Below are 72,089 nucleotides of genomic sequence, written 5' to 3'. Positions count from 1 at the left end.
AGGGAGAAAGTGGTCTTCACGTCCTATTCCTCCGCCATCTTAGATACCTCAGTTTACTCTCGAGACTTTTTTTATATTCTTTAAGAATATTTGCCCGCAGTTTACCTTATTGTAGTCTTTACCTGGCTTTGGTATCTATATGATATTGGCCTCATAAAATGATTTTGGGAGTATTCAAGTGATGATGTAATAAGTTTAATTTTTTTTTTTCTGTTGCAGGATTGCTCAGGTATTTTTTCTTATAGTAAACATTCAAAGTTATAGTATTATGAACTTACATCTATTGGAGTGATCATATGATTATTCTCCATCTTATTGAACACATTGATGTATAATGATTAGCTTTTTCTTTTTGTATTAAAATATGGTTGATTTATAGTATATTAGTTTTGTAGGAAATATAGAAGCATGCTCAGTGTGTCTGACTCAGTGACCCGATGAACTGTAGCATGCTAGGCTTCTCTGTCCATGGTATTTCCCAGGCCAGAATGCTGGAGGGGGTTGCCATTTCTTTCTCTAGGCTATTGTCCCAACCCAGAAATTGAACTCACATCTCCTGTGTCTCCTGCATTGGCAGGCTGATTCTTTACCACTGAGGCAACTGGGAAGCCCATATTAGCTTCAGGTGTACAGCATATTGATTAAATATTTTTATAGAATACACTCAAGGTTATTAAAATTTGACTCTATTTCCTGGGCTACATAATACATCTTTGTGCATCATTTTTTTATACATACTAGTTTGGACCTCTTAATCCCTACCCCTATCTTGCCCTCCCTCCCCTCATCTCTTTTGTCATGATAGCCAGTAGTTTGTTCTCTATATCTGTGAGTCTGTTTCTCTTATGCTGTATTTATTCTTTTATTTCTTAGATTCCACATAAAAGTTATAACATACATGTTTCATCTTTCTTTGTCTGAGATATTAAGTACAATATCCTCCTGATCCATCCATGTTATGGCAAAAAGCAAAAAAGCAAAGTCTCATTTTTGATGGCTGCATATATTTATCTGTTGGACACTGGATATTCCGCATATATAATGCATTTAATTATACCCACACACACAGGTATACAAAATAAACTCTTTCAGAGTAACAATTTGCAACACTTCTAAACTTGTTTAATGAAGCCACAGAACCCCAATACTAAAACCTTAACAACTTATTGTTAAGTCCATAGGGTCTCAAGGAGTCGACACAACTGAAGCAACAAAGCACACACATCAATCTCCAAAGACTTATTCGCAGCTGCATTGCACTGAGTTTTACACATTAGCTTTCTGCCTGCTATTGTGTCATAACTAATATTATCCTTACTATCATTCCTACAAAAATCACCTTGTACGTCCTTTATATCAGGGAACTTTTTCCTAACACGATCTTAGGAGAACCTCTTGAAAATTTTTCATGTTTTTTAGGTAGTAGTTTGGACTAAGCTTAACTCAGAGAGGTTTTCTCAAAGGAAGGAATAGAATATTAACATAAACTTTTGACCTGTTAATATTTGTTTAACGTGAGTCTGAGTGAACTCTGGGAGTTGGTGATGGACAGGGAGGCCTGGCGTACTGCAATTCATGGGGTCACAAAGAGTCAGACACAACTGAGCGACTGAACTGAACTGAACTGACCTAATATTAAAAATATTTTCAGTTATATGATGAGAAAAACCAAAGAACTTTCTAATTTCCTCTTATCAACGAGAACTCTTGTCCGTTTCTTCACTTCTATGTGCTGAGCCATGTCGTGCAATGACCATGTCGCTTCAGTCATGTCCGACTCTGTGCAACCCTGTGGGTTGTAGACTGTAGCCTGCTGGGCTCCTCTGACCATGGGACTCGCCAGGCAAGAATACTGGAGTGTGTTGCCATGCCCTCTTTCAGGGGATCTTCCCAACCCAGAAATCAACTTCCATCACTTAAGTCTCCTGCATTGGCAGGTGAGTTCTTTACCACTAGCACCACCTGGGAAGCCCTCTTCACTTCCATATTCACTCATAAACATACAAGAATGATCTTTACTAGACATCTTGGCACACACTATCATACCCTGCCAACTGTTCTACAAACTATAAACCACATGTGGATAAACAGGCTTCATTTAAACTTTTATGCCTATGTATTATTTATTTCATAAGTATATGATATGTTAAAATACATGCATAATATTTATAAGCACATAGACCTGCTTAATATAGTTTTAACCAGAAAAAGCAAAACAGACTTTAAGCAGATATGTTTTCATTCAAGATTTGTTCCTTGAAGAATTACTTTGCAGAACTTAGGAACTGGGGAGTATATGTGCCATCTGTTAGACTATTATTTATTTTAAATATGTAGCATGTAAATACTACTTTACCTAATGCAATCAATATTGTAACTCAGCATATATCAAAGGAAGGTTTGCTTCTAGACTTTTCATGTATCATAGCTATCTGTTCTGGAATGAAGCCATGCTTCACGAATCTCTTATAACTGAAAACTTCCACTCTGGCCAGGAGATCTGTGGTGAGAGTTTTGTTTTTTCTTAACGTGTTTTACAAAGTGAATTTTTTCACTGCCAACCAAAAATCTCAATTTATGTGTGTCTGCCCCTTGTTGCTTCCTATTCTAGAAGAAAGGTATACTGTTGTGCCAGATTACTTCCTGTTTTCACTCTCCATTAGCCTGCACTTACTTCTGCAAACCCCAGGTATGATATTAAATTGTGGTCATGATATACTCTGCTACATGTACCCAGAAATTCCTTCACTGTTGGTAGAATTTCAGTCTTCTGTGATTCCTTAGATTTGATCAAGATCTGTTAAATGAAATTGAAACTTTAAAGAATGTTGTAGTGAGGTAGAGAGGAGCAGGAATGAAAAAAAGCATGTAAAGAAGGCGGGAGGAGAAGGGGGTGATAGAGGATAAGATGGTTGAATGGCATGACTGACCCACTGGACATCAGTTTGAGGAAGCTCTAGGAGATGCTGAAGGACACGGAAGCCTGGAGTGGTGCATGCAGTCCATCGGGTCTCCAAGAGTTGGACACAACTTGACAACGGAAGAAGACTGTAGTGTTCCAAATGAGCATACAACCTTAGTACATAAAATAAATTTTCAGTTCAGTTCAGTTAGGTTCAGTCACTCAGTCGTGTCCGACTCATTGCGACCCCATGAATCGCAGCACGCCAGGCCTCCCTGTTCATCACCATCTCCCGGAGTTCACTCAGACTCACATCCATCGAGTCCGTGATGCCATCCAGCCATCTCATCTCGGTCGTCCGCTTCTCCTCCTGACCCCAATCCCTCCCAGCATCAGAGTCTTTTCCAATGAGTCAACTCTTCGCATGAGGTGGCCAAAGTACTGGAGCTTCAGCTTTAGCATCATTCCTTCCAAAGAAATCCCAGGGCTGATCTCCTTCAGAATGGACAGGTAGCATCTCCTTGCAGTCCAAGGGACTCTCAAGAGTCTTCTCCAACACCACAGTTCAAAAGCATCAATTCTTTGGCACTCAGCCTTCTTCACAGTTCAACTCTCACTAGCCTTGACTAGATGGACCTTAGTCGGGAAAGAATGTTGAGCTTTAAGCCAACTTTTTCGCTCTCCTGTTTCATTTTCATCAAGAGGCTTTTTAGCTCCTCTTCACTTTCTGCCATAAAGGTGGTGTCATCTGCATATCTGAGGTTCTTGATATTTCTCCTGGCAATCTTGATTCCAGCTTGTGTTTCTTCCAGTTCAGCGTTTTTCATGATGTACTCTGCATAGAAGTTAAATAAGCAGGGTGACAATATACAGCCTTGACGTATTCCTTTTCCTATTTGGAACCAGTCTGTTGTTCCATGTCCAATTCTAACTGTTGCTTCCTGACCTGCATACAGATTTCTCAAGAGGCAGGTCAGGTGGTCTGGTATTCCCATCTCTTTCAGAATTTTCCACAGTTGATTGTGATCCACAGTCAAAGGCTTTGGCATAGTCAATAAAGCAGAAGTAGTATTTTTCTGGAACTCTCTTGCTTTTTCCATGATCCAGCGGATGTTGGCAATTTGATCTCTGGTTCTTCTGCTTTTCTAAAACCAGCTTGAACATCAGGGAGTTCACAGTTCACGTATTGCTGAAGCCTGGTTTGGAGAATTTTGACCATTACTTTACTAGCATGTGAGATGAGTGCAATTGTGCAGTAGTTTGAGCATTCTTTTGCATTTCCTTTCTTTGGGATTGGAATGAAAACTGACCTTTTCCAGTCCTGTGGACACTGCTGAGTTTTCGACATGTGCTGGCATATTGAGTGCAGCACTTTCACGGCATCATCTTTCAGGATTTGAAACAGCTCAACTGGAATTCCATCACCTCCACTAGCTTTGTTCATAGTGATGCTTTCTAAGGCCCACTTGACTTCACTTTCCAAGATGTCTGGCTCTAGATTAGTGATCACATCATCATGATTATCTGGGTCATGAAGATCTTTTTTTAACAAGTCTTTATCCCATAAAATTCTGAAATTGTTCACTCAATATTTTCTAGAAAGCTTTGAACCCCATAAGTACCATGTAGATAAAGCTATAACCAAAGTTATGAAGCTGGAATTGAATCACTCTAGGAAGTCAGATATATTAATAAATCCAGGTTTATACTTCAATGAATATCAGGTACAGTCCATACGCCCCATCAGAGAAAAGTTGTTAAAATTTAAATGTAGTTATTGAGATTTTCCTCTCTGCTCAAATATTTTCTAAATGTATATCTAGTTTCAACAAAGCTAAATTTACCTCCTTTCTCATTAGAGACCCGTGGGAACATTTCTCTTGGAACCTATAAACCTTTTTCTTGGAAAATCCCCAGGGAAGTATTTTAGAGGGGCTTTCTAAACTAATGCAGCACAATATTACTGAGCAATTTTTAAATAGAGATTTCGAAACATCTGGCAAACCATAGAAACATCTGGCAAACCACCCAAACTCAGGGTGAGATTGGGTGACTCAAGAAAAAATATATAAGAAGCATAGATATTGCTAAATATGGGGGATTTGAATCAGAGAGTAGACAAATAAGGAAGACTAAATTATCTCTTTATATTTGAAGCCAAAGGGATTTTCAAATAATCATGAAGAGAAAGCAAAATGTGGGGAGAATTAAAAATAATTTAGGTACTGGAGGAAGAAGATTGTATGATGCTAATATAACAAGGACCAAAGAGATAATATTACAGGTAAGTACATTTCTGTACAATAATAGGAAAACTCCTCTGTTCTCCATAATGTAATGTTCTGCATAAATGTAAGAGTGTTACTGAGAAAGTGGGAAGTCTTTGCCAAAAAAATTAGTGCAAGAGTTGGAAGGAATTCCAGTGACCATCTATCCCAACTTCCTGACAATGACATTAATGAATCGTCTCATTCTCCTTTTGATTGAATACATCTGATGACAGTTATCCTGTTATCTAACTAAAATTTATATCAGCATGAATGACCAATATCATCAAACTCAAGTCTACTTTCTTTTAACTTTCCCTATTCAACATATTCATATTCAACATACGTCTTTCTGCTGTGTGCTCAGTAGCTCAGTTATGTCCGACTCTTTGTGATCTCATGGACTATAGCCCTCCAGGCTCCTCTGTCCATGGAATTTTCCAGGCAAGAATACTGGAGTGAATTGCCATTTCCTACTCCAGAGGATCTGCCAACCCAGGGATCAAACCCGGGTCTCTAGCATCTCCTGCAGGCAGATTCTTTACCACTGCACTTCCTGGAAAACCCATGTATGTCCTTAGGGTGTGTAAGTATAATACACAAGGCATTTATTAGCAAGGGTCTGGGGATTGCAACTTTAAACTGTGAAGTAAGGAAAAGCTTTAGATTTGCCTTGACAGTAACCAAAGATCTGAAATTATGAAGGGTATATGCTGATATTGCCTGAGAAAGAGCTTAGCAAACAATGAAAATGAAAACTGGAAGTGCCCCAGATTGTGCACATTTTTTGAACTTGAGAAACCTCTAGTAAGTATGGATGGATTGAAGGAATACAAGTAATGAGAGATATATTCAGAGATTTAAAGAGATTCTAATTGTGTAGGATTTTGTAAATAAAATAAGGATGTTGGCTTTTGATCTGAGATGTAAAGATACTGAAGGTTTAAGGGAAAACTAGAGATGACTTTCGGAGAAGGCAATGGCACCCCACTCCAGTACTCTTGCCTGGAAAATCCCATGGATGGAGGAGCCTGGTAGGCTGCAGTCCATAGGGTCGCTAAGAGTCGGGCATGACTGAGCGACTTCACTTTCACTTTTCACTTTCATGCATTGGAGAAGGAAATGGCAACCCACTCCAGTGTTCTTGCCTGGAGAATCCCAGGGATGGGGGAGCCTGGTGGGTTGCCGTCTATGGGGTCACACAGTGTTGGACATGACTGAAGAGACTTAGCAGCAGCAGCAGAGATGACTTTACTTACATGCATTGTACAAAACAAAATAATGGTAATGACACTAATAATAATTGTAGTGGTACTATATATTTTGCTGATAACGTTCCAGGTTGTGGTAAAAATCTCCATGATTTTACTCTTCTGAACAGTAAAAAATTTACAGTTGAGAAAATTGCTTTTAAAAGTTTTTGGTTTTAACTTGCTCCTATTTTCTGAAAAGCTTTGCTTTTATCTTTTTTATGTATTGATATAATTTATCCAACATTATTTAAAAATTTTCCACTGATTAAAGATAAAGATTAAAAAAGACACATACTTACATAGAAACCCCTAGACAGAATCTCAAAGAGACAGAAAGAGAAAAAGAGAGAATGGTAGCAATCAAAATTAGAACTTTTAACATCTACTATATGGGGAGATTAAAATATAATAGAACATATATATATATATATATATATATATATAACAATCCTTAATGAAAGAAAACATATAATAGATATCTGATTTAATGAATGAATCAATTTTATAATCTAATACAAACTTAAGCGAGAGCTTTTAAAAACATAGCAAAAAAATTTTTGCAAAAAAATTTTAAAAGATCCTGAAGTCTTATGATATTAATCAAAAGCTATCCAAGTCTCAGAACAGAGAGAGGTGGAAAGCTAACTAAATTGACTAATAAATATTTTACCCTATTAAACATCATTCTTCATATTTATTAAGGGCTGAAAATAATAAATACAAAAATTTAAGTATGATTATTTATACATATATATTTTTTCTTTACCTACTCAGAGATTTAAGAATCCACAAGAACTATTAATAATTTTAGCTTAAAATGTCACTGATTAAATGTCAAAAGAAAAGCTTTCACGTTTATCAAGAAGAAACAATTAGATGTTTAAGGGAAAATGCATGTGGCTGGGCATTGTACATTGCAACTTATTATGTAATTTTAAGCCTGCCAAATATTTGTCCCTGATTATTCTAACTTGGAATATTCAGACTTGTAGAGAGATTATGTTCACCTCATAACATATGTGTATAATAAGTAAAGTCCCACAGAATTTAAATGGCTATGATCCAGTGGACATACCTGGAAGGACTTTTTGGAAGAAGGGAACTTATATGAGAAGTTGATAGAATCGGTGTTATTACAACAGGGTCCGTTATCCAGAAACTGATCAATGGGACAGAAGCAAGTACTAGTGAATGGTCTGGCAATATGGCTGGGAACATACAGAAAGAGCTCACAGTATGAAAATAAGAAAGACCAGGTCTTTGCTATGCTTGCACTGTGCATTCTTTTGATTCAGTAACAGACTCAAGACCCCTCGACAAGATAAAACAACACAGCCTGGGAGTAAAAAGCAAATTTTCACCGAAATGTATTATTTATGTTGTGAAAATTTTTCATTTGTCTTTTGTCTCTGACTGAAAACAACCTACTACTGTCTCTTGTGCAGGACATATTCATTAGAACCAAAAGTAACATGCTTTGCCACTGACCATCATGCATAGAGTCAACAGCTCCAGCGTGACACCTAAATCCTTCATCCTCAACGGGATTCCTGGGCTGGAAGCTGCACACATCTGGATCTCCTTGCCATTCTGCTTCGTGTACATCATTGCTGTCGTGGGGAACTGTAGGCTCATATATATCATCAGCCGTGAGGAAGCCCTGCATCTGCCCATGTACTACTTCCTAGCCTTACTGCCCCTTACAGATATTAGTGGGTGCACTTCATTTGTTCCCAGTATGTTGTGTATCTTTCAGCTCAGCCTCAAAGAGATTGACTTTAATGCCTGACTTGTGCAGATGTTTTTCATCCACATGCTGACAGGCATGGAGTCTGGTGTGCTCATGCTTATCACTCTGGATCACTATGTGGCCATTTGCTACCCTCTATGCTATTCTACATCCTCACCAACACCACAGTTATCATGGCTGGCCTTGTCACCTTGACTTGAAGTGTGTTGATGGTGATACCGTTCACTTTCCTGATCAAGCATCTTCCCTATTGCAGGGACAAACCTTGTTCAACACACCTTTGTGACCATATGTCTCTGGCCAAATTATCCTGTGGCAATATCAAGATTAATGCCATCTATGGTCTCATAACTGCTGTATTGAATGGAGGGTCTGATATCATCCGTGTTTCCCTCTTTTACACCATGATTGTCCCTGTTGTAGTAAATCTGTCCTCTGCAGATGCTCCTCACAGAGCCTTCAGCACCTGTACATCACACATATGTGCTACTGTCATCACCTAAGTCCCACCCTTCTTCCATTTCTTTACTCTCCACTTTGGGGGATGCAACATACCTCACAATGTCCACATTTTAATAGCCAGTCTCTACCTATTGCTGCCTCCCACCTTGAATCCAATTGTCTATGGAGTGAGGACCAAGCAGATCCATGAAAGGGTGATCAAACTGCTTTTTGGAGAGAAAGACATTTTGAGTGTGAGATAAGTCTGGGATATAGAATTCTGTATTTAGTACAAAAATTAATAAAAGTATGTAAAAGAAAAAAATAAATGTAAAATTCATTAGCCATGAAGTCAGAAAAATTACCTGTCAGTATTCTGCTCAAAGATTTATGATAAAATCACAAAATTTCTACTCTGAGACCTAAATTTTATAGAAAAAATTGACAGGAAATAATTATATTCCCACAGACTTTTACTTTATTTAGACTTTCTGGAATGGGCACAGAATGAAGCATATAAAGAAATAGAGAAATTAGTGATATTGATTAAGAGTATATTCTTCTATGTGTGTGTTTGCGTGTGCTCAGTCATGTCCAACTCTGTGATCCCATGAACTGCAGCCTGCCACTCTCCTTCATCCATGGAATTTTCTAGGCAAGAGTACTTGAGTGGGTTGCCATTCCCTCCTCCAGCGGATCTTCCTGAATCAAGAATTGAACCCAAGATGCTTGAGTCTTCTGCATTGGCAGAAGGACTCCTGTGTTGATTGGCAGATTCTTCACCACTGGGCCACCTGGGGAGCCCCATATTCTCCTATAGGCTGCTAATATGAAGAACATAGTTTAATATCGTGTTGGTGGTTTAGTCACTAAGTTGTGTCTGACTCTTGTGACCCCATGGACTATAGCTTTCCAGGCTCCTCTGCTCATGGGATTCTCTAGGCAAGAATACTGGAATGGGTTGCCATTTCCTTCTACAAGGGATCTTCCTGACCCTGGAACTGAACCCAGGTCTCGTGCATTTCAGGCAGATTCTTTACTGACTGAGCTATGAGGGAAGCCCTATATCATATTATATATAGTCAAATGATTATGAAATATGCTTACCACTCAACATATTTTTGCAAGATAATTTTCCTGCTTCGAAGCAAAACCTGAATTTTAAAAATATATTATCAATACAAAAGTGCTTCTCTGTAATGCTACTTGTAAGCTTATAATCAGTAAAGTTGTTCTCTCTTGAAATTGTGTTTTTGGATTTGGCAAACTTTACTCATAAAGTATTCTCTTTTAAACCATACCAAAACATAGCACTTTTCCCTACTGTCAGTTTTAAACACATATATTTTATCATGCATTATAATGATGTTTTATACAAAATATGCAAACATTTATTTCAAAACTATAGCATAATTTTCAAGGCAAGAATACTGGAGTGAGGTACCATTTTGTACCCATGGGGATCTTTCTGACCCGGGGATCAAACCCACATCTCCTGTGTCTCCTACATTGGCAGGTGGATTCTTTACCACTAGCACCCTGTGGGAAGTCCCTCTCATTTGATAGTTGAGGAATATGAGAAATACAAACAGCCAGCTGGGTGAATCTAGGAATACTTAAATTTAAATACCATAATGTGAATAGGCATATGCTGTGGGAAGAGTGGGTGAGAGGCAACAACCACAATAAAGGCAGAGCATAACACAGAAACCTGGAAAAATAAAACGTAGCGAATAAAAATTTTGACACACTCAAGTAACAATCTCCAATTAATTTTATATCATCTTCCCCATTTCAAAACCAAAGATGAGTTTCACAGAAAGAAATGAACAACAACATAATTGGGAAAACTAAGACTCACCACTGAATTAGAGCCAGGAGGCCAGAATCATTGACAAATTCTTAGACAGTTATGAAGCAGTGATGGAAGAAAATTCTACTCAGTGTTCATGGGAGGGGGTAGTTAGAGATGGAGGGGGAAGAACAGGAGAAGAGAGGTGAGGACAAGATAAAAAGGTGGATAGAATTTCAAATTCCATCTCCTGTCTGGAGACCAAGTTGTGAGGCAGACCTCAGTGCAATGGTCCAATCTTTCCACATCAACCTCACATAATTTGATTAGATCTAGAACCAAGGTATTGTGTATAAGCAACTCCCAGTCATATTTCAATTTATTTAAATCACATTTCCTGTATGGAATATTATTACCAAGGGAAAGTTAGGGGAATGAAATTGCAAGATGATACCAAATGTAGTGAAAGTTATCTTGCTCTTACATAATCTTGAGAACACTTTAACCAATCACGTGTAACTTGTCACATGTGTAAATGTACAGAGATAAAGAAAATAGAACACTCTCCAGTGGATTCAACATTATATTGAACAAAACAGTTCAGAAGGTGGTACAAAAATGCATGATCTATGCAAACAAGCAACTTCAACATATGTATATCATATGTGAAGTAGATGACCAGTCCAAGTTCAATGTATGAAACAGGGCACTCAAAGCTGATGCATGGGACAACCCAGAGGGATGGGATAGGGAGGAAGGTGGAAGGGGGATTCAGGATGGGAGACACGTATACCTGTGGCTGATTAATGTCAATGTATGGAAAAACCACCACAATATTGTAAAGTAATTAGCCTCCAATTAAATTAATTTTAAAAATGCAAAGAAAAAAAAGAACACAACTTCAAGGGCTGGTTGCCTCACCTTGCATGAGGATCCAGGCTAAGGAGAATGACCAGGAAAGGGCTAGCAAGTAGAGTCTACAGTGTGGCCTAAAGACAAGGGAAATTTCCATTTCTGCTATTTACTGGTGATGGTGGATACTTTCACAACCTGGATAGAGGCATTTCCCCATGGGAGTGAAATAGTAAAGGCTCTGCTCAAAGAAACAATACTCAGATTTGGGTAAACTTCCCTGGTTCAATCCAGAATGATAACAGGAGTAAGCCTCTGTTGCCAATGTGATACCAGAGTTATCTAAATAACTGGAAATAAAGTGTACTTTACATGAATCATAGAGGCCTCAGTCAGCTGGAAAGACAGAGATAATGAACCATACTTTAAAGAAGACCATCGCAAAAATCTGTCCAGAGACTAATTTAGCTTAGTATAAAGTGCTGCTAGTTGTGCTACTTAGGATTAGAGTGGCTCCTAGAAACAAGTTCCCACTGAGTTCTTCTGAAATTTCATGTAAGAAACCCTTTTCCTATTCTGAGCATTTAAGGGTTCAAGCATCTGATCAGAGGGTAGGAAACTAGACCCTGTGAGGTACGTACAAACCTGGCAGTGGTTCTGAATGCACTTCACACATTTGCTAATAAGGAAAGCTCCCTGAATGTCCCTCTGCACTGCATTATACTAGGGACTGGATACCCCTAAAACTTGGAAAGAGGCACATGTGGAGAATCATTTACAGACCTGATGAGCGGAACCTTGTCAGATTGTGCTAAAAACTCATTTTTCTTCCGTATTAGCAGGAATTCGTCCGTGGGTCCACCACACTTAAGTAAAGTCAGCTTCTGACCTGACTGCAGCTCCACAGCCTTCAACAAGTACTGGAGAAATGGCCATCATACTGGCTCAAAATTGATAGTCTTGTGAACCTGGACTAGGACTCAGATTGAAAATTTATTAAGTATTTTAAATAAGTAGTGTATTGATTACGGCTTTTCATAGTAACGTCTGTGATTGACTGGAGCATTTTTCTGACCTATCGGTATTCCCTTGCTTGACTATGGGCCTATCTAATTTTCTTAGAAACGTTTGGTACCTGGCCAGATCTGTTAGTAATAGATAACTTTGAAAGTTGCTATTAAAATGACGATGGCCTTTTCTCTCCATTTTCTTTATTAACTCACTTGGTCTGCCAATTCCTAGAGGGAAAATATTGATATTTTAAATCAAACTGTCACAAAGTGCAGCCAGAGGGGAAAGTTGACGTGATTGTTGGATTTACCATAGAATTCCCCAGACCTTCCATAGGCAGTATCTCCCTTCAGTGGTCCCCGTAGTCAGTTTTGATGCACTATTAGAGCTCAAGACTTTTTATAATCTTCTTCCTTGAAAATTCTCTTTCCAGGTTTAATTAACCAGGGAACTTCAGAATGTCTGGTCCCCTCTCAACTTATCTGAAATAATCTCCATTGAAGAAAAGGTAATTATCGGTCCCTTGCAATCCCTTGCATTTCACATTTGAAAAAATGTGCCACCTATCCCTAATGTACAACTGATCCATGTACAAAAAGTAGAAATGTCGACAGATAATACACAAAAGTCACACAGATTGAATGTCATGTAAATGGAATATGGAAAATTTGGCTTCATAAGGCAATCTCTGTACTTTCTAAAAATGAAGACATTAATGAATTAATGACACCACAATGGTAAGGATAATTTGTGTCCCCTGGCCAGTTATATTTTTGTCTGTGGTATAGAAAGTGACCCATTGACACAAGGGTAGTTATACTACTGCCTGGAGAGCTGGCGACATGAAGGGTCCTGCTTATACTGAATATTTTCTAACTCTTTTTGTGTGTGTGTGCATGGCTCAGAAAGCCTTCCATCTCTTCCTATAAATAGCATACACCTTAAGAAGATGTTGGTAGAATAGTAGGACAAAGTATTCTTGGTATCCTCATCACAACTGCTAGAGTGTATGTCAATATACCAATAGATATGATAAGCAACCTGTCTACCACAATTGGACAGATTGCCCAAAAACATCATTCCCCAACAGGTATTTCTAGATTCTTTGGTTCTGGTGGTCCTTGATAACAGAATTTCCTTGGATTTCATTTTGACCAAACACAGAGGGGTATGTGTACTTGCCACAGGCTGTACATATACAAATACCTCAGATGAACTGGAAAGCCTAATGAATAGATCATTTCAAAAGGCCACTTGGTTATAAGATGAATGAAAAGAGGACCCACTCCAAGATTTATTTTCCTGGTTGCTGTCTGGGATGGGAGGGTTTTCTCAGGAATTCTACAAAGATGTGTCTTGATCATCATCTTCATTGTAATACATCTACTAATTTTCAAATGATTAGGTGCCTTGACAAGGCAGTCAAAAAGGAGTAATGTCTTCCTAATGCAAAATGTTGATGCCAATCCTAGAACTTGAGAATTCTCTGAAATGAAAGTCTATGATTATCACTCCTCTAATCCTGAAAAATTGATGTTGCCCCCATCCATCAGGAAGTAGCCAAAGCCGTCATCACCCCTGTTCCCCTCAGGATGGAGGAGCACCAAAGAAAAGAGGGAATTGAAACTGGGCAGGACCCCAAGGGACCTTCTTGGTGACAAGACCCCTCTGTGTTCCCCTGCTTATTGTTTATAGTAAAAGCTTTAGTCTCCTAATCCTTCTCCAAATTCCAAAGGGAAGCACAGGAATTAACATTAGAGAAGGAAGGGAATGTAGAGGCAAAGTACAAAGTAAAAGCAGTCAGACAAGAAAAGTAATAATAACTTAAACAATGTCAGCCACAAAGAACTCCCAGTTCCTTTTGGAAGATATAGGTAAAGGTCTCATGTGTATTCCTCAGTTGTTTTGCAAAAACCAGAGCCCCACCAATGGATACTGCTCACCACAATCACACAGACACCAGACTAGTTGTAGTCAGAAGACTGTTGATGTTGATTCCTGAAACTTCACCTTGATATATCCTCACCGACAATCAGAGATTTGTGCAAAACTGATCACACATCTTACGATTCTATTCTTCTCACTGTCTTTGAAAACCCTTCCTTAAAAGACATGAGAGGCTTGGATCTTTTGAGCATGCATTCATATGTGTGTGCTAAGTTGTTACAGCAGTATCTGACTCTTTGTGACCCTGTGGAGTACAATACTAGAGTGGATTGCCATGCCCTCCTCCAGGGGATCTTCCAGACCTAGGGATTGAATCTGTGTCTCTTACATCTCCAACACTGACAGGTGGGTTCTTTACCATCTTCCTCTTTTCCTTGCTTGGTTCCCTGCAATAAATGCTATGCTTCCCCTCACCACAAGTTGATGTCAGTAGATTGATTTGCCTTGAATCTGGCAAGTGGATTCCAGTTCAGTTTAGTGACAACACTACCTTTGAAAATGGTTGCAAACTATGACAGAAGATGTGTTCATATTTTAGTACTGAAAGTGCCCAGCAAGCAATAAAATCAAAGCTAACACCTCTACTGAGATGGATAAGGAGAAACATGAATAATCCAAATATTAGAAAAGAACTGACCAAAAAACACTTGAAAAGAATGTTCATAGTCACTACTAACAAAGTTGATTTTAAGTCAAGCTAAAATATCAGAGTATTCTCACAAATTCAGCTGGGGAAAAGAGAGCAAACATATAATAGTACTTTAGAGGGATAGCATACTAATTGTGTATGGGAGTGAAAGTCCCATATGAAGATGATTTTTTTATGAAGATGATTTTTTCCAACTTTTTATCAACATAATTAAATTGTCTAGGCCTTTTTATTCAACAAATTTTAAATCTATTTCTAATAATTCTAAGAGGGGAAAATCAACAGTACAAACAGATTAGGATATCCATAAAATAATTCTCTTTGATAGCAAAAATTAGAAACAGTTTAAACATTCAAGAGTAATAAAATGTTTAATTTTGCTTCAACTATTGAATGGAAAGTTTAGCTCTAAAATTTCAGTTGCAAGTCATTTAGAATGACATGAGAAATGTACACTATATTAAATAGGGGGAAAAGTGCAAAACTTCATACAGTATGAAGTTTATGTGAAAGAGAATATTATACATAATAATTCCAAAATTATTGGACAAATAGAGAAGGCATTTTAAAATGGTCATTTCTTCGTTAGAATTACAAGTGATTTTCCAAATTTTTATCATGCTTTTCTATAGTTTCTTTTTAGATTTTTTCTACATTAAAAAATGTATTTATAAATAAATGATCCAATCAAAAAATGGGCCAAAGAACTACATAGACATCTCTCCAAAGAAGACATACGGATGGCTAACAAACACATGAAAAGATGCTCAACATCACTCATTATCAGAGAAATGCAAATCAAGACCACAATGAGGTACCATTTCACACCAGTTAGAATGGCTGAGATCCAAAAGTCTACAAGCAATAAATGCTGGAGAGGGTGTGGAGAAAAGGGAACCCTCTTACACTGTTGGTGGGAATGCAAACTAGTACAGCCACTTTGGAGAACAGTGTGGAGATTCCTTTAAAAATTGCAAATAGAACTGCCTTATGACCCAGCAATCCCACTGGTGGGCATACACACAGAGGAAACCAGAATTGAAAGAGACATGTGTACCCCAATGTTCATTGCAGCACTGTTGATAATAAACAGGGCATGGAAACAACCTAGATGTCCATCAGCAGATGAATGGATAAGAAAGCTGTGGTACATACACACAATGGAGTATTACTCAGCCATTAAAAAGAATACATTTGAATCAGTTCTGATGAGATGGATGAAACTGGAGCTGATTATACAGAGTGAAGTAAGCCAGAAAGAAAAACACCAATACAGTATACTAACACATATATATGGAATTTAGAAAGATGGCAATGACGACCCTGTATGCAAGACAGCAAAAAAGACACAGCTATGTATAACGGACTTTTGGACTCAGAGGGAGAGGGAGAGGGTGGGATGATTTGGGAGAATGGCATTGAAACATGTATACTATCATGTAAGAATCAAATCGCCAGTCTAAAAAAAAAAATAAAAAAAATAAAAAAATAAAAAGAATACATTTGAATCAGTTCTAATGAGGTGGATGAAACTGGAGCCTATTATACAGAGTGAAGTAAGCCAGAAAGAAAAACACCAATACAGTATATTAACACACATATATATGGAATTTAGAAAGATGGTAATGATAACCCTGTATGCGAGACAGCAAAAGAGACACAGATGTATAGAACAGACTTTTGGACTCTGTGGGAGAGGGAGAGGATGGGATGATTGGGGAGAATGGCATTGAAACATGTATACTATCATGTAAGAAATGAATCACCAGTCTATGTTCGATACAGGATATAGGATGCTTGGGGCTGGTGCATGAAGATGATCCAGAGAGATGATATGGGGTGGGAGGTGGAAGGGGGGTTCAGGATTGGGAACTCATGTACACCCGTGGTGGATTCATGTCAATGTATGACAAAACCAATACAGTATTGTAAAGCAAAATAAAGTAAAAATTTTAAAAAAATAAAATAAAGGTTATAATTATAAAATTTTTTAAAAAATAATTACAAGTGATTTTCCAAGTTTTTATTATGCTTTTCTATAGTTTCTTTTTAGATTTTTTCTACATTAAAAAATGCATTTATTTTTCAATACGAGAAGAAAATTTTAAATGATATTTGTCTCCACCAGTCTTGGTGGTCATATTTCTCACTTGGGAATAAAGCATTAAACTTTAATATGTTTTTGTTTTTGTTGTTCCTTTTTCTCTTCAAAAGCTTCTAAATGCCTATGTAGTACCATAAGCCTAAAGTTCTTTCTCTTTCAAATAGATTCTTCTGAGACATCTAATTGTGGAGAGTCAATCACTTGGGATAACTTGCTGAAGATTCTCCAGGGAAACTAAAATTCCTATGTAAGAAGATGCCAGCCCAGATTTTGAAAAACTCCTAAGAATTCTCAGCCATGAATAAGAACTTGTTTGTGCCTAACATTGAGGTAAGTTTGGGTAATTTTTAAAAATTGCCATTTGAAAAAGATAGAGATATTACTGGATAATAATACAATGGCTAAGAATATGGGCACAATTACCAAAAGACAACATTAGAAAGAAGCAATGTATTTCTCTTTCCCTTTCACTTCTTAAGAGACAATGGTTTTTGTCTTTATAAACCTCATTTCCACTTTATTCATTTCCTCATGGTGTATACATAAAAGATGGTGGACACTGGAGGTTTTTATCTTTAAGTGTTTCTAATCCAGGTCCATGAAATGATAGTTTCTCTAGGTAGTGACATTTCAGGAGAGGTTTGGGAGAGCCTTTTTTATTAGAAGAGATGGTTCACATAAGATGAAGTCAGCTTAGGAAGCAGCATGAGCCTCTGAAACTTGTATCTTTGTATTTCTTCTTTCCATGGTAGTTTCTATGTAGTCTGGCCAGTAGAAGTAGACATAATGGTAATTTCTTGAATATTTAGGTGAAAAGAATCTGTACCTTGTGGCTTCACTGCTGTGTAATACATGCCATCACACTACAAGTATCTACTTAAGTCTGCTGAATGATGGGTGTGTTTGACACTGACTTTGCTTCATGAGAACTCAGGTTTATGCCACAGCTTAAACATTATTTTTTTTTTTCAAATAAAAGAACAATTTTAACCATTTGGAACCTTCAATTTTACTCAAATATCCCTGAATCTATAAATTTCTTCAAATATCTTTCAGTCATTTCTACTGCCCTACAAGAAATAGCAATCCAAAGATATGGTATTGTCTGTTGTACTGATTACCTGTACAGTTATAATAAAATATTATTTAAATGACAGCAGTACAGGCAATCAATAATCTTCAGAAATTCAAAGGTTTCTTGAGTGTTAGTTTGTATTAAAAATAAAGAAATTGTTTTAGGTATAGAGACAGAGAAGCCAAAAGAAAAGAATTCTGTATCTGAATGAATTCAAATTTTTTTTAAAATTTTACCAAAATGTGATAAAACTTATTAATGATTTAGAAATGTAATTACTGTTTTTTTTTCTTCTCAAGAACACCTGAATTTTCACAACATGGAAAAGCATGATATTGACATCAGAGTTTGAATGCCAATCATATTAAATCCTTACTACTTCAAAAATTTTATTGAGTTTCTACAGTATGTTATCATTAGCAAGATATCCAGAACAATTTTGCATATATAACTTGCTTTCCTTATAATCTTCAAGGCAAGAGCTGTAAGACAGAGACAGTAAGGATAGTAGAAAGTATCCTTTCTAACTTTCTAAGCAGAAAGTTTGCTGCTGGACATTAAACAAAGTAAGACTCTACTGTTTATTTTTAGATAACATAGTTCAAAAATTCTTTTGCTAGAGCTTGGGAAATAAAAAACCATCCTGATTATCCTAACAAGATGAATGTTCATGGCTTTCATTGTTATCATTCTACAAACCTATCTCATATTTGGTCTCTAACCCCACCTCTGTCTCCTGGTCAGAGAGCAATTGCTGACAAAGAATATAAAATGCCCCCCACATGTCAGGCTTTATGTCTGGAGCCAATATCTCCAGCCTGACACCAGGATTCTTTATCTTGAATGGTGTTCCTGGGCTGGAAACTGCACACATCTGGATCTCCCTGCCATTCTGCTTCATGTACATCATTGCTTTTGTGGGCAACTGTGGACTCATCTACCTCATCGGCCATGAGGAGGCCCTGCATTGCCCCATGTACTACTTTCTGGCCCTGCTCTCCTTCACAGATGTCACCCTGTGCACCACCACGGTACCCAACATGCTGTGCATATTCTGGTTCAACCTTAAGGAGATTGACTTCAATGGCTGCCTGGCTCAGATGTTTTTTGTTCACATGTTGACTGGGATGGAGTCTGGGGTGCTCATGCTCATGGCGCTGGACCGCTATGTGGCCATCTGCCACCCCTTACGCTATGCCAGCATCCTCACCAGTGCTGTCATTGCCAAGGCTGGTCTTGCCACTCTGCTGAGGGGTGTGATGCTCATCTTTCCATTCACTTTCCTTACCAAGTGCCTGCCTTATTGTCGAGGCAACTTCATTCCCCACACGTACTGTGACCACATGTCTGTGGCCAAGGTGTCCTGTGGCAAAGTCAAGGTCAACGCCATCTATGGTCTCTTGGCAGCCCTCCTGATTGGGGGCTTTGATATTTTCTGTATTTCTATGTCTTACACTATGATCTTGCGAGCAGTGGTGAGTCTGTCTTCTGCAGATGCTCGTCAGAAAGCCTTCAGCACCTGTACGTCTCACATATGTGCTATTGTCATTACATATGTTCCAGCCTTATTCACCATTTTTACTCACCGCTTTGGGGAAAAAATCATTTCTCCTCATGTCCATATCATAATTGCTAATCTCTATTTGATGTTGCCTCCTACCCTGAACCCAGTTGTATATGGAGTCAAGACCAAGCAAATCCGGGAAGGTGTCATCAAGTTACTTTTTAAGGAGAAAGATATCTTAGCTGTGAAATAGATTAAAGCATTAATATTTAAAAGCAAGGAAGGACAAACATTTTAGATGAGATTCTTGAGTGTAAATTTTAAACCAATTGATCTCATTGTTTCATTGAATATCTGCTATAATATTAACTGACCTTTTTGTAGAACTCATCAATAGTTAAAATTAAATAAGAAATATGCCTCTGAATTTGAGGACTTTTTCCTAAAAGTACTTCCACAGTAATTTTAAAACTATTTTAAATAACGCATTGCATAGAGTCCTAATGATTTGTATGTTGAACAAACCTCTAACAGGGTGTGCATCATAAAAGAATAAAAGATTTACTGATCCTGAGTTGGAGATTCATCCATTCTTGGGGGAAATCCATAGAAAAAGAAATCTGAGTCTGTTTCATAAGGCCCTTCACTTATTCTAATGACTTCATTTACTTCACTATTCCTCTTATCACATCATTTTGTATTACTGGGTTTAGTTTTTTAAACTATCCCATGTCTACGTAAGCTGTATTGAATTTCCCCTATTAAGGAGAATAATATTCAAATATTTGAATTGATGAGATCTAAATTAAAACTATGAAGGTAAGCAAGGAAATAGAGTCATAGAAACTTAGAACAAATCATTTCTTAAGGATAACTCTGGAAGGTTTTTGAAGCAGACATAGAATAAGTCTTTGAAATAATTGTGAAGTGGTAGTAGGAAATAGGTGAAATTCACCAGCAAAATCTATAATCTTCTGGGTTTGGCTGACTGTATAGTTTTGTTTTCTTTAAGTTCAGCTACCAGAAAGCTGAAAATCTAGATTTTTGACTCCAAGGTGAGGTTGATCACTTAAAGCAAACTTGCATAATGGCTAAGTGTTCACAAATACTGATTGCCCTTGTTTCTTGTAACAGGCCTTATTACGAACTGCAAAATTTGGAAAGCTAGGAAACTGCACGTGGATCATTGCTGGCCACTTAAGCATGAAAATACACTGTATACTGATTTCCATTACCTAGATCTGTCTGTACACTGAGGAAATGCAGTTCTAGATGAAAGTTTTCTGAGTTTTATGAATTTTATTGTCAATCCAAACCATGTATCGTGACAGGTAGTTGTGAAATGCACATTTTAAATATACATTTATTAATATTGAAGGGTATCATTGAAAGTAACTAGGAAAGTATGCTATATGTCTGCTAAAAATTTTGAACACTATGATATGTAACATAGAGATTTCTGAAGATATGTTACACCAAAAATGCTAGTATACTTGCTACTAGATCATCTTGAGTTGATGTTTTGATGATTTCCAGCAAGGATGGTAGTATAAATGCCAACAAGAACACAATTTCCCCTGACATTCTAAATATATATAAAAATACTACATTAAATATGTTTCTGAAATTATAGAGAGGAAAAACTAAAAGCAAAAAAAAAATTAGAAATGAAAAGAGAAATCACAAAAACAATGGAAGAGATGAAAATTTAGTACCTATATAAAACTTTTACTCAAACAACTTCAGAATTGATCATCTATTGCTCATGTGTAAAAGTTAGATAAGCATTAATCCTAGAATCTTAAATCAACATACTGTTCTGGGGAACTAAAATCTATGCCCATTAGCCCAAAGATAGAGAAAAAATGTTAAAACTGTCATAATTTTTGGAAACACTAATGCAACACATTTTATTATAGATGGATCAAGAAGACAAAGATTATTGCAGTAAAGACATTTTCTGGCAATAATCTTTCTCTCTACATTCAATTATTTTCTCTATACAGTGAAGTAATCAGAGTATATCCTGACATTTTATGCAACTCTCTTAATTCCCCACACTACACAGATAATTCACCACACCACACTACCTTCAACAGACTGGGGAAAGCTGCAAGTATAGAAAACAATTAAACAACAAGTAAGAATTAAAATGTAGCATGAAATATGCACTAGTAATTTAGCCCATAAGTTTTTACTAATAATTACTATAGGTGGGGGTATTGATAGGATAAATCTTGATTTAAGAAGTTTCTCAGATTTATACATTGTACACTAATAGCCATGGTAGAAGAAGAACAATTCCTCAAGAAGAGAGAAGCTGATCAAACTTTGCCAAAAACTGACAGTGCTATACGAAACTATATACTGCACTTCCATCCATGTCTAAGTACAGCAAGGATAATAGTGAAAGGAACATACATACGAATGTTCCGTATTTGCTGAAAAACACTCAAAATAGACAAATCTAACTCTGGTTAAAAATGAATATAAACGGAAAACAATACCACCACAATCATTATATTGAGCCTACGATAATGTCTTGATAAAGGAGAGACAAGATATAGCATGCAGGACAATGAAAAGACTATTGTGGGTATATGAAATGTTTACTATTAGATAAAAAAGACTATAGTTTTAAAAAATGGGAATGATTTTATATAATCTATTAAAGGGGAAGGAAAAAAAATCATAGAACAGAGATACAATGAATGGCCAGATTAGACAGAGAGATAATAAAATAATGGGATAGTAACAAAAATGATAAATGAGAGTAAGTTTAATTAGGAAAATAAAAAATTGCAAACATTAAAATCTATGCTTTTAAATTAGTGATAATTAAAAATTAGTATTTAGAAAACTCTATAAGCTGTAATAGAAGACAGTAGATAAATATAATGAGGTGATAATGCTGAGGAAGATAAAGGACAGAAAATGAAGAATAAAATAAATATACCTGGGGATAATGAAGCAGTGATCAGAATTACTGAATTTTGAATATTACAGACAATATTCAAAGCCATAAAGAAAATAACGGATTAAAGTTAATATTGGATGCACACATGAGCAATGGCACACATGAGCAATGGCACCGCACTCCAGTGCTCTTGCCTGGAAAATACCATGGACGGAGGAGCCTGGTAGACTGCAGTCCATGGGGTCGCTAAGAGTCAGACACGACTGAGTGACTTCACTTTCACTTTTCAGTTTCATGCATTGGAGAAGGAAATGGCAACCCACTCCAGTGTTCTTGCCCGGAATGGACGAGGGAGCCTATGGGGTCGCACAGAGTCGGACACGACTGAAGTGACTTCGCAGCAGCAGCAGCAGCAGCACACATGAAAGTTCAAAGAGTGTGCCACATACAAAGAAAAAGCACTTCAAGAGATTACAATAGACAGGTTAAAAATATTAGCACTACAATAATGATTAAAAACAAAATTCATTTCAGATTTAGGCAGGTTACATGTAAAGAAAACAAAAGAGAAACTAGGTATGGTAAAAGAGAAACAAGAGAAGAGGGGAGAAAGAGAGAGAAGAGGGAAGGGAAATAAATGGGAGGAGACAGAATGAAAAAGAAATATAGATGTATTTTTGCAATTATTATGCAATTATTGTTATGCAATAATTATTATTATTATTATGTAATTATTATGTACTATCTTGCAACTCCAAGTTTCAGAATCTCAGTTCTTTTTTTTAATTTAAATTGATTTATTTTAATTGGAAGCTAATTACAATAGTGTATTGGTTTTGCCATACATTAACATTATTCCACCACGGGTGTACACGTGTTCCCCATCCTGAACCCCTCTCCCACCTCCCTCCCTATACAATCCCTCTGGGTCATCCCAGTACACCAGCCCCAAGCATCCTGTATCCTGCATCAAACCTAGACTGGCGATTCGTTTCTTATATGATATTACACATGTTTCAATGCCATTCTCCCAAATCATCCCACCCTCTCCCTTTCCCACAGAGTCCAAACGACTGTTCTCTACATCTGTCTCTTTTGCTGTCTCACATACAGAGTTATCGTTACCATCTTTCTAAATTCCATATATATGCATTAGTATACTGTTATTAGTGTATTTCTTTTTGGCTTACATCACTTCTGAGCCTTAAAAATTACAGTGATTGTATTTAAAATTATCCATGGTGATTTGTGAAGCATTATTTTGATCACTTTCATTCCTAAGTAATATTGTGACTTGTGAATATACAATTACTTATTGTACTCTTGAAGACTTTTTTGATGTACTCCTGTTAATCACACTCCTATGAGCAATATTGTATATATCTTCTGTATACATTTTTGCAACAAATATCTGTGCATTTCTTTGGTTTACAACCGCAGGGTGGGATTTCTGGATCATATGGTATTTTTAGCTTAGTTATTGGTATATCAGCTCAGTTCAGTTCAGTTCAGTTCAGTCGCTCATTCGTGTCTGACTCTTTGTGACCCCATGAATTGCAGCACGCCAGGCCTCGCTGTCCATCACCAACTCCTGGAGTTCACTCAGATTCACATCCATCGAGTCAGTGATGCCATCCAGCCATCTCATCCTCTGTCGTCCCCTTCTCCTCCTGTCCCCAATCCTTCCCAGCATCAGAGTCTTTTCCAATGAGTCAACTCTTTGCATGAGGTGGCCAAAGTACTGGAGTTTCAGCTTTAGCATCATTCCTTCCAAAGAAATCCCAGGGCTGATCTCCTTCAGAATGGACTGGTTGGATCTCCTTGCAGTCCAAGGGACTCGCAAGAGTCTTCTCCAACACCACAGTTCAAAAGCATCAATTCTTTGGCGCTCAGCCTTCTTCACAGTCCAACTCTCACACTATACATGACCACTGGAAAAGTCATAGCCTTGACTAGGTGGACCTTAGTCGGCAAAGTAATGTCTCTGCTTTTGAATATGCTATCTAGGTTGGTCATAACTTTTCTTCCAAGGAGTAAGCATCTTTTAATTTCATGGCTGCAGTCACCATATGGCATCAACTATATTCCAAGATGGTTGCACTAGTTTAAACTCTTATCCACAGATTGTCAGAACTGTGGTATTTCATTAGCAGAGACAACATTTTGCTGACAAAGGTTCATATAGTCAAAGCAATGGTTCTTCCAGAAGTCATGTACAAAGGTGAGAGTTGGACCATAAAGAAGGCTGAGAGCTGAAGAATTGACCCTTTCTAACTGTGATGCTTCTCTTCTTTTCACAGCTATTTTGTAAGGCCTCCTCAGACAGCCATTTTGCTTTTTTGCATTTCTTTTCCATGGGGATGGTCTTGATCACCGTCTCCTGTACAATGTCACAAACCTCATTCCATAGTTCATCAGGCACTCTATCTGTCAGATCTAGTCCCTTAAATCTATTTCTCACTTCCACTGTAGTATCATAACGGATTTGATTTATTTTAGGTCGTACCTGAATGGTCTAGTGGATTTCCCTACTTTCTTCAATTTAAGTCTGAATTTGGCAATAAGGAGTTCATGATCTGAGCCACAGTCAGCTCCTGGTCTTGTTTTTGTTGACTGTATAGAGCTGCTCCATCTTGGCAGAAAGTCAAGAGGAACTAAAAAGCCTCTTGATGAAAGTGAAAGTGGAGAGTCAAAAAGTTGGCTTAAAGCTCAACATTCAGAAAACAAAGATTATAGCATCTGGTCCCATCACTTATGGGAAATAGATGGGGAAACAGTGGAAACAGTGTCAGACTTTATTTTGGGGGACTCCAAAATCACTGCAGATGGTGACTGCAGCCATGAAATTGAAAGATGCTTACTCCTTGGAAGAAAAGTTATGACCAACCTAGACAGCATATTCAAAAGCAGAGACAATACTTTGCCGACCTGCCGACTAAGGTCCATCTAGTCAAGGCTATGGTTTTTCCAGTGGTCATGTATGGATGTGAGCTGGACTGTGAAGAAAGCTGAGCACCACAGAATTGATGCTTTTGAACTGTGGTGTTGGAGAGGACTCTTGAGAGTCCCTTGGACTGCAAGGAGATCCAACCAGTCCATTCTGAAGGTGATCAGCCCTGGGATTTCTTTGGAAGGACCGATGCTGAAGCTGAAACTCCAGTACTTTGGCCACCTCGTGCAAAGTGTTGACTCATTGGAAAAGACTCTGATGCTGGGAAGGATTGGGGACAGGAGGAGAAGGGGACGACCGAGGATGAGATGGTTGGATGGCATCACTGACTCGATGGAAATGAGTTTGGGTAAACTCTGGGAGTTGATGATGGACAGGGAGGCCTGGCGTGCTGTGATTCATGGGGTCGCAAAGAGTCGGACATGACTGAGTGACTGAACTGAACTGAACTGAATTGTGATGCTGGAGAAGACTCTTGAGAGTCCCTTGGACAGCAAGGAGATCAAACCAGTCAATTCTAAAGGAAATCAAACCAGAATAGTCATTGGAAGGACTGATATTGAAGCTGAAGCTCCAATACTTTGGTCCCCTGTTGCAAAGAGCTGACTCACTGGAAAAGACCCTGATGCTGGGGAAGATTGAGGGCAGGGGGAGAAGTGGGTGACAGTGGATGAGATGGCTGGATGGCATCCCCGATTGAATGGACATGAGTTTGAGAATATTCAAGGAGATAGTGAAGGACAGGGAAGCCTGGCACGCTTCAGTCCATGGGACCACAAAGAGACAGACACAACTAGCTGAGCAACAACAATAGGATCTTAATTTGCACTTTCCCAGTGATGATAAGGATGGAATACACTTTCATAAATCCTAGTTTATTGAACACTTTTTTTCAAGGAGGCAGGTGGAAGCTAAAACTTTTGCCCATTTTGCTTTAGAATATTGTTTTCATATGGTATATAGGATTTCTTTATGTATTTTGGAAACCTCACAGTTACATATGTTGCCATATATTTTCTACTAACTGGTGACTTCCATCTTTAATGACTTGAAAATATTGTTATTATTGTTTACTCAATATTTTTGAGACAGCTTTGAGCCCCATACATACTATGCTGATAAAGTTACGACAAAAATTATAAGGCAGGAATTGAAGCACTCTGGGAACTCATATATAATTATAGTTTATACTTCAGTGTATATGTATAGTTTATACATATACACAGTTCATATGTCCTACCAAAGAAAAAATGTTAAAATTATATGGTAATTATTGAGGTCCCCCCATTTTCAAATATGTTCTAAATATAGACTTAGTTTCAACAAAGCTAAAATTACCTCCTCTCTCATTAGAGACCTAAAGAATATCTACCTGTGAAGTTCTAAACAAATGTTTCCCCTTTCCTAGGAAAATCCCCAGAGAAGCCACTAACCAATGCAGTACAGTCATTCTAAGCAAGATCAATCATGAATAGGGATTTTAAAACATTTGGCATCAGGTGAAAGAAAAAGTTTGAGTTTGAGTGATTCAGAAGAAAAACCAAGTGGTACACAGACACTACTAAAGAGGAAGGATTTGAATCATAGGATGGTTGAATAAGGAAGACTAAATTATCTTACTTTTGGTCTTCTGAAACCCATGGGATTTGCCAACTGCCATGAAGAGAAAGTAGAAATGCAGGAAAATTTAAATGTAGGTTAAGCATTAGAGAAAGGATATTGTGTGATGTTGATATGACAAGGACCAAAGATAGTATTGCAAACAAGCATATTTCTGTACAATAATAGAAAAAGTTCTCTGCTCTCCAAAGGCAGAGGAATCTTTCTTAGGAAATGGTAAGATTTTCACCAAAGTATATATTATATAGCACAGGGAATTCTAGTCATCATCTTGCAATAAAGTTTAATGCTGTACAACCTGTAAATATACTGAGTCACTATGCTATACACCTGAAACCAATATAGAGGCTTAAATGATGGCTAGGCATGGCTTTACTTACATTTATTTTATAGAGCCAAATAATGGTAGTAATACTAAATGTAATTGTGATAGTTTTATATATTTTGTTGAAAATGTCCTGGCCTGTGGTCAAAATCTCCATGGTTATCTTAATGCTAAAAGAATTCACAGTGGAGAAGATTGCTTTAAAAGTTTACAGTTCTAATCCTTTTTTCTTGCTAGAAAATTTTGCTTTTATCCTGTTTTATTTATTGATATTATTTATATAGCGTTATTTCAAAAATTTTCCACCAGTTAAACTAATGGTTTAAAAAAAGCACCAATAGACAGTTCAGTTAAGTTCAGTTCAGTCTCTCAGTCGCATCTGACTCTTTGCGACCCCATGAATCGCAGCACGCCAGGCCTCCCTGTCCATCACCAACTTCTGGAGTTCACTTAGACTCATGTACAATGAGTTGGTGATGCCATCAAACCATCTCATCCTCTGTTGTCCCCTTCTCCTCCTGCCCTCAATCTTTCCCAGCATGAGGGTCTTTTCAAATGAGTCAGTTCTTCGCATCAGGCAGCCAAAGTATTGGAGTTTCAGCTTCAACATCAGTCCTTCCAATGAATACTCAGGACTGATCTCTTTTAGGATGGACTGGTTGGATCTCCTTGCAGTCCAAGGAATTCTCAAAAGTTTTCTCCAGCACCACATTTCAAAACCATCAATTCTTTCGCACTCAGCTTTCTTTATAGCCCAAATCTCACATCCAAACATTACCACTGGAAAAACCATAGCCTTGACTAGATGGACCTTTGTTGGCAATGTGATGTCTCTGCTTTTTAATATGCTGTCTAGGTTGGTCATAACTTTCTTTCCAGAGTAAACGTCTTTTAATTTCATGGCTGCAGTCACAATCTGCAGTGATTTTGAACCTCCCCCCAAATAAAGTCTGCCACTGTTTCCACTGTTTCCCCATCTATTTGCCATGAAGTAATGGGACCAGATGCCATGATCTTAGTTTTCTGAATGTTGACATTGAAGCCAACTTTTCACTCTCCTCTTTTACTTTCATCAAGACGCTCTTTAGCTCTTCTTCACTTTCTGCCATAAGGGTGGTGTCATCTGCATATCTGATGTTACTGATATTTATCCCAGCAATCTTGATTCCAGCTTGTGTTTCTTCCAGTCCAGCGTTTCTCATGATGTACTCTGCATATAAGTTAAACAAGCACAGTGACAATATACAGCGTTGATGTACTCCTTTTCCTATTTGTAACCAATCTGCTGTTCCATATCCAGCTCTAACTGTTGCTTCCTGACCTGCATACCGATTCCTCAAGAGGCAGGTCAGGTGGTCTGGTATTCCCATCTCTTTCAGAATTTTCCACAGTTTGTTGTTATCCACACAGTCAAAGGCTTTGGCATAGTCAATAAAACAGAAATAGATGCTTTTCTTGAATTCTCTTGCTTTTTTGATGATCCAGCAGATGTTGGCAATTTGATCTCTGGTTTCTCTGCCTTTTCTAAAGCCAGCTTGAACATCTGGAAGTTCACGGTTCACATATTGCTGAAGCCTGGCTTGGAGAATTTTGCGCATTACTTTATTAGCGTGTGAGATGAGTGCAATTATGCAGTAGTTTGAGCATTCTTTGGCATTGCCTTTCTTAGGAATTGAAATGAAAACTGACTTTTCCAGGCCTGGGGCCACTGCTGAGTTTTCCAAACTTGCTGGCATATTGAGTGCAGCACTTCCACAGCATTATCTTTTAGGATTTGAAGCAGCTCAACTAGAATTTCATCACCTCCACTAGCTTTGACATAGTGCTGCTTCCTAAGGCCCACTTGATTTTACATTCCAGGATGTCTCTCTCTAGGTGAGCAATCACGCTATCATGATTATCTGGGTGGTGAAGATCTTTTTTATATACTTCTGTGTATTCTTGCCACCTCTTCTTAATATCTTCTGCTTCTGTTCAGTCCATAGCATTTATGTCCTTCATTGAGCCCATCTTTGCAAGAAATGTTCCCTTGATATCTCCAATTTTCTTGAAGAGATCTCTAGGCTTTCCCATTCTATTATTTTCCTCTATTTCTTTGCACTGACCACTGAGGAAGGCTTTCTTATCTGTCCTCGCTATTCTTTGGAACTCTGCATTCAGATGGGTATATCTTCCCTTTTTTCCTTTGCTTTTCACTTCTCTTCTTTTCACAGCTATTTGCAAGGCCTCCTCAGACAGCCATTTTGCATTTTTGCATTTTTCATTTCTTTTTCTTAGGGATTGTCTTGATCCCTGTCTCCTGTACAATCTCATGAACCTCTATCCATAGTTCATCAGGCACTGTCTGTCAGATCTAGTCCCATAAATCTATTTCTCACTTTGACTGTATAATCGTAAGGGATTTGATTTAGGTCATACCTGAATGGTCTAATGGTTTTCCCTACTTTCTTCAATTTAAGTCTGAATTTGGCAATAAGGCTCAGTGGGTAAAGTGTCTGCCTACAGTGCGGGAGACCCAGGTTTGATCCCTGAGTTGGGAAGATCCCCTGGAGAAGGAAATAGCAACCCTCTCCAGTACTCTTGCCTGGAAAATCCCATGGACTGAGAAGCCTGGTAGGCTACAGTCCATGGGGTCGCAAAGAGTCAGACACGACTGAGCGACTTTCCCCCCTCCTCCACCCCTTGGCTATAAGGAGTTCATGACCTGAGCCACAGTCAGCTCCCCGTCTTGTTTTTGCTGACTGTATAGAACTTCTCCATATATGGCAAAAAGAATATTATCAATCTGATTTTAGTGTTGACCATCTGGTGATGTCCATGTGTAGAGTCTTCTCTTGTGTTGTTGGACGAGGGTGTTTGCTATGACCAGTGTGTTCTCTTGGCAAAACTCTATTAGCCTTTGCCCTGCTTCATTCCGTATTCCAAGGCCAAATTTGCCTGTTACTCCAGGTGTTTCTGACTTCCTACTTTTGCATTCCAGTCCCCTATATGGAAAAGGAAATCTTTTGGGGGTGTTAGTTCTAAAAGGTCTTGTAGGTCTTCATAGAACCATTCAACTTCAGCTTTTTCAGCATTACTGGTTGGGGCATAGACTTGGATTACCATGATATTGAATGGTTTGCCTTGGAAACGAACAGAGATCATTCTGTCATTTTTGAGATTGCATCCAAGTACTGCATTTTGGACTCTTTTGTTGACTATGATGGCTACTCCATTTCTTCTAAGGGATTCCTGCCAGCAGTAGTAGATATAATGGTCATCTGAGTTAAATTCACCCATTCCAATCCATTTTAGTTCGCTGATTCCTAGAATGTCAACATTCTTTCTTGCCATCTCCTGTTTGACCACTTCCAATTTGCCTTGATTCATGGACCTAACATTCCAGGTTCCTATGCAATATTGCTCTTTACAGCATCAGACCTTGCTTCTATCACCAGTCACATCCACAACTGGGTGTTGTTTTTTGCTCCATCCCTTAATTCTTTCTGGAGTTATTTCTCCACTGATCTACAGTAGCTTATTGGGCATCTACCCACCTGGGGAGTTCATCTTTCAGTGCAATAATTAGGTGCTCACAAAATTTGACTATAATCCAGTGGACACAACAGAAAAGACTTCTTGGAAGAAGGGAAATTATATGACTTAAGAGAATAAGTTTTATTAAAATTGAGTCCAACATTTGGAAATTTGTAGATGAAACAAAAGCAACGGCTAGTGAATGGCCTAGGAATAGGAACAGATACTTATAGAAAGAGTTAACAGTATAAAGCCAAGCAAGACCAGGTCTTTGTTACTATATTTGCACTGTTTGAATTCTTTTGATTTGGTAGCAGATTCGAGACTGTTCAGTAGGATCAAATAGCACAATCAGGGTACAAAAAGATGATTTTTCCTCTAAATATACTTTATATTGTGCAAATACTTGTCTATCTTTTGACTCTTACTGAAAAACTACTCCCTTCTTTTATAGGACACATTTATTGATACCAAAAGTAAAATATTTTGCAACTGGCCATCATGCATGGAGTCAAAACCTCCAGTGTGACACCAAAATACTTTATCCTCAGTGGGATTCCTGGACTGGAACCTCCACACATGTGGATCTCAATGCCATTCTGACTCATGTACATCATTGCTGTCATGGGGAACTGTGGGCTTATCTATCTTATCTGCCATGAGGAGGCCCTTCACTAGCCCATGTATTACTTCCTAGCCTTACTGTCCCTTACAGATGCTAGTGGGTGCCCTTCATTTGTTCCCAATATGTTGTGTATCTTTTGGCTCAGTCTCAGAGAGATTGACTTTAATGCCTGCCTTGTGCAGATGTTTTCATCCACATGCTGACAGGCATGGGGTCTGGAGTGCTCATGTTTATAACTCTGGATTGCTATGTGACCATTTGCTACCCTCTGTGCTATTCTTACCTGGTAGCTAAGATGGTAGAGAATCTGGCTGCAATGCAGGAGACTGGGTTTCAATCTCTGGGTTAGGAAGATCCCCTGGAAAAGGAAATGGCAACCCACTCCAGGATTCTTGCCTGGAAAACCCCATGGACAGAGGAGCCTGGCAGGCTACAGTCCATGTGGTCGCAAAGAGTTGGACACAACTGAGCAACTAACACACACCATGATATTCTTCCATCCTCACCAACACCATAATTACCGAAGTTGACCTTGTCACCTTGAAGTGTGTTGCTTATGATACCATTCACTTTCCTGATCAAGCGTCTTCCCTACTGCAAAGGCAAACTTATTCAACACACTTATTGTGAACATATGTCTCTGCCAGACTATCCTGTGGCAACATCAAGAATAATGCCATCGATGGTCTCATAGCTGCCACGTTGATTTGAGGGTTTGATATTTTCTGCATTTTAATGTCATATCATATTTATCCATGCTGTAGAAATCTATCTTCTGCAGATGCTCATCACAAAGACTTCAGCACCTGTACATCACATATATGTACTATTGTCATCATCTATGTCCCAGCCTTCTTCACTCATTGCTTTGGGGAACACAGCATACTTCACCATATCAACATTTTAATAGCCAACCTCTATCTACTGTCCCCGCCCCCCCACCTTGAATCCAATTGTTTATGGTGTGAAGACCAAGCAGATCTGTAAAGGAGTGATCAAGCTGTTTTTTAGAGAGAAAGACACTTTGAATGTAAGGCAAATCTAATACATAGAATCTGGATTTAGCATAATTATAAAGAAATATATAGAAAGGAAGAGAACAAGCATAAAACTCAATAACCTTGAGGTCAAAAGAAAATACCTGTCAATATACTCTTATGAGATTTATTGAAACAATCACAAAATTTATAATCTGAGAACTCTAATTTGATAGAAAAAATAAAATTGACAAGAAACTGTTGTATTCCCCTGCAGTTTAACTTTAGTTAGATCTTGTGGAATGGACACACAGAATGAAATAATAGAATACACAACTTGAAGCAAATGCTTGATGATGAATGCACTTTGATCCAAACACTGTGAGGGAGTATATAGCAAAGAATAAAGAAGATCTGGTAGCCTGGAGAAACTCTGGAGGTTTGAGGAAGGCACCTAAGTGAACTGTCATGTGTGTTACAGGGAAGCAAGAAACACTTTCCTGAATGTGCTGATTTCCAAGGGTCTTTGTCAACCTTTTTGTTCAATATTTATGTGACACTTGCATAACTTAAGAGGAGTAAAAAACCTTGACTGTTTATTTCTGATTTTTTTGTTCCTAGGAAATTATTGGATGCCTTTGACTGTATCAGTGTAAATACAAATGAAGTGGGAGTAGATATGATTACTAGAGCTGCTCATAATCTGGAATGTACTCCTTTGAGTTTATTTCAAACAGAATCTTGAAAAGCACACAGGATAATATTTGATGGCTATGTGAGGAAAGGATTTATAAGTACAGGAAAGCAGACTTGAAGAAAATCTATGTACTCAGCCAATTAAAGATGTCTGAGCTAACTACTTTCCTTAATTTTAACATTGAAAGAGCAACAATTAATCATCAGGGACAATAAAGAGAAGAGCATCTTATTTAGACATCTGGAAATATGAATAATAAAAGAGATGAAAGAGGAATCATAAATGTGGTATTCAGAAACAGTGATAGTGAATGAAAAGTGAAGAAAATAAGGGCATAATTCAAGGGAAAACTGAAGAAATAGAATGGGATCAGGAAATGGTTACAAACAGAAGAAGAGTTAGAAATATTAGATTAAGATTATACTCATCATTTGCTAATATGGATAATATATTTTAGTATAATGTTATAAGGACAGGAGAGCTACAATCTATGAGGTCATAAAGAGTTGGACACAACTTGGCAACTGAACAACAACAAATATATGATAAAATAATTGTGAACTATAATGAAAATTCCATGTATTTTTGCGAGATTAATTCTGATGCTTGGAAGAAAAACCTGAATTTCTAAAAAATTTAAAATGAATTTTTAAAAAAATAAAATAATTTAAGTGTTTGCATGTAATAAAAATTATAAACTGATAATCAGAGAAAATTCTCTCTTCTGAACTTCTGTTTTTGGATTTGGTAAATTTTGCCCATCATGTATTCTCACTTAAATCATATCCACACACTAGGAAACAGATCAAGAAATTTATCTAAACTGCCATTTGAAACATATATATATATATATATATATATATATATATATATATATATATATATTTCATTGAATTTTTACTTCAAAATTATAACATAGCTATTATTAGCCTCATTTTATATATAAAGGAATATATATATTCCTAGACTTCTTATATCTCAGAATATTAAAATTAAAGTTTAAATACAATAATGTAAATAAGCTGCATTGTGGGGAGAGTGTATGGGAGGCCACAACAATAAAAAGTGAAGCAAGAACATAAATTTTTTAAAAATCTGAAAAAATAAAATGCAATAAATGACATATATCTGAGGCACTGAGTAAGAGTTCCCAATTACTTTTATGTTATCTTCCCCTTTATTAACACAAAATTGGTTTCACAGAAAATAAATACAACAACAACAATATAATTCTGAATTATGACTTACAACTAAAAAATTAGAGCAAGCAGCCTGAATCATTGAGTAATTTTTAAATAATTATAAAATAAATGATGATGAAAGAATATTCTACTCAGTATTTATGAGAAGGAAGAAAGAGAAAAGCATAGAAAGAGGAAAATGAGAGAGAAGGAGAGAAGTAAAGAAATGGAAAGAAAAGTGGATGGAATTTCAAATTCTATTTCGTGCACTAGTAACAAAGTTGTGAGGCTAGGCTCAGTGGCTTCATGAAAAAGACAGTCTTCCCACATTCAACCTCACATAGTTTGATTAGATCTAGAACCAATGTATTAAGTACAAAGAACTTCCACACATATTTCAGTTTAATTAAATAATTCCTTTAAAGTATGATATATTTCCAAAAGAACGGAAGGATAAAGAAATTGCCAGGGGATGCCAGAGCAGTGAAACTTATCTTCCTCCTGCAGAATCTCCAGAATCATTTGGCCACGTCTATATGGACACATGGGTAGATATACAGATATAAAGAAAATAGAACAACAAAACAGTACAACTAGGAGAACACAAAGCTCAGGGAGCTTTCCACATGACCTTTTCACAAGACTCTGCCAACAGTATGGTTTTGTGTTTTAATGAGCTGGAAACGTTAGGCCAAAATTATAACTAGAATCTTATCTCCCTCTTTCCCTGAGTTCTGTCTCTCAGAATCCATGAATAGCAAATTTATTTGTTCCCTTTGAAATGAAAAACACCATACACCTACCTTGTCTTTCAAAGTAACTTTAAGCTATTTCCAAAGCATTTTTATAGAATGCTAAAAATTGAACACGATGGCATAGAGATGGCCCAATTATTTTGCAGGATAATTAGAGATTTTGAGTTTACCATTTCTATGTTTGAGCTCAGAAGTCAAAGGCATCTCAGTCAACAGAAAAGAAGTTTAATATTAGTCTGGTATTTTCCCCCAGTTCCTTTGGAACAATAAATATCTATAGAGATACTAGACAACTGTGCTTATCTATTTACCTTTGGATATTTTATGTTAAAAGATCAAAGGCACAGATTTTTTCATATAATCAATACTATCTTCATGCACCCAAACACACCCTAAGCCCCCAGGTAACAACAGCACACACACAGTTTGTAGGCTACTGTGTATGGGATTGTGTGCAAGCGGTGCTGAATGTTCTGTGGAGAGAGTTGTGTGTATCAAGTGGGACATTTTGCTAAGCACAGTTCTCGAGAGTAAAATATTGCACCCTAGAGTAGTGATACGGAGAAAGCAATGGCACCCCACTCCAGTACTCTTGCCTGGAAAATCCCATGGATGGAGGAACCTGGTGGGCTGCGGTCCATGGGATGGCCAAGAGTCGGACACAGCTGAGCGACTTCACCTTCACTTTTCACTTTCATGCATTGGGGAAGGAAATGGCAACCCACTCCAGTGTTCTTGCCTGGAGAATCCCAGAGAAAGAGGAGCCTGGTGGGCTGCCGTCTATGGGGTCGCACAGAGTCGGACACGACTGAAGCGACTTAGCAGCAGCAGCAGAGAAGTGATAAGCACTTAGGTTGCACTTAAATCTGGAATTCTAAGGCCATAAAAGAAGAAAATCAAGCAAAATGGAAAGAAAGAGAAATGAAAGCATTACAGAAGAAAAGGAAAAGGAGGAGAGAGAAAAAGAAATTTTAAGGGAGGTTATTACAATCTGAATATTGTACAAGACATGGTACAATGGAAAGAACAAATAGTAATGTTTGTAAGCAAAGGGAAAAAAAAAAGGAGACTTGGGGTGGGGGACAATTATTCTTCTCAATCATTACTTAAAGTATAGGGGCCTTATTTAGACTAAAATTCTTAACTTTTTGTTCTAACTCATTCATCTGAATAAGAAGCTTTGGTTGGGCATCTGATATTAGTGAGTTATGACTTGAGCCCTGTTCCCTCACACTAGTCAACCTCTCTCTAAATAGACCATACATTCTGATCTATCCACATTGGTGTGGTTAGTGGCCAGCCCCTCCCATTGAGATTTTCGTTTGTCTATGCTGCCTGAGTGAGCAAATTCACCTAAATTGGGGGCAAAATATAAATAGGCCTTTTTGACTGAAGATCTAAAGCTTAATTTTCCCAGATATGTGTCATAAAATTGTTGATATTTTGATGCTAACTTCCTTGCCTCTGATAGAACTGGCTGAACTGGGGTGGCAAAGGCAGAGGTGTTATTGAGTTTACTGTTTTATATGGTATTAGAGAATGTTCTAAATTTTGTTCTCTTACATGGAGCTGTCCAGTTATTTTATTCTCTTACTCATAAACTGTCCATATATTAAGATACTGTCTTTTCTCCATTGTAAGTTTTTGCCTCCTCTGTTGTAGATTGCTGCTGCTGCTAAGTCGCTTCAGTCGTGTCTGACTCTGTGCGATCCCATAGACCGCAGCCCATCAGGCTCCCCCATCCCTGGGATTCTCCAGGCAAGAACACTGGAGTGGGTTGCCATTTCCTTCTCCAATGCATGAAAGTGAAAATTAAAAGTGAAGTCGTTCAGTCGTGTCCAACTGTTAGCGACCCCATGGACTGCAGCCTACCAGGGTCCTCTGCCCATGGGATTTGCCAGACAAGAGTACTGGAGTGGGGTGCCATTGCATTCTCCGCTGTTGTAGATTAATTGACCATAATTGCATGGGTTGATTTCCAGGTTCTCTATTCTATTTTGATGACAATAGTTTTATAGTATAGCCTGAAGTTCCAGTGCATGCTGTCTCCAGCTCTTGCTCTTTCTCAGGATTTCGGTGGCTATTCAAAGTCTTTTGTGTTCCCACACACATTTTATAATGATTTGTTCTAGTTCTCTGAAAAAACACTATTGGTAATTTGAGAGGTATTGCATTGAATTTGTAGGTTGCCTTGGATAGTTTTGTCATTTAACAATATTGATTTTTCCAACTCAAGAGCAAGACATATCTTTCCATATCTCTGAATCATCTACAATTTTCTGTATCAATATTTTATAGTTCCCAGTATATAAGTATTTCAGCTTTTCTGCAAAATAGTCATACAACTTTAAACTTTTCCCAATATTGTGTTAGAGTATCACAGTATCAGGGGAGTTTTGCGACACACTTTCAAATGGTTAATTGAGACAATTCCAACATTTTCTCTGTTTAACAGGAATCTTTACATATTCACCACTGAGAATGACAAAAATGATTTCAATTTGCTTTTCAGTCATTCCAGAATTAGTCTTCTTCATAATAAAACAGTACAGGGTAAACTCAGGTAATAAAATGTAAGATAAATGTAAAACTATTTTGCCACAATATATACACATACATATAATATGCTCACATGTGCAGGTTTGTGTATTTATTAGCATATCTAATAAACTCAGGACAAACCACAAAGTAGGCACAAAATATTTCTATTATTCTTATATGATATATTTTATTCTCTGTATCTGTCACTTTCAATTTCTGCCTCTCTCTCTAAATATAAAATATAAAATAAATAGTATATGTATATTTCCAAGGAAATATATAATGAACATATACGCAACATAGGTTATATGCATTGAATATGTTTCAGTATATTTTTGAAATTTTATGATTACATAGTTAGATCATTATTTTATAAAGCAAGATAAGTGAAAAGCAAATAATTCTTATGATTATCTGAACTCTTGGTTAGAAACCACACCTGGGGGAAGATATTTAACTTTAATACTCTCATCAACATCCCTCCTGCTGATAATTATGAATATAAAAGCTGATAAATATAGAAATAATTTTGAAAGTCCCAAAGGAATTTTATTCTAACCTGAGCCCTCTGACATATTAATGTGGAGATCCAATCAGCTGTAAACACTCAAGCATGTGGAATCCTCAAAAGACACAGAAATTCTATGTAGAGGTGGAAACTGGTTGTTGAAGTCTGACACTCAGAAGTCTCAGTCATGCCCATAAGTCTGGTCTTTGCCCACACTGAGGTGAGTTTCAGAGATTCCCAAAGACTTGCACTTTCCCCAGATGTAAAGTTTTTCGTACAAGAAATGCAATTTCTTTGAGTTATTGTTAATTAGAAACTCAGTATTTCTTTTTGACTCTAAGCATAATAGATGACTATTTCTCTGGGGACTAAGGAAAGAAACAGCGTTCCCCTAATTGTGAAATATGTTTAAAACTACCTCATGGTTCACTAACGATGAGCTACAGACAACAGTGGACTTGAAAGGGAGGAAAGCAAAAGGTTTTGCCTTCATCAATAGAGATCTATACTCTAAACTGCTTCCAGGAGAATGGATTTTGTGGAAAGTAGTTGATGAGTATACTTGAATCTTGGAAGGTAGTGAGAGGAATTCCTGAGTGGCTTCCCTGTAGATATTTTCTTCTTGTTGTTCAGTCGCCGAGTGATGCCTGACTCTTTTTGGAATCCCACAGAAGTAGCCTGCCAGGCTCCTCTGTCCATGGTCTTCTCCAGACAAGAATACTAGAGTGGGTTGCCATTTCCATCTCCAGAGGATCTTTCCAACCCAGGGATCGAACCCTTGTCTCCTGCATTGCAGGTGGATTCTTTACCACTGAGCCACCAGGGAAGCAGAAATCTCATGCAACCCCCCTGCCAGGTTTTATACAGTGTCTATGTCAATAAGTCCAGGAATAGGAATCTGGCTATTTCACAGATAAGTAAGTTCTCTCTCTGTAGATAGGTCCTTTACATAAAGACTAACTTTCTATATAACTTTACACATTTATTCTATCTCTTCTCTAAGATAGTAATAAGAGCAAGCTTTTTCTTTCTTCTTCTGTCATCACAAATTAAGCTAGTTATGTCCAGTTAATGTAGTTCTTCAGTTTAGGCAACAGATATAGAATGATTAAACACACAGCTTCAAGGTCAAACAAATCTGGATTTGAATCCTGGCTTTACCAGTTTCTAAATTTTTGCTGACATACTTCTCATCAAGTTACCTTGAACTTACATTTCCTCATATATAAAATGAGGATGGTAAAATACACCCTAGCCATTGATACAAATTTGAAGGTAGAAGTCAACCTCCATTGGAATCTTAGCTCCACGAATGGAGAGGTTTTTTCCTATCTCAGTCATGAATATATCTCTAGAAACTAGAATGATATCAATAAGCCTCTGTTAAATATATATATTAGCATATAGCCAGAGAGTTATTTTTATTATTATAATTTTTAATGTACATTAATGACTTATTAGACACCAGTTGGAGGATTAACTTCCATTTACCCATTCTAACACCTCTAATTATGTGCTTTTATCACCTTCCTCCTTCTTTAAAAGTCACAAAAATTTTAAAAAGGAAGATATGAGACTTGTTCAAGTCCATCATGGAGTCTGGGTATCTATGTCTCTATAAATAAGCATACAATAAAACTTTGCTCTCATATTTTCAGAGATCCATCTACTTTTCGTTTTACAAATATATTTTAAGTTTTAAAATAGCTCATGTTATAGCAGAATCATCTGGCAGGGAAGATATAAAGATAAATCTTACTTAAGGTAAGAGGAAAAGAACTGGCACCGAACAGATCTGTTCATCTGTTTATGATTTAATAAGTGTGGATAGATTATTTAGTTATATGGTGTTGATGTTCGGAAGAGCCTGAGAATTTGCCATAATCAGTTTTAGTTTACAAGCCAGATGAGCAGAGCCAAAAGTTTTTCCTTCTCTGATATCTTAATATCTTGGTCTTTTCTTTTCCATCTTGTGGCTTTAGTGCCTTCAAGCTATCTTAGAAGGAGGCAGATATCAGAGGTGGAATCTCATGTATGCCAGTTCTCTTTGCAGAAGTTCCAATTGCTACATGCTTACCTGCTACCTGGAATCAGCAAGAACTTGCAGGGATTTAGCTGGATGAGATATCCCTAGATTTCTTTTGAGTTGAGACATTTATAATTATTTTTCTAAGATATGAGAATATATTTTAACCTTGGAGTTCCTAGTTACTAGCACTTGCTATCTAAAATTCACCTCTCAATCATCTCAATATAATTGAGGTTTTTCAAAATCTCATATTACCTGTCCTATCCTAAAGAGCACAATGGCACTTGAATTACAGCAGAGCTGAGCAGCTCTGATTGAATTTACTATTTTAATCAGGGCAATTTTGATCACATGTGATGTTTATCCTGGGGTAAGGGGCACTCTTACCTCACCTTACCTTACCTGAGGTGTAGGAGACATAAGAGATGCAGGTTTAATGCCTGGGTCAGAAAGATCCCCTGGAGGAGGGCATGGCAACACACTCGACTACTCTTGCCTGGAAAATCCCAGGGAAGAGGAGCCTAGTGGGCTGAAGTCCATAGGGTCGCAAAGAATCAGACATGACAAGCAACTCAGCACACATGCAAGAAATTATAATAATAGTGATAACAACAGCAATACTACTGCTAATATTTTTTGTATAACACTATGTGTTATACACAGGTTTAGCACAACACATAGATTATCTTACTGAGCAATATTGACAACTTTCTGAGCCAGGCACAATTATTGTTTTCATTTTGTATTGAGAAAACAGATATAAAATGGCTAAATAACTCATCAATATCATATCCTAGGTAAGAACCAGAGATGGAATATGAATTTAGATAAGGTGACCCCAAGGAACTTAATCAATACTTCTCATTTGAGAAGTCATTTTGGTCATTGTTGTTTTTACATTTTGTTTTCAAGTCCTCTGCTCACCTCTGAGTTATTTTCTTGTCCAGGAAAGGACCACTTTTAAAGAATGTAATATGCCCTCCTCCTGTCAGCCATTATGTTTGGAGCCAACAGGTCCAGTCTAACCCCAAAATTCTTTATCTTGAATGGCGTTCCTGGGCTGGAAACCACGCACATCTGGATCTCCCTGCCATTCTGTTCCATGTACATCATTGCTCTTGTGGGCAACTGTGGACTCATCTACCTCATCAGCCATGAGGAGGCCCTGCATCGCCCCATGTACTACTTTCTGGCCCTGCTCTCCTTCACAGATGTCACCCTGTGCACCACCACGGTACCCAACATGCTGTGCATATTTTGGTTCAACCTTAAGGAGATTGACTTCAATGGCTGCCTGGCTCAGATGTTTTTTGTCCACATGTTGACTGGGATGGAGTCTGGGGTGCTCATGCTCATGGCGCTGGACCGCTATGTGGCCATCTGCTACCCCTTACGCTACGCCAGCATCCTCACCAGTGCTGTCATTGCCAAGGCTGGTCTTGCCACTCTGCTGAGGGGTGTGATGCTCATCTTTCCATTCACTTTCCTTACCAAGCGCCTGCCTTATTGTCGAGGCAACTTCATTCCCCACACGTACTGTGACCACATGTCTGTGGCCAAGGTGTCCTGTGGCAAAGTCAAGGTCAATGCTATTTATGGTCTGATGGTTGCTCTCCTCATTGGTGTGTTTGACATGAGCTGTATTGCAGTGTCTTACACTATGATCTTGCGAGCTGTGGTGAGCCTGTCATCCACAGATGCTCGTCACAAAGCCTTCAGCACCTGTACATCACATATCTGTGCTATTGTGATCACCTATATCCCAGCTTTTTTCACTTTTTTCACCCACCGTTTTGGAGGACACAGTATCCCTCACCACATACACATCATTGTGGCCAACCTTTATCTGCTACTGCCTCCTACAATGAACCCAATTGTTTATGGTATCAAGACCAAACAGATTCGTGAGGGTGTGATCAAACTTTTACTTGGAGAGAAGTTTGTTTTTACCCAAGACACATAAATCTTAAAATAGACACATTGATTGGGGTGGGTGATGAGGGGGGTAAAATAGAATGAAGAAGAAATTTGTAAAAGATGTGAGTAAATTTGTAAAAAAAGCAAGAAATTTGTAAAAGCTGTGATATGTTTGTAAAAAAAATAGTATTAAAGATTAAGTCCTCCTGTAGATAGATTCTCTGAAACCTTTTCAAGTATACATTATGGAATTTTTTTCTGTGTAGAGTTCTACCAAAAAAGAAAATGCAGAATAGAGAAGTAACATACTCATTTCTTATAGATTTTATATTTTACATAAGGGTTAATAGACTCATGACATGTGAACAGATAGGTAAGAAAATGAAAAACACAGGCCTAATGTCAATACAAGCATTGTGTGTAAGAACAAGAAGCTGTGGTGGTGTGTAGCAAGCATATCCTCTCCATAAAGGACAGATTCTACTCAAATCAAGCACATTATTGCTATAGGGTTATATGGGCCAAGTATTAAGTACTTTCCAGTATTTTTTTAAGCAAGCTAAATTCAAATGTTTTGTGAAATCTCCCAATTTTAACTATCAACTAAATATTTTAAAATATTTTTCATTTTATACATATCTAAGTTTTCTATTTTTTTCATTTCATCAGTTTGGAACCTTCCATTTAAAATACACCTAAGAATATAATTGTGATATTATCAGTCAAGCAAGCAAAGGCACTTGTTTAATTTCTAGTATATGTAATAATTCATTCACTCACTCATTTTTTTTCAAGATGCTTATTAAGGTCATATTGTGGGTCACACCTTGAGTTTAACGAAAGTAAGGCAGAGCTGAGTATGATGTAATCCCTGGCCTCAAGGTACTTGGAAGCTAGATTTTAGCCAGGGATCGTGAGAAAACAAACGTGAAAGAGAAGACATGATAGAAAGTGGATTCAATATGGAGAGAGAAAAAAATCAGTGCAGAAGAGTTGGGGAACACATTAACTTTGGATTTGAAGAGTTCCAAAGTATAAATTTTGTGTCTTAATGTCTAATTACAAGACTTTGACAGACTTTAATCTCTCTAAATCTCAGCTTCCATGCTTTTTATCAAATGATGGTAGTGGCTTAAATGACAGAGAAAATTTTATGTAGAATTTTTCTTTTTATGCCATAAAAATAATTTTATTTCATTAATTTAAGAATTAGGTGATTAATTATTTCATCCATTGATGCCAGCATGGTTGCTTTCCTGTTCTGAATCCACCATGTCCCTCAATGCCAGGTCTTAATAGTCTAGTTATTTCTTTACTCTTATATAGGCTATATTGACAAGATGTCTAGAAGGGCTGACAGTCAATTTCAAGTTGTCCAGTAAGACTTATGCCAATTCTACCTTGTAAGTACATTGTTCATGCTCATTAATTTATAAACAACTGCAGATGTGACCAGTAGTTCAACTTTTTTAGATATTATCTTACACAAGTAATCCAAGTTGCCAATAAGAGTAACAATGTCATTAGTAAAGATTTAAGCCAGATTCTCCTTAACCAAACTATTTTACTAGTATTTTGCCTAAACTGAGAAAAGGATCATTCAGAGTAGAAATCTGACTCTTCTTATGTATCATAAGATTGGTTGTATTAGAAGACTCATCAGCTTTAAAGACACAACATTCAGTACATATTATAGCATAAGGCCCACCATTGGAAGCTGAGTGACATGTGATTCTGTAGGACCACTTTTGTCATCATGGAGACTTCAATTTACCAAGTTAATGGCTTGATTACTATCATTCAAAGCTTGCTGAGTAAATTTTGTTAAAGCCTCTATGTGATTAATGACATCCTTCATTCCACGTTAAGCAGCCCCATGACCTTACCACTAGAAAACTTATTGGACCCAGTGTGCTACTTTAAAAGTAGATTGGCAGGGTCACTTTCAAGGCTACCCGTAGGCAAACCTGAGTGAGTGAGTGAAAGTTGCTCAGTCATGTCCAACTCCTTGTGACTCCATGGACTAGTCTTTGGAATTCTCCAGGCCAGAATACTGGAGTGGGTAGCCTTTCCCTTCTCCAGGGGATCTTCCCAACCCAAGGATTGAACCCAGGTCTCCTGAATTGCAGGCAGGTTCTTTATCAGCTGAGCCACAAGGGAAGCCCAAGAATACTGGAGTGGGTAGCCTATCCCTTCTCCAGTGGAGATGGGAATCAAACCAGGGTCTCCTGCATTGCAGGCAGATTCTTTACCAACTGAGCCATCAGGGAAGCTCTATCAGGCAAACCTGAGTCCAAAGGAAACCAATTGTGCATCTTCCTACCAACCTGGGGTGAGCCAAGACCATAAGTTTGTTCCACAAATCCACTGGGTCCTGTTAAAAGCTACCGAGTATTTTCCTGGTCATCTCAATCAGTTACAAAACAATTATTGAATCTGAAAGGTAATGATATATCCTGTGTTCATAAGGCACACAGCTCAATTTCCTAGTGTTATTAGGCTGATTATCCTTAAAATGATTTAACTATTCCCAACATGAGGACCTTTAAACTTAAATGACCATTGCTTGTTGTTAGCCATGTAAATTCATTTCATAATTGGGAAAGTTATATTCTAATAACAGGGAAGTTATATTCTTTGACTGTGATTTAGCTCTTTGCTCTAACGGAGTCTGTGTAACTTTAAAGAAAGCTCCCATTTATGGCAACTGTGATTGATCAACAACACAAAAGGGTCTTACCTAGTAATATCAATAGTGATCAGAACAGAACTATAACTTCCTTCTGTTAAACTTCCTAAAGGGCCATCCAACTAGAACAGTGAAGAGGACAGATCAAACTAGGTAACCTAGGAGTACTAGAAATTGGCCACTAAACTAAAGTTGAACTGGTTTTTCATAGTTGAATACGATTGATCCCAAGAGAGAAGTACATTTATTTATGAGCAAAAGTGTGAACAATCATCAAGATAATCATATACAGACCCGGTCCAGCATTTTGGGTCAGCTGTCTACTTCAGATGTTCTATTCTTCTTGTCTATGAATTGCAATCTATTCAGGAGAGAGCCGGGAGCCACCACGGGAGATCCCACCCATGACAAGCTCATGTGGAAGAGAACTGTTAAGCAAGGCTTCAGGACTCAATGGGCTCCCTAGGCTTTCTCGAGCATCTACCCCAAAACCAGAATCTGTCTGTTTTACTATTTCATGACTTTCACCAACTCCTCTGACATTAACAGGGGGCTATTCCTGACCACCTTTCGTTGGAGAAAATTAACTTAGGGCTATAGCTAATAAGTCTCCTGGACATGAGAGGAATATTTCCAATCAAAACCCCTCTGTTAGCATTATAGCTTGCTTGGCAGGTATATGCAGACTCTTGCAGCTACGCATATGATTATTTACATCCTCCCAACTGTGAGAGGCATGGAAAGCCTAAAACATAGAGCCTTTTAAAGAGTTAAAAGTTATTAGAGTAGGGCTAGGCATAGGACTTCATTATTGGGCCAATGCTTGTTGCTAAGCTCCCATATCTCTTATCCACTGTGCACCTGGGAGTGCATCAGTTAACATAGTTGGAAAGTAAGAAAAACAAGTGTAGCCTTGAAATTAACCACATCAGACTTTTGAGCTAATTGGTTCTTTCTTGTAACTCACTGCACCTTTTCTTCGTGAGAATGTAACTCTGTTTAATACTTTTTTGAGGCTGACATAGACTGGAAATATAAGAAAAAACATTTCAAGGGAAAATAAGTTTTCTGGTTGAGAGCCTTTATCAAAAGAGGGTCATAAAATGTTCACAGGCCTCCAAGGCCAGAAGATAATGTACACACATTGTTTATGGGAAAGGTTTGCAGAAAAAACCCTGGTTTCGATAATGAAATTTAGATGTTACTGCCTTCCAATGCAGGAAACGCGGGTTCTATCCCTGGGTTGGGAAGATCTCCTGGAGAAGGAAGTGGCAAACCACCCTGGTGTTCTTGTCTGGGAAATCCCATGGATAGAGAAGCTTGGTGGTCTACGAAAGAGTTGGATATGACTTAGCAGTTAAACAGCCGATCTAATAGAATTTCAAGTATATTAGACATGAGATACCCTCATTCATATATATTTTTGAATGTGTTGTGTTAACAACAGTAAGTTAATAAAAAAAAAAAAAACTCAATTTTCCTGAAAAAAAAAAAAAAAGATAAGACAAAACAGATGTAATGTTTGGGCTTACTCTGTAAGACTTTGCATCTTTCATTTCCCTCTGTGTATAAGACAAGGTATACAAGTACCTTTTAAAAATAAAGCTATGGGGCTTCACTCGAAGAAGCTTGGTCACCCCGTGTTTTTCTTTTTTCTCTTTTTTTCTCTCTTACTTTCTTTTTCAGGCTGATCCCTTGGAGCATAGAGGCTCCCTGCATTCACTTATCTGCCCGGGTTTCTAAGACCTGAACAGGAAGACGTTCTGCGTCTTCACTCCCTCCGGAGACCGGGAAGGCACCTGTGGCCTCCGTGAACAGGGCAAACTTCTTGTCTCAAAGTTTTATTGGCTTTCTATGTAAACCAAGGAATATCAGCCTCTTTCTCTCCTCTATTTTCTTATCTACAATATTCTTTCCTTATCGCTCTCTAAATCATTCCCGATGCCATTTTTCCTTCAGGTTCCCCTGGATCCTGCTGGGGCTGGACCCCGGCAGGAAAGGAGTCCTAATATGATTCCTTTCAATGTGGCTGTAAAATGTCTTTTACCTGATATCTTTTCCAATGTGCATAATCTCCAGGTTTCAGATCATGGGGCATCTAATCTTCATCTAAAGGTAGATTACTGTGGTAAACTGGTAAGGCTGCTGGGAAACCCTGTAAGCAGGGTTTGGTATTGGGTTTTGTAAGCAAAATACCAAGTCATTTTTCCAAGAGTTTTCACAGGTCCATAAATTTACTTTAGTTTTTTAAAGCAGTTTGATCATATCTGATTTTATGGATATTCACAAATATAATATTCCAGTCAACATCATAGTAATATAACCAATGTTTCCAGTTATGTCTGTTACAAGGAGACACCCTTATTGAACTTATGCATGTAACTATATTACTAAAAATAAAAATGCTCACTAAGAGTTTCCAAATTCTGGCTGAATTAGGTAGATAGGAAAAATAAATATTTCAATTCTACTTATAAAAGTACAATTTACTAAATTTCTGTAAGTCATAATTAGTTTAAGGGGAAAGATTTCCTAATATACAGAAAGCAAAAATTAATTCAGCAATACTTTAGGCAAAAGACATAAAACTTATGACCTTCTTCATTAGTTCACACAGTCCTATGTAATTAATTCTTGATCTTAATCTTTCGTCAACAGTTTTTTATGAAATCATCAGAGTTTCCATTAGAATTCTTTAATTTCTTGCCCAATTCAGTGTTATGATCTAAAATTTATCAGAAATGTGTCATTGTCTAAAAGTCCTTTGTATGAATCTTCTTGAAAATGAAGCATTTTGCAAAAACATCGGAGACAACAATAATTGTCAATAAATGACAAAGACTTTGCAGGTCATGGTTAAAGATCTGATTACAATGCAAGTGAGAAAGAAATGTGGTTATTTTTGTGACATATAATACTTTATGATAATAACTAGAATTATGAAAGATAATATGCTAGGACATACACAAATTTTAGAAATTTAATATTATATAATTTCTAGGACATTTAAATTATGACATTTACTCATATAATATAACCTAATGAAGTTTAGCACCACTCACTTAACAGTGTTTCCATGTAATTTAATATACCAAGTAACCCTAATTAATTTAATATCTCTTTAACACATTTGAGAACCCCTCCAAAGCATTCCAAAGCTATTTAGATATCAGAAGAAATTTAATTAAAACCTGACTTTGGAAAGTTTGTGAGAAGTATACAAAACAGTCTTCAAGAGATTTTAAAACACTTGGTCAAGAAGGATCATAGGCTATTGTGAAACAGCACTTATTCACTTAATCAAAATGACAATAAAAATTTTAAAGGCAAATGCAGAAAGTTATAACAGATTACTTAAAGCTGAAGAAATTTATAATCCATTATCTAAAGCAGATCAGCCCGGGGTGTTTTTTGGAAGGAATGATGCTAAAGCTGAAACTCCAGTACTTTGGCCACCTCATGCAAAGAGTTGACTCATTGGAAAAGACTCTGATGCTGGGAGGGATTGGGGGCAGGAGGAGAAGGGGACGACAGAGGATGAGATGGCTGGATGGCATCACCAACTCGATGAATGTGAGTCTGAGTGAACTCCAGGGGTCGGTGATGGACAGGGAGGCCTGGCGTGCTGCGATTTATGGGGTCGCAAAGAGTCGGACACGGCTGAGCGACTGAACTGAACTGAAAGCAGATCAGCATTCCAAGAAAACTTTGTTCTCTTAACAAAGACAGAAAATCAAATTCGGATTTTGCTCCAAATTATTTTTAATAACAAAAGTCATTTACTCAATTAAATTCAACCTAATTTTAGCCAGTCCTTGTTCTTAGTTGTTCGGTCGTGTCTGACTCTTTGCGACCCCATGGACTATAGCCCACCAGGCTCCTCTGTCCATGGGGATTCTCCAGGCAAGAATACTGGAGTGTGTTACCAAGTTAGTCCTTATCATACACTAAATTTCTTTCTCAGGGTTCTTTTTCCAAAAATTCCCAAAATTTCCTGTATTCACATTAATTTTCCCCTTATTTTTTTCATATTGAAAAACGGCCAAATTTGGGATAAAATTACTTTTTCTTCCCTTAAGATACATTTCCACTCTTATACCTTATTCTCATACCTTATTTTACTGAAAACATACATCCTACTTTATTTGCATACTGAAATATTTTTATTATTTCTTTATAACTTTAGTGACATATATCTATATATATTTCAATCTTTAACCTTAAAACCTTAAACTTTAGCAAAAACCAAGAAGCAGGTAACTGTGAAATGTTTGTCATATCAGTATTTCCCAATTGACAAACTTATGAATATATTCTGTAAACTCTAGAAATATTCATTTTCTCATAGTATAACTTTTTCCTCAATGTAGTACAAGATGTGTGTCCAGGCAACTTAAACATCTTTAGTTTTTCTCTAATAAGACAAAGGTAGGTAAACTTAAGACTTGTTTAGAGATTAATATTTCAGTGCTTTATCTTTTTGGAAATGATAACTGTTATTCAATGAATTAACATTATTTAACTTAACTTACAAAAACTCTAAAGTTGCAAGTTACCAAAAGTCTGTAGAAATTATTTTTAGATAGACAAACCTAAAACATAATTATTCTTAAAACATTTGCCTAAAAACTCATATTTCATTTACATTTAATTTACTTAAAATTTCATCAGACCAAGTTATTTTTCTTGCTGACAAACTTTTATAATAGAAATAATAAGATCTCACTGGCTTACAGTAAGTCTAGGGATAATAAAATTATTACACTTAATATTGATGACTATACAGATAGGTCTGTATTAATCAAACCAACAAACTTAAACTAAATCTAATACAAGTTTTCATACAATATTGAATTTTTCTCTGATCACATGAACCTGAAATTCATTTGGGTTAGCTTTTTATTTTTTCTTGAACATTTATGTGGGAATTAAAACTAAATTTTCTTTAAGCCAGCTCAACAGAGCTCATTTACAAGGTTTCCATAGTGACTGAACCAATTTACATCTCCACACACAATGTACAAGGGTTGCCTTTTCATCATATCCTCACCAATATCTGCTATTTGTGTCTTTTTGATGATAGACATTCTAATAGTTTATAGTGATATCTCATTGTGATTTTGATTTGCATTTCCCTAATGAATTACAGTGTTGAGCATTGTTTCATGAGTCTGTTGGCCATCTTCATTTCCTCTTTGAAAAAATGTCTATTCAGGTCTTCTGATCTTTTTTAAATTATTTTTTTGGAGAGGGGACATTGAGTTGTATGACATGTTTATATATTTTGGATGTTAATCCCTTATAGGTCATATCAAATATTTTTCCCATTCAGTAGATTGTCTTTTAATTTGTCAATGGTTTTCTTTGCTTTGCAAAAACTTTTAAGTCTAGGTAGGCCCCATTTTTTTATTTGTAATGCTTTTATTTCTTTTGCTTTGGAGACAGATAGAAGAAAATATTGCTACAATTTATGTCAAAGAGTGTTCTGCCTATGTTTTCCTCTAGGAGTTTCATTATTTCTAGTCTTACATTTAGATCTTTAATGAATTTTGAGTTTATTTTTGTATATGATGCTAGTAGATGTTCTAATTTAATTCTTTTATATGTAGCTATCCAATTTTCCCATCACCACTTATTGAAGAGAATCTGTTGCATTTCTATATACTAATAACAAACTATAAGAAATAGAAATTCAGAAATAATCCCATTTACCATCACATCAAAAGGATAAAGTACCTAGGAATAAACCTATCTAAGGAAATAAAAGACCTATACTTGGAAAACTATAAGACATGAATGAAAGCAACTGAAAACAATGCAAAGAGATGAAAAGATGTACCATACTATTGGATTGAAAGAATCAGTATCGTTAAAATAATCATGCCACTCAAGGCAAGCCACAGATTCAAGGCAATCCCTATCAAAATACCAAAAGCATTTTTCAAAGAACTAGAACAAATAACTTTAAAATTTGTGTGGAAACACATAAGGCCCTAAATAGCCAAAATGATCTTGAGAAAGAAGAACAGAGCTGGAGGAATCATGCTTCTTGACTTCAAAGAAAGTGAAAGAAAGAAAGTGAAGTCGCTCAGTCGTGTCCGACTCTTTGCGACCCCGTGAACTGGGGCCCACCAGGCTCCTCCATCCTTGGGATTCTTCAGGCAAGAATACTGGAGTGGGTTGCCTTTTCCTTCTCCAGGGGAACTTCCCGACCCAGGAATCGAACCCAGGTCTCCCGCATTGCAGGCAGACGCTTTAACCTCTGAGCCACCAGGGAAGCCCAAGCTACACTACAAAGCTACAGTAATCAAACCACTATAATACTAGCACAAAAACAGAAATATAAATCAATGGAACAGAACAGAGAACCCAGTAATAAACCTACACACTTATGATCAATTAATCTATAACAAAGGGGGAAAGATATCCAGTGGAGAAAAGACTTTCTCTAGCCTATTCTTAATCTCAAGATAGTATATAAGCCTCAGTTGGTTAACTGCCTTTGAGTTTCATATTTTTGTGAGGCTCCTATACTTACAAAATTTGTTTCCATCCTATTCACTTGTCCTATGTCAATTTAATTGCTAGACCAGTCAAAGAATCTATTAGGGAAGAGGGAAAAAGTTTTCCACCCCTACAGATTTGTTTGTCCACTCGACAAATAGATGTTGCATACTTATGAGATATCACATACTGTTACAAGCCAACAAGATATTTTAGTGAACAAAACGGAGTCCTACCCATGTGAACCGCTTACTGCAGACTTATTAGCCTTCTGTATGATGAGATTTTAGAGATCAATGAGTTTTCATTTTTCTCTTTAATAGCCAAGAATTCCCTTGAATTTAGGTGAATTTTCATTCTAAATTATTCATTGCCTAATTTTTGCATTAGCAACGGCTAGGCATAACTTAGACAACTATTAAATAAAGATTCTTTGAAATAAAATTTTTAAATCAAAAAACTAAAAATTATAAAGCATAAAATGTGAGTAGGTTTCCGTGGTGGCTCAGATAGTAAAGAATCTGCCTGCAATGCAAGAGACCCAGGTTCGATCACTGGGTCAGGAAGGTCTCCTGGAGAAGGGAATGGCTGCCCACTCAGGTATTGTTGCCTGGAAAATTCGGCCTGGCAGGCTACAGTCCATGGGATCACAAATAGCTAGACATGACTGAACGACTAATACATGCAAATGTGAATAAAGAAATAAGCATAGATTACTTTTGAAATCACAGAATAAATACTAATATTAGATTAACATCTGAAGAAAGGAAATAAAAAATTAGGATTCCAAAATTAAAGGAAATTTTTTCTACATAGTTTTCTAAACCAAAGGTTGGCAAAATTTTCTATAAATGTCAATATAGTACTTAATTTAGGTTCTTCAAGCAAGATGTAAGAATATTATGTAGTTAACTATACAAAATAGAAAACAAATGTCTACAATTTTTACTGACAAAATTCAAAACAGTAAAAATTATGTAGTACATTTTGTTGGTAATTTAGATCTGCTAGTGAAGAAAGAGAGTTCTGTTTCTGTGGTAACATTGCAGTTACATAAGGTTCAAGATTACTGCTTCCACTCAACAAAATTGATTGTAAATGATCATCTGTTAAAGATGATTTATGAGATTTGAAAAGTTCTTTTACAAAGATAGATACCATCAAATACTGATATAAGTTTCTTAGCACACAATTTTAATGGAGCATATTTATCACTTGGAAAGGCACTTGTAGAATCGAGTTAGATTTTAATGTTGATCTTTACCTTTTAGCATTTCACTATATTAAAAATCAATCACTTTCAACTGAAGGTTAGATGCTAATTTTCTTTAACTCCTTTCTCCATTTTCAGAAAGCCCTATTCTATTCTCAGAAATCATCAAGTTTCCTGTCCCCTATGTATCTTGTAATTTTTTTTTAATACTGGTATTTTTAAAATCCACCTAATCCTCATCCCACTTCTTCTAGACAGAGGATAGTGATGAGTTTGGAGTTCTGAAATGGAAAAGATAATATATGTGGGATAGGAAATTGTCTATTGTCAGCATTCTGTATACATCAACTCAATTATTAAAATGCATATTTTTCACAATGAATAATTATAACCATATTTTTAAAGTGGTAAAATTGTTCACTTCTCCCTAGTAATTTCACTCACAATCCATTATAAACATGGGTGAGTATGTTAATTCTGTCATACAATGATTAAAATACATGCATTTCTTAAACTTAATCCCATGTGCATTTATTTTCTTCAGGGTCATAAAATGTGATTTATCTGGGACAAGACTTGGGAATTTTAGTTTCTAATTATAATTCTCTTTTCTCCTGCTTAGATATATCCAGTCAGCTCTCTACACACTAGGCTAAATTTACATAATGATGCTAATATTCACATATTATGCCTTTTACACCAAGTCACAGCTCTGAAACCTAGAACTCATTGACTTGCATTAAGTTTGAGATGGCGTATTTTCCATGCAGTCATATAACTTAAGTGTCTATATGGTAAATGGTGTCATGAGAGAGGATTTGGAGTCCCTGGAGTTATAAACTCTGAGTCTAAAACACTGAATGCTTTGGTACTGGCACAAAGACAGAAATGTAGATCAATGGAACAAAATAGAAAACCCAGAGATAAACCCACGCACCTGTGGACACCTTATCTTTGACAAAGGAGGCAAGAATATACAATGGATTAAAGACAATCTCTTTAACAAGTGGTGCTGGGAAAACTGGTCAACCACTTGTAAAAGAATGAAACTAGAACACTTTCTAACACCATACACAAAAGTAAACTCAAAATGGATTAAAGATCTAAACATAAGACCAGAAACTATAAAACTCCTAGAGGAGAACATAGGCAACACACTCTCCGACATAAATCACAGCAGGATCCTCTATGACCCACCTCCCAGAATACTGGAAATAAAGGCAAAAATAAACAAATGAGACCTAATTAAACTTAAAAGATTCTGCACAACAAAGGAAACTATAAGCAAGATGAAAAGACAGCCTTCAGAATGGGAGAAAATAATAGCAAATGAAGCAACTGACAAAGAACTAATCTCAAAAATATATAAGCAACTCCGGCAGCTCAATTCCAGAAAAATAAATGACCCAATCAAAAAATGGGCCAAAGAACTATACAGACATTTCTCCAAAGAAGACATACAGATGGCTAACAAACACATGAAAAGATGATCAACATCACTCATTATCAGAGAAATGCAAATCAAAACCACAATGAGGTACCATTTCACGCCAGTCAGAATGGCTACTATCCAAAAGTCTACAAGCAATAAATGCTGGAGAGGGTGTGGAGAAAAGGGAACCCTCTTACACTGTTGGTGGGAACACAAACTAGTACAGCCACTATGGAGAACAGTGTGGAGATTCCTTAAAAAATTGCAAATAGAACTGCCTTATGACCCAGCAATCCCACTGCTGGGCATACACACCGAGGAAACCAGAATTGAAAGAGACATGTGCACCCCAATGTTCATCATAGCACTGTTTATAGTAGCCAGGACATGGAAGCAACCTAGATGTCCATCAGCAGATGAATGGATAAGAAAGCTGTGGTATATATACACAATGGAGTATTACTCAGCCATTAAAAAGAACGCATTTGAATCAGTTCTAATGAGGTGGATGAAACTGGAGCCTATTATACAGAGTGAAGTAAGTCAGAAAGAAAAACACCAATACAGTATACTAACACATATGTATGGAATTTAGAAAGATGGTACCGATAACCCTGTATGCGAGACAGCAAAAGAGACACAGATGTATAGAACAGTCTTTTGGACTCTGTGGGAGAGGGAGCGGGTAGGATGATTTGGGAGAATGGCATTGAAACATGTATAATATCATATATGAAATGAATTGCCAGTCCAGGTTTGATGCAGGATACAGGATGCTTGGGGCTGGTGCACTGGGATGACCCAGAGGGATGGTACAAGGAGGGAGGTGGGAGGGGCATTCAGGATAGGGAACACTTGTACACCTGTGGCAGATTCATGTTGATTTACGGCAAAACCAATACAACATTGTAAAGTAATTAACCTCCAATTAAAATAAATAAATTTATATTTAAGAAATAAAATACAGAATGCTATTCATCTTACATATTTGCCTCTGAAGTACGAAAATAGACATAGGCCCAGAAGAGTGTAAAAACAGATGTATGTGGTGATCATATAACAGGTAGAGAATTAGAGTTCTGTTTGAAGAGAAAAGCTGGAAACTGGTAAGTAATTTCTTGGTAAGAATGAGAAAACAATGGGAAAGGCTGTGGCAACATAGCAGAGCCCTAGAAGAGGAAACTGAGTTTCATTAACTTTTCCATGTATTATTCCAAAAAATAATCCCCTGCTCTACTTCTTCTGTCTTGACTTTTAATGCGGTTTGTGACTGAAAGAAGAAATAGAACATATATGAGGTTGTAACAAGTAAATAGGATGGTCAATATCCTTGATACTTTATCAAAAATTCTAGGAATCAGTGCACCCTGAGAGGCTAAAGTTAGTATGACTAACCTAGGTCATAGAAGAGGAAGAACATTGGTGAGTAATTTGTGGATAGCATATACATCACTGTCATTGGATTCCTAGGACATTGTCCTTTCTTTATACTTCTGGTACATATATAATTATGCCAGATCTACTAAAGCAGATTTACCAGTCGGAGGCTCTTTCTTTAATATATACCTTGTTACATTACCCACGGGAGAAAAAAAATATATAGACACAGAGAAGTACTTGAGACTGAAAATAGGAGTGGAAGTCGAAATTTTCAATTAAGTCAAAAGGTATTTAGTGAGCAACATGTTTTGCCTCACTCCATAATAAGTCTTGGAGCCAGATCTAAAAGACTAAAATAGGGTTCTTTAATAATATTAGAAGCCTGACATACAGCTGGAGACTAAGATTCTACCAAACTGAATTTGGATCTGCTTGCCTGACATGCAGCAAAGCCAGTCTACTAACACTGAGTTGTGATGAAGAAAAGTACAGTGTTTATTGCAGTGGTGCCAAGCAAGGAAAATGAGCAGCTCATTGTCAAAAGCCTCAAATTCCCTGGTGTCTTTTAAGTAAGCATTTTTAAAGACAGTGTTAGGGAAGAGGCTCATGCGATGTGTGATCAGTTCATAGACTATTTTCTGATTAGGTGAAGTAGTAGGGTGGTGGTGGTGTTTCAGGAATTAACATCATCAATCTTTTGATTCCAGTCCAGGGTCCACATGTTTGAGGTCAGCAGTTTCCACCTGATTGGGGATGGGGGAAGAGGACAGGGCAGGGGTCTGGCTTTTGTTAAAACAACTGAAGAATTTGTGTCATACATTGGTATCTGCTTTCCTCAAGGAAAAGTATGTTCTTATGATGCTATCCCATAGTTTGACGTATTTCTTAAGTTATTCTTACCTCCTTCCTTGTTTGACTGCACCTTCTTCGTTCCCATTTTACCCCTTTTTGAATGATTAACTGTTTGAGCCTGTTCTTTGGAACTTGGGGAGACCTAGGGGACTAAATTTTATTCCACAAACAAGAGGTGGACACAAAAGGGCTTGTGCCTGGGATATCCCATAGGGTCCTGCTTGGTTTCAATTCACCCTTTTCTTTTATTCACCTCAACCTTGAGGGGAATGAGTGGTGGGGGGCAAAAAAAGGGAATAAAGATTTGGATAGAGAGGTTAATCATAAATTTAGCAGGGGAACTCAGTTCTTGGGGGACTTAGTTTCAAAGATAAAGAAACGAACAGCAACCTGAAAGAGTAACGTGCATTCTGATGTGGTGCCAGTGTATTTGTGCTGAAGGTTTAGTATCATTTTTTAGCCACATAAAGACATTAGTGCTGTCTCTTATTAATGAGTCCATTTTCATTATCTACTGCTGATCAGCCTGTCTAGATTACGAAGAGGAGAATAACCAAGAAAATAACTGACAATGTTTTGAAATCTCCTATCTCAGAACCTGAAGAATAGCTGATACTCATGCTGGTAAGAAGATCTCCTCATCCATGTCCACAGTTAGAAAGTAGAAAAATTCTTACAACTCACTTCACAATTTCCTGGAAAAGAATTTGGTAACCACCTTAATGCTCACTAGTTGACACATTATCATTGGTCAAAATTACACTAATGATTAGGTAATAACATTGAATTTGAGATCTTAAAGGGATTAAGAGTAGAAAAATTATTATATATATATATATATACGCACACACACACACACACGCACACACACACACATTCTAAATGGTAAAAAAGCCAAGACTTACAGTCAATGGTACCTCACTAATATCAATTTTTTTAACTATGATACAATAATTTCTGTCTATGGGTAATTGATATCATTGAGATGATTTATGCAAAAATGTTAAAATAATAACTAACACATTAATATACATTTCCTAACTCTTTCTTTTCAGAGATGCATCAAAATTGAAGGGAGTAACCTATCTGCTATTGGCCACTATGCATGGTTACAACTGTACTAGACTGACTCCAGAATCATTTATATTGAATGGGATACCTGGGCTAGAAGGTACACACATTTGATCTCCCTCTCATTTTGCTCCATGTACCTTGTGACTCTACTGGGGAATTGTGGGCTCAAGAGAAGACTCTACACATGGATATCACCAGATGGTCAACACTGAAATCAGATTGATTATATTCTTTGCAGCCAGAGATGGAGAAGCTCTATACAGTAAACAAAAACAAGACCAGGAGCTGACTGTGGCACAGATCATGAACTCCTTATTACCAAATTCAGACTTAAATTGAAGAAAGTAGGGAAAACCGCTAGACCATTCAGGTATGACCTCAATCAAATCCCTTACGATTATACAGTGGAAGTGAGAAATAGATTTAAGGGCCTAGATCTGATAGATAGAGTGCCTGATGAACTATGGAATGAGGTTTGTGACATTGTACAGGAGACAGGGTTCAAGACCATCCCGATGGAAAAGAAATGCAAAAGAGCAAAATGGCTGTCTGGGGAGGCCTTACAAATAGCTGTGAAAAGAAGAGAAGTGAAAAGCAAAGGAGAAAAGGAAAGATATAAGCATCTGAATGTAGAATTCCAAAGAATAGCAAGAAGAGATAAGAAAGCCTTCTTCAGCGATCAGTGCAAAGAAATAGAGGAAAACAACAGAATCGGGAAGACTAGAGATCTCTTCAAGAAAATTAGAGATACCAAGGGAACATTTCATGCAAAGATGGGCTTGATAAAGGACAGAAATGGTATGGACCTAACAGAAGCAGAAGATATTATGAAGAGGTGGCAAGAATACACAGAAGAAGTGTACAAAAAAAGATCTCAGATATGCCATACCCTTATGGCAGAAAGTGAAGAGGAACTAAAAAGCCTCTTGATGAAAGTGAAAGTGGAGAGTGAAAAAGTTGGCCTAAAGCTCAACATTCAGAAAACGAAGATCATGGCATCTGGTCCCATCACTTCATGGGAAATAGATGGGGAAACAGTGGAAACAGTGTCAGACTTTATTTTGGGGGGCTCCAAAATCACTGCAGATGGTGATTGCAGCCATGAAATTAAAAGACGCTTGCTCCTTGGAAGAAAAGTTATGACCAACCTAGATAGCATATTCAAAAGCAGAGACATTACTTTGCCGACTAAGGTCCATCTAGTCAAGGCTATGGTTTTTCCAGTGGTCATGTATGGATATGAGAGTTGGACTGTGAAGAAGGCTGAGCCCCAAAGAATTGATGCTTTTGAACTGTGGTGTTAGAGAAGACTCTTGAGAATCCCTTTGACTGCAAGGAGATCCAACCAGTCCATTCTGAAGGAGATCAGCCCTGGGATTTCTTTGGAAGGAATGATGCTGAAGCTGAAACTCCAGTACTTTGGCTACCTCATGGGAAGAGTTGACTCATTGGAAAAGACTCTGATGCTGGGAGGGATAGAGGGCAGGAGGAGAAGGGGACGACTGAGGATGAGATGGCTGTATGGCATCACTGACTCGATGGACATGAGTCTGAGTGAACTCCGGGAGATGGTGATGGACAGGAAGGCCTGGCGTGCTGCGATTCATGGAGTCGCAAAGAGTCGGACATGACTGAGCGACTGAACTGAACGGAACTGAACTAACTCAGTTATCTTGAGGAGTCCCTATCTTGGGCCATGTAGTATTTCTTAGCCTTACTTTCCTTCACAGACATTGTTCAGTGTACAAAGTATTGTAACCAAAATGCTCTGCATTTTCCAGTTTGATCTCAAAGAGCTTAGCTTCAGTGCTTGCCTGGTGCAGATGTTCTTTCTCCACTCCTTCAAAGGGATGAAATCAGGAGTGCTCATGCTCATGGCCCTGGACCGCTATGTGGCCATCTGCTACACTCTATGCTTTGCTACTATCCTTGCCAGTTCTGTCATTGCCAAGATGGGTTTCTCACCTTCCTTTGAGGCATGATACTTGTCATTCCTTTTACAGTACTCACCAAAAGACTGCTCTATTGCAAAGGCAATATGATTTTCCATACCTACTTTGACCACATGTCTTTGGTCAAGTTGCCTTGTGGAAATATCAAGGTCAATGCCATCTATGGTCTAATGGTTGCCCTCCTGACTGGGGGCTTTGACATCTGTGCATCACAGTCTCCTACAGCATGATCCTCGAGGCAGTGGTCAGCCTGTCCTCAGCATAGGCTCAGCAGAACTTCAGTACCTGCACTGCCCACATCTGTGCCATCATAATTACCTATGTCCCAGCCTTCTTCACCTTTTGTACCCACTGATTTGGGAGTCATACAATCTCTTACAGCATTCAAACTTTTGTGACTAACATATACCTGTTTATGCCACCTACTCTGAATTTTATCTATGGAATAAAGACTAAGCAAATACAGGAAGGAATGATCAAACCTTTTTTAGCAAAAGAGCACTGAAGAAAGAAAAAAGTAAATCCCAACAAAATGAGAGCAAAACATCTTCATAGATGAAGACATTTGTACCAGGCTGTGTATACATGATTTGACAGCATCTATTCATTTTTCAATCCATGAATGTTAACAGATCATTCTTATACTTCTCTAGGACCTTATATAGAAAACTTAGAACCTTTCCTTTTAAAAAGACCCACAAATCAATTTAATTAAATCTAATAACACTATCGCTAGCCTTTCCATTAGTCCTAGTACTGAATTTGATGCTATTTGGAAGTAGTATATAGGAGTTTTGTTCCTAAGCAAAAACTTCTCCACTAATAGATAAAACTGAGAAAAGGCACCATGCCAGTTAATCGAAAATACTGATAATGTATAGTGAAACCACTGCTTCTTGAACTGTATATTTTCATTAAACTAGAAAATGTATTATTTATTAAGGAATAAAGTTCAATGCTGCCCATTGATCTATTCATACATACCATGCTGCTGCTGCTGCTAAGTTGCTTCAGTTGTGTTCGACTCTGTGTGACCCCAGAGATGGCAGCCCACCAGGCCCCGCCGTCCCTGGGATTCTCCAGGCAAGAACACTGGAGTGGGTTGCCATTTCCTTCTCCAATGCGTGAAAGTGAAAAGTGAAAGTGAAGTTGCTCAGTCATGTCTGACTCCTAGCGACCCCATGGACTACAGCCCACCAGGCTCCTCTGTCCAGAGGATTTGCCAGGCAAGAGTACTGGAGTGGGTTGCCATTGCCTTCTCCCATACATAACATAAATATCTTTAAATACCTTGTGTCTTATGAATTTTTAGTACAAAGACTAATAAAAACAAAACATTGCTACATATATATACACACATGAAGCTATCACTAGAGTCAAGTTAATTAACAAATCATAACTTTCAAAATTCCCTGTACTTAGTGATCCATGCATTGTCCAAACATGACACCACTGACATCCTTTCTGTCACTATAGATTAGCTGTATAAAATTCTTAAATGTTATATAAGTGAAATATTATTGAATGCAATCTTTTTAGTCTGGTCGTTTTCACTCCCAGTCACTTTGAGTCTCAAGTTATTGTTTGGGTTAATTATGCAAATATTTTCCCTGCTGAGTTGTATTCTATTTCATGGATACATGAAAATTTGCTTATCCATTTATCTATTGTTTGACATTTGGTTTGCTTCCAGTTTATTTACAATATATTCCAGTATATTACAAAAAAGGTTTTATGAACATTCATATGCAAGTCTTTGGTCAAGGATGTATTTTCATTTCTCTTGAATAAATACTTAACAGTAGAATAGCAGGTATACATGAAACTTAAAAATTAAAAAACTGTTAAAATTATTCCACAATAGTTCTCTGTTACATTCCCACAAGTAATATACAAAAGTTCTACTTGTTCCACATCCTCACAAACATTTAGTATGGCCAGCTTTATTATTATTATTTTTTAGTCATTTTAGTAAGAGTTTGTTGGTATTTTACTGGCTTTTTATTTTAGCATTTATCTAAAGATGTTGAGCATCTTTACCTCTGCTTGTCATCTGTACATCTGTGCTTTTGAAATATCTGTTTAAATATTTTGTTACTTTTAAATTGGGCTATTTGCCTCCTTATTATTAACTTGCAAAGTTCTTTATATATTCTGAATGCAAACCAGGATAGGTTTTGCAAATGCTTTGTCTTGATCTAAGTCTTGCCTTTCTTTTGGAAACAACAATATTTGAAAAACAATTTATTTTTATTTGAATGAGCCAGATTTAACAGTTCATTATCTTGTTTTTATAGTATAATTTCAAGTTCTTTGCCAAACTCAATGTCTCTAACTTTTCCCTATGATTTCTTTTAGACATTTTATAGCATATTTCACATTTATTTTTGTGATACTTGGCATAATTTTTTAAATAATGAAGGATAAGGATGAAAGTTTGCATTTTTATTTCTTTGTTTTGCTGGTTTTTGTGTATGACTATCTAATTATTCTAGCATCATAAGTTGAAGGGACTTATGCCTTTGGCATAGCTTTAGCAAACCTTCAGCACATTTGTTGAATGAAACTAAGAAAAGAAGAAACCAAAGGAAGAAAGGACAGAAAAAAGGAAGAAAGTAAGGAAGGGAGGAAGGAACAAAGACAGAGGCCCAAAGGAAAATTTTAGAAGTGACCGATATGCTCATTGCATTATTGTTGTGATAGTTTCATGTGTATATATTTATCCCCAAACTCATTAAGTCATAGAAATTAAGTATGCACAGCATTTTTTTTATGTCAATCATGCTTCAATTTAGAGGTTAAAAAAAGATCACTAATTAAAAAGATAACAGATGAGCTTATAAATGATACTTACTGACTTCGGTTTGTGCACGTTTTCTCGTTTCTTTTGAAAGCCATTCCATTGGTATACAATAATTAGAGTAGTGCTCAGTTGACAGTCTACATTCTTTGGATGATGTGGGAGAATGGCATTGAAACATGTATACTATCATGTAAGAAACAAATCACCAGTCCAGGTTCAATACAGGATACAGGATGCTTGGGGCTGGTGCACAGGGAAGATACAGAGAGATGATATGGGGTGGAAGGTGGGAGGGCGGTTCAGGATTGGGAATTCATGTACACCCATGGCGAATTCATGTCAATGTATGGCAAAATCAATACAGCACTGTAAAGTAAAATAAAGTAAAAATAAAAATTAAAAAAATAAACTTTATAATAAATCTTAAAAAGAAAAAAGGTATAAAACATAAAGTCAATGTTAAGAAATTAATTCATGTCAAATAAACAGGAAAATAATTTTTTGAGCAGGGACTTTAGCATCAAGTACAGAATTTGTTGAATAGCAGGGGGGAAAATCACTATAAATACATCATTGTTCTGTTCAGTGGAATAATTCTTACAACATCAGTTCAGTTCAGTTCAGTCGCTCAGTCATGTGTGACTCTTTGCAACCCCGTGAATCACAGCATGCCAGGCCTCCCTGTTCATCACCAACTCCTGGAGTTCACTCAAACTCATGTCCCTTGAGTCGGTGATGCCATCCAGCCATCTCATCCTCTGTCGTCCCCTTCTCCTTCTGCCCCTCAATCCCTCCCATCAGAGTCTTTTCCAGTGAGTCAACTCTTCCCATGACGTGGCCAAAGTACTGGAGTTTCAACTTCAGCACCATTCCCTCCAAAGAAATCCCAGGGCTGATCTCCTTCAGAATGGACTGGTTGGATCTCCTTGCAGTCCAAGGGAGTCTCAAGAGTCTTCTCCAACACGACAGTTCAAAAGCATCAACTCTTCGGCGCTCAGCCTTCTTCACAGTCCAACTCTCACATCCATACATGACCACTGGAAAAACCATAGCCTTGACTAGATGGACTTTCGTTGGCAAAATAATGTCTCTGCTATTTAATATGCTATCTAGGTTGGTCATAACTTTTCTTCCAAGGAGTAAGTGTCTTTTAATTTCATGGCTGCAATCACCATCTGCAGTGATTTTGGAGCCCTCCAAAATAAAGTCTGACACTGTTTTCACTGTTTCCCCATCTATTTCCCATGAAGTGATGGGACCAGATGCCATGTATATTGTCACCCTGCTTATTTAACTTATATGAAGAGTACATCATGAAAAACACTGGGCTGGAAGAAGCACAAGCTGCAATCAAGATTGCCGGGAGAAATATCAAGAACCTCAGATATGCAGATGACACCACCCTTTGGCAGAAAGTGAAGAGGAACTAAAAAGCCTCTTGATGAAAGTGAAAGAGGAGAGTGAAAAAGTTGTCTTAAAGCTCAACATTCAGAAAATGAAGATCATGGCATCTGGTCCCATCACTTCATGGGAAATAGATGGGGAAAGAGTGTAGAACTTCACTTTGGGGGGCTCCAAAATCACTAAAGATGGTTACTGCAACCATGAAATTAAAAGACGCTTAATCCTTGGAAGGAAAGTTATGACCAACCTAGATGGCATATTCAAAAGCAGAGACACTACTTTGCCAACAAAGGTCCATCTGATCAAGGCTATGATTTTTCCAGTAGTCATGTATGGATGTGAGAGTTGGACTATGAAGAAAGCTGAGTGCTGTAGAATTGATGCTTTTGAACTGTGGTGTTAGAGAAGACTCTTGAGAGTCCCTTGGACTGCAAGGAGATCCAACCAGTCCATTCTAAAGATCAGTTCTGGGTATTCTTTGGAAGGAATGATGCTAAAGCTGAAACTCCAGTACTTTGGCCACGTCATGGGAAGAGTTGACTCATTGGAAAAGACTCTGATGCTGGGAGGGACTGAGGGGCAGAAGGAGAAGGGGACGACAGAGGATGAGATGGCTGGATGGTATCACCAACTCAAGGGATGTGAGTTTGAGTGAACTCCAAGAGTTGGTGATGAACAGGGAGGCCTGGCGTGCTGTGATTCACGGGGTCACAAAGAGTCGGACATGACTGAGTGACTGAACTGGACTGATGTACAGTATCATGTCTGCTGCAGACAGTGAGAGCTTTACTTCTTCTTTTCCAATCTGGATTCTTTTTATTCATTTTTCTTCTCTGATTGCTGTAGCTAGGAATTACAGAACTATGATGAATAACAGTGGTGAAAGCAGAAATCCTTGTCTTGTTCCTGATCTTAGGGGGAATGCCTTCAGTTTTTATCACTGAGAATAATGTTTGCTGTGGGCTTATGTGAAGAGCTGACTCATTTGAAAAGACCCTGATGCTGGGAAAGATTGAAGGTGGGAGGAGGAAGGGATGACTGAAGATGAGATGGTTGGATGGCATCACCAATTCAATGGACATGAGTTTGAGTAAGCTCCAGGAGTTGGTGATGGACAGGGAAGCCTGGTGTGCAGCAGTCCATGGGGTTGCACAGAGTCAGACATGACTGTGTCACTGAACTGAACTGGAGACTTATCATACATGGCCTTTACTATGGCCTTTACTATGTTGAAACAGTGGAGAAGGAAATGGCAACCCACTCCAGTGTTCTTGCCTGGAGAATCCCAGGGATGGGGGAGCCTGGTGGGCTGCCATCTATGGGGTCTCACAGAGTTGGACATGACTGAAGCGACCTAGCAGCAGCAGCATGTTGAAATAGGTTCCTTCTATGCCCATTTTTTGAAGAGTTTTAATAACAAATGGGTGCTGAATTTTGTCTAAGGCTTTTTCTGCATCTATTGAGATTATCATATGTTTTTTATCTTTCAAATTGTTAATATGGTGTATCTCATTGATTGATTTGCACATACTGAGGAATCCTTGCATCTGTGGAATAAACCCAACTTGATCATGGTGTATGAGCTTTTTGATGTGTCGCTGAATTCTGTTTGCTAAAATTCTGTTGAGAATTTTTGCATCTATATTGATCAGTGAAAACTGATTAGTTTTCTTTTATTGTGTTGCCTTTGTGTGCTTTTGGTATCAGGGTGATGGTGGCCTCATAGAATGAGTTTGGAAGTGTTCCTTCCTCTGCAATTTTTTGAAAAAAATTTTAGACTGATAGGCATTAACTCTTCTCTAAATGTTTGATAGAATTCTCCTGTGAAACCATCTTGTCCTGGGCTTTTGTTTCTTGGGAGATTTTTGATCACAGTTTCAATTTCAGTTATTGTAGTTATGTTGTTCATAATTTCTATTTCTTCCTGGTTCAGTCTTGGAAGATTGAACTTTTCTAAGAATCTGTCCATTTCTTCCAGGTTATCCATTTTATTGCCTTGTAGTTGTTCACAATGGTCTCTTGTAATTCTTTGTATTTCTGCAATGTCTGTTGTAACCTCTCCTTTCTCAACTTTAATTCTGTTGATTCTTCTCTCTTTTTTTCTTGATGAGTTTGGCTAAGGTTTGTCCATTTTGTTTATCATCTGAAAGAACCAGCTTTTAATTTTATTAATCTTTACTATTGCTTCTTTCACTCTTTTTCATTTATACCTGCTCAGATCTTTATGATTTCTTTCCTTCTACTAATTTTGGGGTTTTTTGTTCTTCTTTCTTCAGTTGTTTTCGCTGTAAAGTTAGGTTGTCTATTCAATGTTTTTCTTGTTTCTTGAGGTAGAATTGTATTTCTATAAACTTTGCTCTTAGAACTGCTTTTGCTGCATTTCATAGGTTTTGAGTTGTCATGTTTTCATTGTCATTTGTTTTTAGAAATTTTTTCATTTCCCTTTTGATTTCTTCAGTAACCTGTTGGTTATTTTAAAATGTATGTTAATCTCCATGTGTTTGTGTTTCTTACAGTTTTTTCTTGTAATTGAAACCTAGTCTCATAACATTGTGATCAGAGAAGATGCTTGATACAATTTCAATTTTCTTAAATTTACTGATGCTTGATTTCTGACCCAAGAAGTAGTCCATCCTGGAGGATGTTCTATGTGCACTTGAGAAGAAGGTGTATTCTTCTGTATTTAGATGGAAAGTCCTGAAGATATCAATGAAAGCCATCCCATCTAATGTATCATTTAAAACTTATGTTTCCTTATTAACTTTCTGTTTTGATGATCTGTACATTGGTGTGAGTGGGATGTTAAAGTCTCCTACTCTTATGATGTTACTATCAATTTCTCTTTTTATGTCTGTTAGTGTTTTTCTTATGTATTGATGTGCTCCTATGTTGGGTGCATAAATATTTACAATTGTTAAGTCTTCCTTTTGGACTGATCCCTCGATCATTATGTAGTGTCCTTTCTTATTTCTTATAATCTTCTTTATTTTAAGGTCTATTTTCTCTGATATGAGGATTGCTACTCCAGCTTTCTTTTGCTTCCCATTTACATGGAATATATATTTTCCATCCTCTCACTTTCAGTCTATATGTGTCTTGAAGTCTGAAGTGGGTTTCTTGTAGACAGCATATATATGGGTCTTGTTTTTGTATCCATTCAGCTAGTCTGTGTCTTTTGGTTCAAGTATTTAATCCATTTAGATTAAAAGTAATTATTTGATATATAAGTTCCTATTGCCATTTTCTTTATTGTTTGGGGTTGATTTTGTAGATAGTATTTTCTGTTGCATTTCTTGACTATAGAAGTCCTTTAACATTTGTTGTAAAGTTGGTTTGGTGGTACTGAATTCTCTTGACGTTTGCTTGTCTGAAAAGCTTTTTATTTCTCCATCATTTTGAATGAGATCCTTGCCTGGTACAGTAATCTTGGTTGTAGTTTTTTCCCTTCCAGTACTTATATATATATAAATATATCCTGCCATTTCCCTTCCAGTCTGCTGAGTTTCTGCTGAAAGATCAGCTGTTAAACATATGGGGTTTCCCTTGTATGTAACTTGTTGCTTCTCCCTTGCTGTTTTTAATATTCTTTCTTTGTGTTTAGTCTTTGTTAGTTTGATTAGTATGTATCTTGGAGTGTTTCTCCTTGGGTTTATCCTGTATTGGACACTTTGTGCCTCTTGGACTTCATTGACTATTTCTTTTTCCATGTTGGGGATATTTTCAACTATAATCTCTTTAAAAAATTTCTCATACCCTTTCTTTTTCTCTTCTTCTTATGGAACCTCTATAATTCAAATGTTGGTGTGTTTGATAGTGTCCCAGAGGTCTCTGAGATTATCCTAAGTTCTTTTCATTCTTCTTACTTTATTCTGCTCTTCAGAAGTTATTTCCACCATTTTATCTTCCAGTTCACTGATTCGTTCTTCTGCTTCAGATATTCTGCTACTGATTCCTTCTAGAGTATTTTTAATTTCAGTAATTGTTTGTCTCTGTAGGTTTACTCTTAATTCTTCCAGGTCTTTCTTATTTGATCTTTGTATTTTCTCCCTTTTGCTTTCAAGGTTTTTGATCAATTTTACTATCATGATTCTGAATTCTTTTTCAGATAGTTTACCTATTTCTGCTTTATTTATTTGGACTTCTGTGTTTCTTCCTTCATTTGTGTAGTATTTCTCTACCTTTTCATTATTATTATTTTTTAACTTATTGTGTTTGAGGTCTCATTTTCCCAGGCCTCAAGGTCAAATTCTTTCTTCCTTTTGGTTTCTGCCCTTCTAAGAATAGTCCAGTGGTTTGTGTAAGCTTACTATTGGGTGAGATTTGTGTTGAGTTTTTGTTTTTGTTTGCTTTTCCTCTGATGGGAAAGGCTTAGTGAGGTGGTAATCCTGTCTGCTGATGATTGGGTTTTTAGTTTTCCTTCCTTAGTTGTTTAGATGAGGCGTCCTGCACAAGGTGCTACTGGTGGTTGGGTGATGCAGGGTCTAGTATTCAAGTGGTTTCCTTTGTGTGAGTTCTCACAATTTGATACTCCCCAGGGTTAGTTCTTTGGTAGTCTAGGGTCTTGGAGTCAGTGCTCCTAGTCCAAAGGCTCAGGGCTTGATCTCTGGTCAGGAATGAATACTCCACAAGTGTTTTGTTATGACGTTCAGTTCAGTTCAGTCGCTCAGTCGTGTCCGACTCTTTGCGACCCCATGAATCGCAGCATGCCAAGCTTTCCTGTCCATCACCAACTCCCGGAGTTTACTCAGATTCACGTCCATCGAGTCCGTGATGCCATCCAGCCAACTCATCCTCTGTCGTCCCCTTCTCCTCTGCCCCCAATCCCTCCCAGCATCAGAGTCTTTTCCAATGAGTCAACGCTTCACATGAGGTGGCCAAAGTACTGGAGCTTCAGCTTTAGCATCAGTCCTTCCAAAGAAATCCCAGGGCTGATCTCCTTCAGAATGGACTGGTTGGATCTCCTTGCAGTCCAAGAGACTCTCAAGAGTCTTCTCCAACACCACAGTTCAAAAGCATCAATTCTTTGGCACTCAGCTTTCTTCACAGTCCAACTCTCACATCCATACATGACCACTGGAAAAACCATAGCCTTGATCAGACGGACTTTTGTTGGCAAAGTAACATCTCTGCTTTTGAATATGCTATCTAGGTTGGTCATAACTTTTCTTCCAAGGAATAAGCGTCTTTTAATTATGGCATTAAGTGAGATTAAAACAAATGGCAGTTACAAAATCAGGCAAGTAATAATTAGAATAATGGAATATCCACATATGCATATACACCCATAAGCAAAATCAAAACAGTCCAACAAAAATAAAGTACAATAGCTTGACCCAGCAAACAAAGGAAACCAACATTTATATCTACCAGTTAAGAACAAAACTAATTAAAGCACAAACTGAAAAACAAAACTAAAGAAAGATGCCAAGTGGGAAATAAAGCAATGAAAACAGAAGTAAGAAATATGTTGAGAGGAAAGGAAACAAAGAAAAGAAAGAAAGATCAGATATGCAAAGTTAAATAGAGGTAGATAAAGATTTGTATATATTAAAGTTTAACTGCAAGGGGAAAAGAACAGTAGGAAAAGCAAATAAAGAAACAAATGTAGAAAAAAATAGTAATAAGTTTAAAAATTAAAATTAAAAATTAAAAATGAAGAAGTAAAAAAAGGGGAGTAAAAAAAGGAAAACTCCACAGATCTGCAAAAGCCCAATGTAGAGGCAGAGGTTTATAACAATAAAAAATGTGACTGAGCAAAAAAAAAAAAAAAAAAAAAGCTCAAAAGCTTAATTAGATTTCATAGTGCCAATAAAATCAACAACTAAAAAGAGGTGGTGAGAGGGGAAAAAAGAAAGAAAAAAAAATCCCAAAGAATCTACAGAACAAGTCAAAACATAAGAATAATAAAAATTTTTCTTGAGTTACTTCTGTCAGAGTCCTTTCCCTCGCTGGGAGTCAGTCCACCTCACCTCCCCAGGATGCCCTCCAACACTGGGCTGGTCTTGGGACCTGCTGTGGGGGCTGCTCAGATTCTAATCTAGCCCTACTCCTGTGTGTTCTTGCCTCCAATGTCCACAGCTATCAGAACTAGTGCGTTTTCTTTTGTGGGCTCTCACAGTGTCCTTTTTATATATTCCATAGACACAGAGTCTGCCTCGTTGATTGTGTGGATTTAATCTGCAGCTTGTACAGCTGGTTGGAAGGTTTTGAGTCTTCTTCCTTAGCCACACTGCCCCTGGCTTTCAACTGTGGTTTTATTTCCACCTCTGCATGTGGGTTGTCCACTGAGTTTGCTCCTGAGGCTGCCCTGGAGGACTTGGGTTTGCCCAAGTGAAGGCCAGGTGTGGACGTGGTGCAGTTGTGGAGAGAGAGTCTATGGTGATGACTTCACCCCCTACACATGACTCAGCAGTATTCCCTTGCTTCCATGGCTTCCTGGCTTTTCTCCACAGGCATTTTCTACCACAGTCTCCTCCCTCACATCCCCTCAATCTGTCTCTCTGCAGTCAACAGCAGCCCTCACCCTAGGATTGCTCCACAATCCCTAAAATCCAGCTCCCAGCTGCTGTGCCTTCTAGGGAACCTGCATCCCTGTCTGAAGTAAGTGTGGCTGCAGCAAGGACTGTCTGATTCTCATTCTATTTAGGGTGCCACAGATCAGCTGTTTCACTCTCAGCCTGTTTCTCTTCTTACTCAGAGAATTGCCCCAATGTGGTTATTGGACCCCTGCTTCAGTTCCCCCACCTGCTGAGGGCAGGTCCAGTCCTACTAACATTCCTGTTTTCCCCCCCTAGTTCCTTCATCCTACTTTGGTTCTATATATACTTCTCCATTGGTCAGGTACTCCTGTCTGCTCTCAGCTGGTGTTCCTCATGCACTTCTGTGTATGAAGGTGTATTCCTAATGTATCATGGAGAGAGATATACTCCGTGTCCACCTGTTCCTCCCCCATCTTTGACAGTAAGTTATTTTGTTCTCTGCTATTCCTTCCCCCTAAGCTATTTTTCCCTGTTCACTGACTTCTCAAATTTCCATTTCACATTTATTTACCTGTATCCACTCACATGTGGGAGGATTTCTAGCCTTTTTACGCCAACCACTCTTTTGTCCTGATTGGGTGAATCTACTCATCCATGTTGTAATCTAGACTCTGGAAGCACCAGAGTCTTCTGGTGCTTTGTTGGTCATCTCAACAAAAAAGGACAAGGAGCTTAGACATCATGAGATGGCATGTTTGAATACCGACATGAAAGACTAAGGCTGCTACTTTCAGTCACAATGATGTTAGATCCCAAGGGGAAGGGAATGGTGGATCTCTGTGAGTTCAGAGTGTGTATAGTAAAGAAACTATTACTGCTCCAATCTCCTTGAAATTCCATGAATTAGCACAATTCTAGAAGATTTGGCATGTGTACTCCAGAAGGCCTGGACTCCTGCTCACAGAATTCAGTACCATGTTTACAAGCCATGGCATTAGCATTTTTATATTCATTATTATTCCAGGCTATATCATACATTCTAATTATATCATCTTCCTTCTGTTTTTGTAAATCGAAACCAACAGTTTTAAGAGTTTAATGCTGCTAGGCAAAATTTAGTGATAGAGTCTGTGGAACTGGGTAGAGTGGACACTATGGTGGTAACCATAGACCTCATGGTACAAAAATACAGTCATAGGAGGATTAACTATTGTTTTTCAGAAGAGGGACCTTCTAGACCCTAGGGATTAATGGTTCTGTGTGAGATGGATTGGGGGTTGGGACTAATTGCAGCACAAGAATAAATTTTCTCTATAGTTATGACAATTATATAAAGTCAGATGGGGAGATATTGCTGTAATCTGATCCTGAAAGGATTATGCATATGAAGCACGGACATGGTTAAGGCAGGTGGTGCTGCTCAAGGCTGGGCTCTAGGAGTAAGGAATTGCCAGACATGAGGGACATGAGTTCTGACAAATATTGACAAACAATGACCCCCTGAATAGGACTGGGGCTATAAGGAACAGAGAAGCATAAGGTATGTGTTGCTGGAATATTTTTGGTAGGGGTAGGGTAAAGTCTTCCACTTTGTTTTTTGTTAATCTCAGTTTTTCTTAAAAGCATAGACCAAAAAGGATATTTTAAAATAAGACACAATCTCTTTCCTCCTGTCTAGAATTTTTAGTCAATTTCTACAGATGTTTCAATAGAAAGTTTGATTAAAAAAAAAAAAGATGTAATGTAATGACGTTCTTTGTCTGTCCATCTTAAGTGAGTCTCACTTAGCTGAGGTGTTCAGAGAACCTCCCAAGCAGAGATACCCCTAGCTCCAATTTGCCATACCAGCCACTTATAACAGAAAGTGAAGTCGCTCAGTCATGTCCAACTCTTTGCAACCCGTGGACTATAGCCCACCAAGCTCCTCCGTCCACGGGATTCTCCAGGCAAGAATACTGGAGCGGGTTGCCATTTCCTTCTCCAGGGGATCTTCCTGACCCAGGGACTGAACCCAGGTCTCCCACGTTGCAGGCAGACGCTTTAACCTCTGCACCACCAGGGAAGCCCAGGAAAATAAAACAAGGAGGGAGGATTCAATTTCTTCTTTACTACTCCTCACAAACCTGCTTCTTCATCCCCCAGAGAGTGTTACTGAGTTTCCTGAAGCCATTATTTCATAGCTTTATTAGAGAACAATTATCA

General features: G+C 37.6%; 2 protein-coding genes and 3 pseudogenes across 2 annotated transcripts; all 5 read left to right on the top strand.

The window, feature by feature from the left end:
• The first annotated feature begins 7,914 nt into the window (after nucleotides 1–7,914).
• On the top strand, nucleotides 7,915–8,876 carry LOC128060406 (olfactory receptor 52N2-like; annotated as a pseudogene).
• Nucleotides 8,877–18,837: 9,961 nt separating this feature from the next.
• On the top strand, nucleotides 18,838–19,800 carry LOC128060401 (olfactory receptor 52N2-like). The gene has a single exon (XM_052652803.1). The coding sequence runs from the start codon at nucleotides 18,838–18,840 to the stop codon at nucleotides 19,798–19,800; it is 963 nt and encodes a 320-aa protein (XP_052508763.1).
• Nucleotides 19,801–31,376: 11,576 nt separating this feature from the next.
• Nucleotides 31,377–33,222, top strand: LOC128059851 (olfactory receptor 52N2-like; annotated as a pseudogene).
• A 7,963-nt stretch (nucleotides 33,223–41,185) lies between these two features.
• Nucleotides 41,186–42,151, top strand: LOC128060390 (olfactory receptor 52N2). Its single transcript, XM_052652792.1, has one exon. The coding sequence runs from the start codon at nucleotides 41,186–41,188 to the stop codon at nucleotides 42,149–42,151; it is 966 nt and encodes a 321-aa protein (XP_052508752.1).
• Nucleotides 42,152–56,042: 13,891 nt separating this feature from the next.
• On the top strand, nucleotides 56,043–59,466 carry LOC128059850 (olfactory receptor 52N2-like; annotated as a pseudogene).
• The last annotated feature ends 12,623 nt before the right edge of the window (nucleotides 59,467–72,089 follow it).

This window comes from Budorcas taxicolor, chromosome 15 (genome assembly GCF_023091745.1).
Source record: "Budorcas taxicolor isolate Tak-1 chromosome 15, Takin1.1, whole genome shotgun sequence".
Lineage (NCBI taxonomy): Eukaryota > Metazoa > Chordata > Mammalia > Artiodactyla > Bovidae > Budorcas > Budorcas taxicolor.
This window is presented reverse-complemented; position numbering and strand designations above follow the sequence as displayed.

What these genes read in the sequence shown, in the direction of transcription:
- LOC128060390 (XM_052652792.1), top strand. Translation starts at nt 41,186, where the DNA reads ATGTTTGGAGCCAACAGGTCCAGTCTAACCCCAAAATTCTTTATCTTG.
- LOC128060401 (XM_052652803.1), top strand. Translation starts at nt 18,838, where the DNA reads ATGTCTGGAGCCAATATCTCCAGCCTGACACCAGGATTCTTTATCTTG.